This window comes from Hibiscus syriacus, unplaced genomic scaffold (genome assembly GCF_006381635.1).
Source record: "Hibiscus syriacus cultivar Baekdansim isolate YM2019G1 unplaced genomic scaffold, ASM638163v2 tig00111402_pilon, whole genome shotgun sequence".
NCBI lineage: Eukaryota > Viridiplantae > Streptophyta > Magnoliopsida > Malvales > Malvaceae > Hibiscus > Hibiscus syriacus.
In genome coordinates this window covers 6,312,421-6,384,509 of record NW_024063082.1, presented here as the reverse complement: position 1 = coordinate 6,384,509, position 72,089 = coordinate 6,312,421, and the positions used below count along the sequence as shown (strand labels likewise).

The 72,089-nt window shown below is 34.8% G+C and overlaps 2 protein-coding genes, 1 long non-coding RNA gene and 5 pseudogenes across 3 annotated transcripts; 4 read left to right on the top strand and 4 right to left on the bottom strand.

Moving 5' to 3' along the window:
• The window catches only part of LOC120161474, a 12,111-nt pseudogene extending 3,594 nt beyond the window's left edge, over positions 1-8,517 (bottom strand).
• A 3,628-nt stretch (positions 8,518-12,145) lies between these two features.
• On the top strand, positions 12,146-21,468 carry LOC120161992 (annotated as a pseudogene).
• LOC120161994 lies at positions 19,161-22,022 on the bottom strand. Its single transcript, XR_005519520.1, has 2 exons — positions 21,658-22,022; positions 19,161-19,553 (listed from the first exon to the last, which is right to left on the bottom strand). It is a non-coding gene; the product is annotated as an uncharacterized LOC120161994 (long non-coding RNA).
• A 427-nt stretch (positions 22,023-22,449) lies between these two features.
• Positions 22,450-24,468, bottom strand: LOC120161993 (annotated as a pseudogene).
• A 1,837-nt stretch (positions 24,469-26,305) lies between these two features.
• Positions 26,306-28,156, top strand: LOC120161473 (annotated as a pseudogene).
• A 3,514-nt stretch (positions 28,157-31,670) lies between these two features.
• Positions 31,671-38,329, bottom strand: LOC120161702. The gene is made up of 2 exons (XM_039171914.1): positions 37,755-38,329; positions 31,671-31,919 (listed from the first exon to the last, which is right to left on the bottom strand). The coding sequence occupies exons 1-2, from the start codon at positions 38,229-38,231 to the stop codon at positions 31,857-31,859; spliced, it is 540 nt and encodes a 179-aa protein (XP_039027845.1). The 5' UTR covers positions 38,232-38,329; the 3' UTR covers positions 31,671-31,856.
• Positions 38,330-42,273: 3,944 nt separating this feature from the next.
• Positions 42,274-43,687, top strand: LOC120161647 (mitochondrial import receptor subunit TOM7-1-like). Its single transcript, XM_039171861.1, has 2 exons — positions 42,274-42,409; positions 43,241-43,687. Exon 2 carries the CDS (start codon positions 43,294-43,296, stop codon positions 43,510-43,512), a length of 219 nt encoding a protein of 72 aa, XP_039027792.1. The 5' UTR covers positions 42,274-42,409; positions 43,241-43,293; the 3' UTR covers positions 43,513-43,687.
• A 1,023-nt stretch (positions 43,688-44,710) lies between these two features.
• Positions 44,711-70,109, top strand: LOC120161472 (annotated as a pseudogene).
• The last annotated feature ends 1,980 nt before the right edge of the window (positions 70,110-72,089 follow it).

Here is a 72,089-nt window from a genome sequence, read left to right as displayed (position 1 = left end):
AGGCATCAAAAGACAGTTCACAGTGGCGAACACTCCTCAACAAAATGGAGTGGCAGAGCGGATGAACAGAACCTTGTTAGAAAGAACAAGAGCAATGTTAAGGGATGTAGGCCTAGAAAAATCATTCTGGGCAGAAGTAGTCAATACCGCCTGTTATTTGGTGAATCGAGCTCCATCAACTGCAATAGAGCTGAGGCACCAATGGAGATGTGGACTGGTAAACCAGCTGATTATTCAAACCTCCATGTATTTGGAAGTATTGTGTACGTGATGTACAATGCCCAAGAAATTTCAAAGCTGGATCCAAAATCCAGGAAATGCAAATTCTTGGGGTATGATGATGGTGTAAAGGGGTGTCGCTTGTGGGATCCCACTGCCCATAAAGTGATCATCAATAGGGATGTTATCTTTGTAGAGGATAAACTACAAAGAAAAGAAGACGATGATAGTGCTAAAAAGTCAGAGACTACACAGATACATGTGGAAAAGGAGGTTGAAGAAGGAGATTCTTCTGAAGCAGAACCAGCACATGATGAACAAGAACCAGAGAGTTCTGAAGCTCCAACAACTCTTCAATCAGATCGTGTGAGAAGACGTCCCAATTGGCACTCAGATTATGTTATAGAAGGTAATATTGCATACTGCCTTTTAACAGAGGACGGTGAGCCATCAACATACCAGGAGGCAATAAACAACTCAGATGCTTCACTGTGGATGATGGCGATGCAAGAAAAAATTGAAGCCCTTCATAAAAATAATACATGGGATCTTGTGCCACTACCACAAGGAATGAAGCCAATTGGTAACAAATGGGTCTTCAAAATCAAGCGAAATGGTGACGATCAAGTTGAGAGGTATCGTGCAAGACTGGTGGTCAAAGGATATGCTCAAAAAGAAGGTATTGATTTCAATGAAATATTTTCTCCTGTGGTTCGACTAACAACAATTCGAGTAGTTTTGGCAATGTGTGCTACATTGGACTTACATCTAGAGCAGCTAGATGTTAAAACAGCTTTTCTTCATGGAAATCTTGAAGAATAAATTTATATGCTCCAGCCTGAAGGTTTTGAAGAAAAAGAAAAGAAGAACTTGATTTGTAGGTTGAACAAATCTCTTTACGGTCTAAAGCAGGCGCCGAGGTGTTGGTACAAGAGATTTGATTCTTTCATTATGTGCCTTGGATACAACAGACTTAATGCAAACCCTTGTGCTTATTTCAAGAGGTCTGGTGATAACGATTTTGTTATATTGTTGTTGTATGTGGATGACATGTTGGTTGCAGGACCCAACAAAGATCATATTGAAGAATTGAAGGCACAAAATGGCTAGGGAATTTGAAATGAAGGACTTGGGATCAGCAAACAAGATTCTAGGGATGCAAATTCACCGAGACAGAAGTAAGGAAGATTTGGCTTTCACAAAAGAATTACTTGAAGAAAATCTTGTCACGATTTAGCATGCAAGATTGTAAGCCAATTTCTACCCCTCTTCCTATTAACTTCAAATTATCCTCCAGTATGAGTCCTAACAGTGAAGAAGAGAGGATGGAGATGTCTCGAGTACCGTATGCATCAGCAGTGGGAAGTTTAATGTTTGCTATGATATGCACAAGACCAGACATTGCACAAGCAGTGGGAGTGGTTAGTCGGTACATGGAGAACCCAGGCAAAGAGCATTGGAATATTGTAAAGAGGATCCTAAGATACATCAAAGGGACCTCAAATGTTGCATTATGTTACGGAGGATCAAACTTACTAATCAATGGGTATGTAGATTCTGACTATGCAGGGGATTTGGATAAAAGCAAATCTACTACAGGATATGTGTTCAAAGTTGCTGGTGGAGCTGTAAGCTGGGTTTCAAAATTACAGTCAATTATGGCTACATCCACAACAGAGGCAGAATATGTAGCAGCTACACAAGCCAGTAAAGAAGCAATTTGGTTGAAGATGCTATTGGAGGAGCTTGGGCACAATCAAGAGTATGTCTCTCTGTTTTGTGACAGTCAAAGCGCCTTGCATCTAGCAAAGAATCCAGCATTTCATTCAAGGACTAAGCACATACGAGTTCAGTACCATTTCATTCGTGAAAAGGTGGAAGAAGAAACGGGTAGATATGCAGAAGATCCATACCAAAGACAACATAGCAGATTTCATGACGAATGCAATCAATGCTGATAAATTTACCTAGTGTCGATCCTCCTGTGGCCTGTCATAAACGTAAGCAACATGAAAAGTACAAGGTAGAAAGAATGGTATGAAGATATGATTGTTCCAATCAAATCTTCAAGTGGGAGATTGTTGAAAATTGTTGCATTCCACCGAAAGGTGGAAAGTTATAATTAAAAAAATATTAAAATTGTCAAACAATTGGGAGGGCACCGAAAAGTGGTTAGGTTTTAGTTGAAATTGGACAATGGTAAAAACACATTTTTAGTCATTGTAATTTAGAGTATTTACAAATTAGTCCTTAAGTTTCAACTATAAATACCCTAGCTCATTTAGCTTCAAAACCATCCCAAAAGCATTCTAGCTTTCTTCTAATACTAGAGAGAATTTAGAGAATTTCTTGAGAGTTGTTTTCTCCTTTTTATCAAGAGAGAATTATCATTGTATTCTCCTTGGTAGATCGAGAGAGGTTGTAATTCCTATTTTTCTCATAATGAAATTCTTCTACCGTTGTCCGTGGTTTTTACCCTATATTATTTAGGGGTTTTCCACGTAAATTTTGTGTCTCTTTTATCTTCATTTTTATTTTCTCAAATTATCAGTTGCGATTTTGCTCTATCCGATAGCCGTCTTCCGCAACATAATGATACTTACGCGTCAAGGAATAGACCGGCATCACTAAGACACTTAACTTGACTAGTTCTTGGAAACATGTTCCTGAACTCATCACAGTGTAAAATCGAGGCCAGACCCCCAACAGAACACCCCGAAAGAAGAGCCTGCTTCGCGTTGCGCATTCCTTTTGACATTAATTCTTCCATTGCAGCTAACCATATACGTTGGCCTCGAAAATGCAGACGTGCAGCCTAAACACAGAATGGCCTGGTTTTTAACACATGGTCTTTACATAAAAACAAGAACAAATTCAAAGATCACCTCACTAAGATAATTGTCAAATATCTTCGATAGAATATAGAGTCAATTATGTGAATCACTTGGAACCAATATCCAAAATCCAAGAAACTGACATTCTATGGTTTGTACCTTATTTTCACTGTTCCCAGTAAAAGAGGCACCATCACAATAACGAAGCTTTACTCTGTTCCAATTGTAAAAGTCTGCAATTTAAATATGAAATTAAATAAAATGTCTGATCAATGTAAATTTTTTTGGTTTATTTATTTTCAGAGTATAGCTTGAGAGGAGACCAGGATTTTCTGCAGCATTATCACTCAATATTCCAGTAAAAGGTATCTGCTTCTCCATGTACATAGATGATCCGCGTCATGTTTTCTTGCGGTAGACACAAGTTCTTATGTTATTGCACCATCTTCCTCCCTGCCACAAGATCATTGGCAAAGTGAAGTTAGAATGCATCCATGGGGGCAGACTTTTATCTAAAAGCGGCTCGAACATTTTCAGGATTATGAGCGAAAACTAAAAAATGGACTCTTATAGAAAGAAAACATGTTTCATTACTTCAAACAATTAATTTAATATTTCATTAATAAACAATAGAAACATTATTAAACTTTTTCAGCTTACTAACATAGAGGCACTAAAAAAACACATATATAACGATGAAAAAGAGGAAGATTTTAGAGGGACGGACCTCCAACTGAATCAACCAGCTATTAGCTCCTGATCCGTATCCACGATGCCAATGATAACCAGGTAAAAGTTCCATCCAGGCAGACTGCACAAATGAAGAACAGAAGCAGGTAACTTATGAAATTGTCCTTTCTAATTAATTAAATAAATATTTCTTCATTAATTCTTTGTTTAAGTGTGTATTTTTATACATATTTATATAATAATTTGTTTTAACATTTTGGTAAAGTGGAATCGAAGTTATAGCCAATATGCAGGAAAAGGAAATTGATGTGAACTTGTGAACAAAATGAAGAAGAAGCAAACTTCAATTAACAGAATGACTGAAAGCTGATACATAATAGTTTCATTTTCACGAAACCCAGATTTTTCCAACAACAGAAGCAAGGGTAGAGCTCAAATTCAGTGCATGATTGATGATAGAAAAAAAAATGAACAAAAGATCATATGATTAATTTCAATGAAGGAGCTGGATGAGTGAGAGAAGAAAATGAAGGTGGTGAGCACTGAGCAGATTTGCAAATTCAAGAAAAAGAACAGGGTTTTGGTGGGGTTATAATACCGAGGCAGGGAGAGGAGCATGTACGTCGCATGGAAATGAAACGTGCCTAATAAGACCGTCTAAGAGGAGAGCCGTTGGAGTATTTTCACAAAGGATGAAAATACGTTTAGTTGTTAATGTATTTTAATAAAAGTGAATAAAACGTAGCCGTTCCTCTTTTTATATGGTTTCGCTCTTTTTCTAATTTTCTTATATGATAAAGGCATATAGAAATATGCATGCTCCTCCTCCGTAACTGTGTTTGTTTTATTTAATAGTATAAAGTGATTACAATATATATACTCATAATTTTAAAAAATTTAATAATGTACATATTATGTAAATGTAACTCTCTAATATGAGACTTTTAAAAAAAATAACGTTCTCTTTTACCATTCAGTTCACTCAACGAATTCGCTATGTATGTATTTTTTTTTAATTTGTCTCATTATCAACAAGACTACAACCAATAGTTACGAGTGTTATATTTCTTATAGATTTAGTTTGGAACTCTATATCCTCCTGTCTATTACAATATTTTGATATGATTAACTATGCTCTCATGTGATCTACAATTATAATCTGACAACATATCTATTTAGATTGTTTATTTAATTTGTTAGTCTATGAATAACTATTATGATCTTAAATTTGACATTAACATTAAAAGATATAAAAATCTATAATAAGTAGAAAGAGAGGTTTCTTCTCCTTATTCTTCCTTTTCCTTTTTCAGTACTATTGAAAAATTAAAAAAAAATCATTTTTTAACTTTAACCGATCACCGACCGTAAATCTATTAACTCGATTTTTAATCCAAATTAAGAGGAATAAACCAATTTTAATTGTCATAACTCAAATATTACCCTCACTGCTATGGTTGTTAATTACTATACCTGCAACAGCAGTTACTAAAAGAATCCGAATAAATAAAGGGTAGGATAATGAAGACAGTGTGTAGCTAGGGGTGTACGTGCATGTAGGTTGTTGATGGAGGGTGTGACTTCACATCTCGATTCGTTATGCCAACCCAAATCCACTTCACTCTTACTCCAACTTTTAATGATTGAGGCCAACACCCATCACATCAATTACACTATCTGAATCCCATAATAGCCTTACACTTTATTAGTTACAGCTATCATAAATATATGTGAGCATTGCGATCAACCTTACACTCTATCACACTTTTATGTGTATGTCCTCAAGGGTTTTGATTTCTGATAAATGGACTGTATATCTAACTTCAGTTAGAATTTGAGGAAAATCATGAAGATGAGAAATGAAGTTCAGCCTTTATTTTCTGTTATTAGCTGGTCAATGGTTCAGCCAAGATTGGTCTAGGATGAGATAAGGAAAAGAAAGGAGAAAGTCGAGTGGCATATGCTGTTGTGATTTTTGATGAACGTTCCTAAGCATTCAATCATTGGTTGGATGGTAGTCCTTGATAGATTACCTACTGCTGACAAACTGATTAGAATGGAAATTTCTGTAGTTGGTCTTTACAAGAACTCTTAGTTTGTGTAGGAGTTCCGAATTCACATTTTCTTTGAATGTTCGTTTGCAAGGGAGATCTGAGGTGTCATTCTCAGGCTATGCAATATTCATCGAGAGGTGAGATACTGGGATGGAGAGTTTGGTTGGGATTTATCGGTTTCGAAGGGCAAGTCCCTTCTTGTTGTCATTCTTAAAGTAGTTTGGTGTGCTTACATTTACTATATATGGGAGGAGAGGAACTATAGGCATTTCGAGGAATTAATAGGTGTACAGGTGATATAGTTGATTGTATCAAAGTTGTTAGGATTAAAACATATAGAAAGAGTGCTAGAAGTGATCCTGTTAACTTGATTCTTTGTATAGTTTGGGGAATTCAAAATCCTTAAAAGTTTGTTTTGTTCTCTGTATCAACGATTTTCTGTTTCTTGGGTAATATGCAAAGAAATTTATCCAAAAAAAATCATAAATATAGGTTTCAGCAGCATGACACCATTACGGTTGCATTTCAACCAGTCGGTGACAGTTTCTAGAGGTATAAGCCCTGACACAAGCTTAAAGTCACGGAACCTGAGAGCAAATCTGTGTTCACCTCAAATTATTTGTTGATAGAATGAAGAGGTTATGATAATAATATACGATTTATCTCTTCTGATTTGGACAAAGAACAATAACCGATAATGTTATTACGTTAGTAATGATTGAATGAAAGAGAGTGAAGAATATGAAGATGAAGAAGAAGAATCATCCCCTCGTCTAACACATAAGTTTATATATTGACTTTTTGTGTTGATAAGTAATTTGATCATGGTAAAATTTTTGAGTTTGACAAAATTCTTTTAGAATTTTTATAATAGTTAAAAGATGTTAATTATATATATATATATATAAACCCTCCTATAAAAGAGATTTTTAAAAGGAGAAGAATAGTATTTCCAAAGGTATAACCTTATTGAACATAAGGGAAGTGCATGCAATGCTGTGATTGTGGTCCTCATTGTCATTAATATGTTAGTAGTGTTATTAATAGGAAAGTGAATCTTGTACAAGAAACCTCCTGCCGGCTCCACTTTTACCCGTTCATTTATCTTAGCTAAATAAATTTGCTTAGATAATGTTCTGGAAAAATTAAATTTTTTATCAGAGATTATGAAGATTTTATTTATTCAAATGGAATGAATGTTATAGTATTTCGAGAAGATGTTTGGATCACCTGACGTCTTTGACTTAATACGCACGAAAAACACGATGAATTTTCGTGTGTTTGTTTGGGAAAGACGTTGCATCTTTCATGCATTTTCATAAGTACGTTGGGTGATCCAAGTGTCTTTCCCGTTTCACTGTAAATGATTTTACAGCTAAAATTAATAAAACAAGGCAAGAAAAGAACCCATCAACTATAGGAGCAAATGACTTCTTCTTTGCCTGTATGGCCAAGTCCCCATAATATCAAATTGCAACTGTAATACAGTATAACGGTCGCATCGTAATATTTTTTAAGTTATTGTAACATCGTAAATCGTATATGCAACATAAAAATATAATTATTTTTAAGAAGCAAATCACGTCGTAACGTCCGTAACTACGAAAGGAAACACAATCGCAGTTTAATAGTACGGGCATCTCTAACAACACCGAGGGGTCGTTGATCACATTGGCAAATGTGGAAAAATCTCAAGTCTCAACACCGTTGGCGTGCCATGTCTCTCATTCTCTACGCCCCGGGTGGGGTTAACCCTCCCCATACCCACCCACGAGCAAGGGATTAAGTATAAATAAATTTTAATTTTCACGGGCAATCCGGTTCTGGTAGTTGCTATGCCATGAGAAAAGAAAATAAATTTCCAGTTAAATTAAGCATAAAGAAAACTTGGCGGATAAAGTGCTGATTTGCTTGATCCCATAGCAAAAGCAACTGGGTAATGGGCGTGAATAGCGATGAGATGAGAATGCCACATGCGTCGCCCATCCAATGGCGTAAAAAAGTAAGGAGAAAATAGTGGTTGCATTGTTTATCTGCTTTCACATGTGCTGGCGCTGCTTCTTCAAAAGTTTTTAAGTTAAAAGTCAAGCACGACACGGATCCCCAGTGAGCTGCAACCTTCTGATTCGCCTTTCGTTCATACTTGGATCTGGTGGCTTTGACCTTTTTGAAAGCTTTGATGTAAGGTGAAAGAACCAACGCCGTCTTCAATGGCGTTGTATGTAACAGAGAGAAGAGGAGCAGTGCAGAGCAAATATGAAAACTTTATTCCAAATTACATATACAAATCAATAATAAAATTTGAAGAAGAAAAGAAAAAGAAAAAAAAGAGCTACAGACTTTGAACAGAGGAAGACATGTTCTGTCCTTGGTGGCCTACTAGGCTACTACCATAAGTAACATGGGTTAAGATGGTGGCGGTAATGGTTGTTGTTCTTGACACGAACATATCTCCTCCGGCGACACAAGAAGGAGAAACGGATTCTGGACAAGACCATCCTTCTGAGTTTACGAGCAGACCGTAACCTAAACAAGACAACCCTCTTGAACCCCACCAAGGTTGTCTTGATCCTCTCAGTCAGTGTCCTTTTCCTGCAGAACTGGTAGCTCCTCAAGAACAGCTGCCGCTTCTCCATCATCACCATCATGTTCTTGTGCTCCATATACCCATACGAGTACGACGATATAATATGATCGTTATCACTACTCAGCAGAGCCATCAGCGGGTATTTAAAACGTGCAGAATTTGCTGGAGCGCCCACCGCCGGAGCCAACCGAGTGTGGAATGATTGGAGCCGCCTTGGCCTTGGATAGATCGACTGTTGTCTTAAACAAAAAGACTTGGATTGAAAGTCAAAAGTCTTGAGCTTTTATAACATCTGTCGCAGTAGCTAAGTTGGTTGGTTTAAATTCAACGCAATCTGCATCTAAATTTGACGACGATCCGTGCAGTAGAAGGATCCGCAGTAATACATTCACGCAAAGTTCGTGGAAAAGGCCCGCCAAGAACCTACATTTACAAGTTATTACGAATTAGGATGTAATGTAAGAAAAAGGACAAAGGCTTAACTTGTGCAGCAAGTTCATCGCTACTAAACAATTTATTCTTAACCAAAAACTTAAGAAAAACGAATCCCAAACTAATCACAACTTTATGTTGAAAAATGTTTTTGAAAAATATTTCTTAAAGGTATTATGAAAACTTAAAACATAATGAAATTCATTATTTGGTCGAGTGGTCAAAGATGTTAATGTTGTCTCACTTTGTGTAGGTTCGAATTTTGATATTTGCCTTAAAATACAATATCTCTCTACTTGATAAAAAAACTTAGAAAAATTAATTAATTTAAATTGTATTAAACTAATAATCTTGTGACGTGTGAAGTATTTGTTTTAAATAATTTTAAGTAAGTAATATAAATTATTTAATTAGATATTAAAATAACAGTTGAAATAAGTATTACAAATTCAAATATAAAACCTTATATATTTTATATAAATTTGAAAAGATAAATTATTATATATAAAAATACATAAATTGAATCTCTGCAATTTAAAGTTATTTGAGTATTAAATTATGATTTTACACTTTTATAGTTTTATATATAATTTTATGTTTAAATCTTAATTCTCTCTTTTCATTTTCCACTAATATATGATAATTACACGACATTATTTATTTTAAAGATTCAATTATTTGATAATGACCATTTAAACACTCCTACTAACAACATACTCGAATTCAGGATCTTTACGAATAACATCCCTTTAATCATTGAGATAATTTTGTTCATACAATTTTATACCAAAATATTAATGCATTTGTTAAGTCATCAAATATTTAAATGATTCATACAAGTGGCGGATCTATAAATATTTTTAAAAATGAACATACATTCGTTGATAATATAAAATTTTTGTGTGAATGACCACAAATAAAATTTCAGGCTGAAAACAATCAATAAAATAAATAACTAATCGAATCATAATCAAATAAAATATTTTAATTATATATTTAGTTTACGATTGTATTTGTAATTATTTATTGTAATTTTAAATATTTCATCTTTTTTTAATAAAACTAATGATTTTTATCAAAAAACAATCCTACAAATAAAAATTAAAATGAATAAAGTTTGAATGATACATTCTAAAATTTGAGATGAAAAAATATATTATGATAAGAATATATATATTCTATCAAAGAAAAAATATTTAAATAATTTTTAAAGAATTTAATTAATTTTCTTTTTATAAAATTTGAAAATATATTTAATTTTGAAAAGTATTTATATATAGAAAAATTATACAATGCTCGTCGAGCATGGATGAGCACCATTAAAGTAATTTATAAAACGTTAAATTAAAAAGTAATTAAATGTATAATTATAAATTAGTTAAAATTATAAATGTAATTTAATTAAAATATAATATCAACAAAACATTAGTTTTTTTAGGATAAACTACACCATTGATCACCTAACTATTTACCCCTTATACTTTAACCATCGATTTTTCAATTTTGTCAATCGAGTCACCTAACTATTTAAATCTCATCAATCAAGCCGCCTGCTGTTAAATATTAATGGAGGATATGACGTGACAGTTAATAAAATTTGTATAATTACACATTTAGTCTTCATTACTTACACATTCTATTAATTTGGTCCTAACTTTTATTTAATTCAATAATTTTAATCCTCGACCAGATGGTGACATGTGTCACTATGTGATTAGATATTTTTTAATATATTTATTTAATTTAATAAATTTTTCATCCAATCAAATTATGTCATGTGTCACCAATTGACCACTACTAGTGGGGCTTGAACCCAAGACATGCGGAGGGGAAACAAACGCCCCAACCACTAGGCTACACCATTCAAATGACAAACCTATCACGACATAATATATATAGCTAATGACAATAAAAAAGGGGAAATGACCTAATAAGAACTCCAACATGGAATAATTGAATAATATGATAATATATATATATATACACACATATATTATAACTGATTAATATGTGAATGTATTTTATTTATATTTTAAATCATTTTAATGAAAAAATAAAAAATAGAAGTAATTTTAATATATTATAATTGAAATATAAAGAAGAGCTTCGTTGACTTGAATTTTCCTTATAGTTGAAGAGTTATCGTAGTAAGCATTTTAACTTATGCATTGACTTGTTTATATCCTAGTTAGAGTAAGAATTTTATATTTTATTATTTATTCATTATACATTTGAAGAAAATTTTAGGGGAAACTTTATTTTATTGAATTAGTATATTTTAATATAGAGATGTTAAATAAGATTAGAATTCGATCGACGTTATAATATTTTAAAATATAAGATATGATACATTTCAGTTCAATAAATTAGAATAATGAAGACAATTTATTAATTTAAAATATATAAGATGATACATTTCAATTATAACATATTAAATTCACTTTTATTTTAATTTTTGCATTAAATGTGATTTAAAATATAAATAAAACATATTTATTAATCAATTATAATATTTTTTATATATTTTATATGTTCATACTATTCAATTATTTCATGCTTGAGTCCTTATAAGGTCATTTATTACTATTAACTATATTATAAATTATATAAATTATGTTCTCTATACTAGACAAATTTAATGGTCTAGCTCAGTGATTAGCGCATTTAGTTTTTTAGCTTGCGTCTAAGGTTCAAACCCACCATCAGCGATTATTAATTTAATTGGTGACATGTAGCACCATTTGATTAGATGAAAATTTTATTAAATAAAAATATTAAAAAAATCCAATCACACAGTGACACATGTCACCATCAGATTGAGTATTAAATTTATTAAATTAAATAAAAGTTATGATCAAATTAATTGAATGTGTAAGTAATGAGGGCTAAATGTATAATTATACAGATTTTATTAACTACCACATCATCTCTTCCATTAATATTTAATGGCAGGTGGCTTGATTGATAAAATTTAAATAATTAGGTGACTTGATTGAGATAATTAAAAATTGGTGGTTAAAGTAAAAAAGATAAATAAATAGGTGGTCAATAATATAATTTAGCCTAAAAACTAATGTTTTATAAATATTATATTTTTTTAATTATATTTAAATTTTTAATTAATTTTTAATTATATGTTTACTACTTTATAGTTTAATATTATATAAATTAATTTAATGATTATATATATACATAAGATGGAAATGACGAAAATATCCATTTGCCCAAAGAAAAAATCCGATACAGAAAATCGTACCCGAAACGAACCCAAGGGGAATAAATATCTAAAACGAAATCCCCTTATCCTACAACCTTCTTCCAACCAAAGAGTAAAACGGGAAGATGGCCTCCTTCCTCAGCTCCATTCACCACACTCCCTCACTGGAGCACCCCTCCTCCGCCTCTAATAGAAGGATAAAGCCCACTGCACCAACTTCTTCCTTCTCCTTCCCTTCTAAGTCTCAGTTTAACTCCCTCGTGCGGGTTGGAAAGTCGTTGCTTTTTGTTCCTCGCGCTTTTGCTCCCCCCCCCCCCAGTTCGGTGCTCAGCGAGCAGGCCTTCAATGACATCTCTCTTATCCAAAACCAAGAAGACCAATATGTCCATGACACTCCACCTGACCAACTTGACATTTCCAAGTTGGGTTTGCCTCAGCGCCTTCTCGACTCCCTACACAACCGAGACATCACTCACCTTTTCCCAATTCAGGTCTAATTTTCTTTCTTTTTGTTGACTTCATATGTAATTTTGCACTCAATGCAACTTGCTTGGCTTATGCTGTTTTACTTGTGTGTTTTCGTTTGAGCCATGCTTCTTACTTTCTTTCAAGTTTCTACCTTTATACCATCTCCTAATCTTTATGTTGCGTTTAGCATTGTTCTGTGTAGAACCAAGATTGTGCCTTTCTTTCTGTTCGTGTATACTATTTTGACATTCTAATCTATATACATTATATCTCTCCTGTCACTGATTTAGAGAGTTGTCCTCGTACCGGCGCTGCAAGGTCGAGACATTATTGCTCGTGCAAAGACTGGAACTGGCAAGACATTAGCCTTCGGTATCCCCATAATAAAACGGCTCACGGAAGATTCTACTCGCCGGTAAAAGACCTTATAATGCAAACCCACAGTTCTTCCATTTTCAATATTCTTGTTATTCAAATCTTTTCTCCAAGATTTTTCTCTTTTTTAGTACTTATGGTTGGCTTCCAAGAGTTTTGGTCCTCGCACCTACTCGGGAGTTGGCCAAGCAGGTTGAGAAAGAAATTAAAGAGTCTGCATCTTATTTGAACACTGTTTGTGTTTATGGGGGGGGGGGGTTTCTTATAGTATACAGCGAAATGCTCTTTGCCGTGGGGTTGATGTAGTTGTTGGGACTCCTGGTCGAATCATTGACCTCATAGAAAGTAATTACCTCAAATTGGGAGAGGTTGAATATCTGGTCCTTGACGAAGCTGATCAGATGCTTGCAGTTGGATTTGAGGAGGCTGTCGAACAAATTTTAGAAAATCTTCCATCAAAGAGGCAGAGCATGCTTTTCTCTGCAACCATGCCTTCTTGGGTTAAAAAGTTGGCAAAAAAATACTTGGACAGTCCTCTGAATGTTGACTTGGTAAATTCTTTTCCATGTACTATTTGAAATTGTAACCCTAGACCGATGCGGGTAACCCGATCCGATCCGGGAAGTCACATTAGGGCCACCGAAGCGACCCATTGTAAAAATAGAGGAAAATTTAATTTTTTTTATCAAAACATGTAAACTAATAAAATCAGTTATCACTATTTAAAAATAAAACAGATTTTCAGACTCGTATATAAATCAAAATACAATTACATGCCCCCTAATCACATGTATTGTACTCTACAAACAGCACCGGAAGAACTCCCTTACTGATGACGATAGTTGCACTGGTACAATTCTTTTAACCTGAAAAGATGAGTAACAGAGTGATCTTTGGAAAGCTCAGTAATACAGAACTATCAGATGATGCTGAAAAACGTGCAGATACAGATAAACATACATATCCTTATTATTTCCGAACATTTACAGATTTTTATGCTGAGCAGAGATCCTACTGATATTTTAGATGGTAACGGACAATGAGCTTTCAGTTCAGACAAATATTTCGGATGATTGAGTTCAGGAGATCAGAATAGGTTTTTTAGTGTGTTCCCAAAAACCATGTAACTTTTCATATTTTTTTTAAAACATATATATATATATATACCCCCATCTGTCACGAACGAAATGTGTAGGTTCCCCAGAACCATACAACCCCGTCACGAACAGTAAGACCCTGAGCACAAAGCCGATGAGCCTGAAAATAAGGCCCTGAGCACAAAGCCGAGGAGCCTCCAAGTAATCTTACTCCAACGATACCCCCCAATAAAACATGTTCCGTCTGTAAACGGATATATCAAAAATCAAAACATAATTCAAGTCAAGTATCATATCAGAATCCATGTCATGTATCAGATCAGAATCCATGTCAATATCAGATCAGAATCCATGTCAACATCATAACAGAATTCAAATCAGAAATCAGATAAAATATTCATGTAATTATGGAACACACCAGAGTTTACAGGTATTATTTAGAGGTACTGTATCAGGCAGAGAAACACAGTTCTTCAGTATGTCGATAGAATGTTGGAATTTAGAATCACCATTGGAAGAGTTCATTAACTGACAGAATCATCAGTTATTCAGAATGTGAACTATCAGGATCATATCTTATTCAAACAATTTTCAGAAGCTGTACGTAATCAGAAGGGTATTCATAATCCTTTACATCCATGTCAATTGATCGGATAATCGAATAACTTGAGAACGAAGATTTAGAACCTTAACAATCGATGTCGACTGGTCAATTCATTTTCCTTCTAGGGTATTTACTCTTTAATACCATAAATTCTTGTCCATAAATCATCTTCAGAATCATTGCTGAATAGATATTCCAATGGTCTTTATTTCATTTCCAAGGTTCCACTATATCATGAAATACTGACGTGCTTGATTTGTAATTCATAATCCATAGGGATGATACATCACGTAAGTTCATCCGAGTTTTCAGGCTTATTTCAATCTCTTACTTAATCCTCAGTCCTTGAGGATACCTAGTTCATTTAGCAGTCAAGTCTATTCCAGTTACTTCGGAACATTCCATAGTAATTCTGGACGTTCCTAATTTCGGATACATACGGTACTTCCGTTCAATTCAATTTGGTCTGCGTGGTCGATTTATCTAACAAATATCAATTTCTTATTACCGAATGCGATCTAGAGTTGAGCTGAACTGAGTACTTCCAAAATTATCATTGAACCACACTTGAGAAGAAGAACACACCTTCAACTGATACCTATGTTGTTCAGGTACTGGCATATAATTACGGTTGATCGGCTCACTTAAGTTATTCCATAACTTCTAAAGATAGTATAACACCTATGCTTATTTGGATTCCTTAATTAATCAAAGACATTTACTTAATATAGGCCATAATGGTATTTTGGTAATTTTAGTGTTCAGTTTTATTCCATTCATTTCAGAGCTCGAGGATATCCAATCATTCCTGAGCTTGATGGTATTCTTGGGTCATTTCTATTACAGGGGTATTTTGGTCATTTTACAGATTCAGTGTATTTCAATCCTTTCCTTCCGTCCGATCTTACTATTAAATTCAATCTTATCATTTATTTTAGTCCTTTCGAACAATTCTGACAACAGAGCACCCCGACAAATTATTCTTCAGGTATTTACTCATAACTCGGATATTTCTGGGTCAAGTTTCTTCTCAGATTTTACAAACGGAATATCAGGAATTTTCCTGAACTAAGTCAGGATCTTAACAATCAAATCCGTACTTAATCGAGTTAAGTACGAATCCTCAAAGTATTTTCTCATTCAGGGTTAACTCGGACTAATTTATCTCTCAAGGGCATTTCCGTAATTTCTTAACAAGATAATTTCAATATTAGCTCTTAACGAAAATAATTATAATTTAGAGATCCTATGATCAATTGTTTTCCCGAACATTCTCTTATCTTGAAATGATTCCTTAAAAGAATTCTAAATATCTTGCACAAACCCTCTAGGGGTTAAAAAAATCGGTTATCCGTATTTCGTAAGCAAAATCTAGCATTTCTTAAGCACATCTGTAGTTTTATTATATCAATATATCCTTTCAGAGTTACTAATCAACTTCCAGGGATAATTCTTGACATCTTACAACTTAAGGGTATTTTCATAATTTTACCCTACCAGAGTATTATCATAATTTCTCATCCAAGTACCTTTAACATTTAACCTTTGATGAAATAAACTATAAGTTACAAATCCATATTGATTTCTTTATCACTAAGCACATAACTTGTAATTTAATTATAACAATCCTTTAATTTCTTATAAAAATCATCTGAACCATAATCAATTACTGAACCCTTTTACCATATTCAGATCGAGTGTAGAAATTAATTAACTACATAATTGAGACCAACATTATCTTAATCATGCATTTATCAATATTCACATGTTCCATAAAGCATAAAGAGGTAGTAAAGTATTATCTCGATTTTCGTGCAATACTGATCGACCATAAAAATTCCATTCGAACGCCTTTGATCTTCAATTCAACTTCCAATAATTCATCAGATACATATCAACATAAATTATATCAGAAACATAGCTTAATTGTAATAAACGGATCGAATCGGGTGATAAATCAGTGAAAAACAGCTTATCGGGTTCGAATTTGGCGAAACGGACTTCGGATTCAGGACGTCGAAAGCATAAAATGTGACTTTTCAAAAATTTGGAAATTTCGGTCAAAATCAAAGTCAACTGGTTTGACCGACAATTTCAAGGCCTTCGGGTTCGAATTTCGAAAAACAGATTGCGGAATCGAATTTGGAACGTCAAAAAATGTCAGGATAGGTATACTCAATCAAAATCAAAGGTCGTTTAATACCCGGTCAAAGCTAGTCAAAGATTTTGGTCAACAATGGTCAACATCGGTCAACGGGTCGGGTAAACGGGTCGGGTAAACGGGTCGGGTCGGGTTATGACTGGTCAAATCGGTCATTTTTTTCTTCCCCACGCGCAGTGGCGGCGCGTGGGGGTGCGTGAACAGTACTAAATTCCCGGAAAAATTTTTAAAAATTATTTTGAGCGATTTCGAGATACTTACAAAGCTCGGTTCACAATTTTGAACGGCGGAGAGCTCGATTTCAAAAAATCGGAAACTTTGACCGCTTCACCTCCTCACGCGCCGCCGTCGACGGAGACCAAGGATGACACCGGAAGACTCGGAATGATTCAAGGAACACGATAGTGCGGGAGGTGTCGTAAAAGGATGATCGGATCGTCGTGAATCGATGAAAAACCAATTAAAATCGAGTTATTACCAACGATACTTCCGACTGAAATTAACGACGAACGGCGACGATTCACGACGAAAGGTTTGAGGAGTTTTGTTCCTTGGTTGACAACGAAAACGATGGTGGTTTCGGCTCGTCGATCGGAGGTCAGACGGCGAGTAGATCGAAGTTGAAAGGAGGGTTGTTGGAGAAGGAAAATATGAAAATATGAAACCTGCGCACGGGGGAAAACTTATAATTCATCATATATAAGAAATGTTTAAATCATGAGTTTAGCCACTGAATTTCCTTTACTTTATAAAACGGTCTGTCAACTTTAAAACTTTACAATTTAATCCCCAATTTCTTCCAAAAATACCAATTAAATTCACCACTTTATAATTTCTTAAATTTTAACCCCTAAATTGGGGTGTTACAGAAATGCTTATGCATGCTTGGTTTTGACATGTTACTGTTTCCTTATTCGTTGATGATGTAGAAGTTTATATCTAGATTTAAAAGGTTAGTAGAAGTCTCGGGTCTGAAGTATTGGAGGTAATTATGCGTGCTTGTTTGATGGATGAATCATTATTCAAATATCAGTGGAACTTCAAAATTCTGTTTCTGATTGTTATTGTTGAAACTAGTCTGTGTCCCCATTTCAGTCCATTTTCTTTAGTTCGGAGGACTAATACATTGTTGAGCAAGTGATTTAATTTTTAATGATAAATCCTGCTCAGAGTGTGCTTATCAACCTTATAAATTTGATATCTCAACTACTTTATCAGATAAACAAAACAGTGCAATCCTGGAAAATATTGTGAGATATGTGCATAGATCTACGCAGCATACTACTGTCTTCCTACATTCGTGAGATGCAAATATTACTTAGCTGGGACATTTCAAAATTTTGTTCTTTTTCCTTGGGAATAAAAAGGGTATGATATGTTGAGAGTTTAAAAGTGAATAATATAATTTGGTGAAGTTCTAAGGTAATGAAATAAGTGAAATTATCTTTTGTTTATATTATTAAATTAACGGGGAGAAAGACATTATACACATCTATTCACATACATGAGTAACTTGAGATATGCTGATCTTAGAGTAGCACATTTCTATTATCAGTATCTTGTCTTAAAGTCTTTTAATTGAAGAAAGAAATGTTTTTTTTAGTTGTTGTCCTTTCTCCTTTAACAGGTTGGAGATCAGAATGAAAAGCTTTCTGAAGGTATCAAACTTTATGCAGTATCAACCACTGCAACTTCAAAGCAGACCGTTCTTAGTGATCTCATAACAGTAAATAGTTTTTTCTCTTACTTTTTCTCAGTTTCTCTCTATTTTGCTATAAACTGAAGTCATTGATGAAGTCTGTCTATTACTTGTAATGAGTTTTTTCTTTGTATATGTTTCTTTTCAGTGGTGAGTAATAAGATTAATTCCAGATGCAATAGGTTTATATTTATGTGGTAAAACTCTATTTAGCAAAGGATTCTCATGTTGATATTATTCTGTGTAAGCAACATCTTCTGAGTTATCTCGCTTTTTTGCCATTAGCTATTAATGTGTTCTGTGTTCCTTAAAATTTTCAGTAATGGATTTGGTTCAAATGTTGGATTGTTATTCTTAGTTCAAGCTTTTGGTCTCAAAAGCCTCTTAATTTAAGTCCTTGGTAGTTTTATTTTTCCATTTTTGTTGCCATCATCTTGGCCCTACTGAATTTATTTGATGTAAGGCTTTTTAAAAGCACCAACTTCATAAAAGTAAAAGTGCATTCCTAGCTTTAATATTTTTATCAATGTGTCAAGTGTCAACACCCAAATTCCCATCATTTGCAGATCATACTAATTCATGTATTAATCAAATGTAGGAGTTTCCTTCCTTATCCATACTTTTATTTGTTCTTAAGAGTATTTGATCATTTGGCTCTCAGACATGAATGCAATGTTGTTATGCTACTTATATTTGCACTAATCAAAGTTAATATATGTTCACCACCATGAAAAAAACTGAATCTTGTCTGAATCTTCAGGATTATGCGAAGGGTGGGAAAATCATTGTTTTTACACAAACAAAACGAGATGCAGATTATGTGTCTATTGCTTTAACAAATAGCATAGCTTCTAAGGCATTGCATGGTGATATTTCTCAACATCAGAGGGAGAGAACATTGAATGGATTTCGACAAGGAAAATTTACTGTGCTTGTTGCCACTGATGTTGCATCTCGCGGTCTTGATATTCCAAATGTTGGTCTGGTACAGTACCAAAATATTTTTGTTCTTTAAACTGTATAAGTCATCTTGGGCCTGTCATTATGTTATTTCATGCTAATTTGGACTCCTTCCTGGCTATTAATTTTACCACTTTTTGTTTTTTGCTGTTCTTTCTGCAGGCAAAAACATTGAATAAATGAAGACGGTTAAAATGTTACACCAATTAACAATTTGCATTTTTATCCATAGAGGCATTACTTTAGTTCCAAACAAATATTGTTGACCCTTTAATCATAGGAAGCAAAAAGCAATAGTGAAGGTACCTGTTAATTATTACATATTTAAATAGTACTTAAAAAACCCATGACTTATTTTGAAACTCAAAGCAGTTAACTTATTCCTAATTAGAATTGTTAAGCATCCAACCTAAAACCAATTGATAATAGGTGCGGTGGCTCAATTTTATATAAGACCACAGGAAACCTTATCCTTAACTGATGTTGGATAACACCACTTAACATGAATGGTATGGCATTTGAAGTTCTTTTCATCAGTCACTCATGCTTAGAACCCGAGTTACTGTTTGATACTTATGCATTTAGTGGCAAAAATATGTGTCATCTATAAAATATACATTCATACTATGTTGATGCTCACAAGTTACAAATTTTCTGTTCCCAATATTCATGCTCCTTTTTTCTTGATTGTAGCATATATGGAAAGGTAAAATAACTATTACCTGTATTCACTTTCAAAATGTGGAATTGCTTTCTAAAGGCCATACTGAGAAGACTGGCATTTATCACCGTTTTCTCCAGGTTATCCACTATGAGCTTCCCAATAATGCAGAGACTTTTGTGCATCGCTCTGGCCGTACTGGACGGGCAGGGAAGAAAGGTTCTGCGATTTTGATGTATACAAATAGCCAAAGGAGAACTGTCAAAACTCTTGAACAGGACGTTGGGTGTAAGTTTGAGTTCATTAGTTCTCCAGCTATTGAGGATTCATCCCGGTCTCTTGTTAGCCATAAAGAGGTAAACTATAGTATACTTTCAGTTCTAATCGGAGCACCTGATTGTGAAATTACATTCAACTTTGCTCGTCTCCCCTGGGGACAATCTAGCTCTTGGTATTGGGACTCCTATTTTGTGGTGGTGTTGAGTTCAAACCCATTGGAAGGAGTTTAAAGGACAGGGAGGCTATGTTAGTCCATGTGTTCCGAATTTTTTTTAAGTGGCATGTATCTCTTCCCTCTTGTGTTGTTTGGCTTGGTCTGTTGAAAGTGAATGCATTATAGAATGTGGTTGTTACCATGCAAATGGCTGGTACTCGCAATGCAATGGTTTTTGTTGTGCATTGTTCTGTCCCTTTTTTTTTTTGGTCGTCTTCTTTTAGGTAAATCCTAGTTGCTTTTTATTTATAAACATTTCCATGTCTACTGGCATCATGATATCAACTAATCTCTTAAATGCAAACAACCTCTAATATGTATTGGCAGCAACCCTTCTATATATATGCATATACATCAAAATGCTGTCAACTGGAGGGTCAGTGTTGCTCATTGGACTTGCTTCCGGATGATGGCCATGTCACTTATGTTACTATCATCTAATTCATTATTAATCTAGCTACGGTTCCTTGGTAGCCATCTTGGAACACGTGTGTGTCCATGTGTATTATCACACTAAGTTGATTTTGTGTATTTATTTCTTCTGGCAGTTGCCAGCTTTGCACGATGATGGCCCTTCAAGTGATTATTATGGCAAATTTTCTTCAAGGGGTGGCTATCCACGAGAAATTAACAAAAGTCCGAAAAGTTTGAGGGCATCTAGGGGATGGACCAATGGCCGAGACTCCAATAATGAGGTTCGAGATGGAAGAAATAGTTGGACGCAGAGTTAAAAAGGCAGTCGGGATAACTGGCTAATTGGCAGTAGCAGATCAAACAGGTCATTTCCAAAAGGTGGTAGGGATGACTGGCTAATCGGTAGTAGCAGATCAAACAGGTCATTTTCGAAAAGCGGTAGGGATGACTGGCTAATTGGTGGTAGTAGCAGATCTGACAGGTCATTCTCCCGTGACAGGCATGTCTTTTCCCTATATTCTCTTGTAATGAATATCTTGAACCCTTTATAATTTGTGCCAAGTTCTATGACATCCATGCACCATTCACTTTCATCAAGATCATCATTTAGGGTAGAAGTTCAATTGTTTCAGGGCCAGGAAATAAATGAGAACATAGAAAACTTGCAACTAGTATAAAGATTTGAAGTTGACCTCTCAATTTGTGTACAGAGGCTTTGGAGGTTCATGTTTCAACTGTGGATGCCGTGGGCATATGTCGTCCGACTGCCCCGACAAGTAACACATCTGATATTGGTTCGATATCAGTCTTCCAGACTGACTTGGGCTATCTCAGAATGAAACTTCGATCGGGCATTTGGTTTTGACAGACATTGGCCGTGGAGGGAAGAGAGTTCCCCAAATATTGTTGCTATTGTGGTCTGCCATCACCCCTTTCGATTTGCGAGGGAACTCATGTTGTGGTGGTTGTGGCTATTCAATCATTTGCTACAGGGGGCTTTTTCACGTTATTGCCATAAGATGTGCAATCTGCCGAGACCAAAATTTTTCAATTTTTACATGTAATTACTTAATCAAATTTGGTTATTGAAAAAGTTAATATTACATTTGCTTTCTTTTGAGTCATTTCGGGTTTAATTTTTAACCGCCATATTTAATTTATTATAATTGTATTATAAGGGATGATTCTCTCAATATTTAAAGATCCAAACTTATTTAAATGATCTAATGCCTCGTACTATTAGATTGATTGATTATTGACAATTAATTAATTAGATCTTTAAACTATGGAACATATGGCCATTTTTTTCTTCACGTTCTTAGTCTAAAAGAAATAACAAGGTTCGTGGCACTGTGTCATGCTTTTAGAAGTCCAACGACACATCTATAAATCAATCGGGAACTACCAATAATCATCAGTTTCAAAGGGATGTTTCTGAAGTTATTAATAACCTTCCAACATCATCGGAATCGGATCTAAAAATAGACAAAAATAAGAGTTTTTCTTGGAATGTCAAGATACAGAATCTGAAAGTTATAAGGCTGATTCATCGTGTCAATGTCTCTTTGAGCCTACGAGGAAACAGACGCCATTAAGCTGATATTCTCTTGGTTCACAATCACAGCTTCTTTTGAAGAACTGGAAATGTATCCATACATATATATACATAAATACAAGTAGAACAATTAATTCAAAGCGTGCAGGATGGTATTGTTGTCTTTGATTTGATGGGATTAATGTTTTACAGGTACTGAAATGAACTTAGGATCGAACCGTCTCAATGGCTGCAACTAAGTCGTCAATTCGCTCCTGTCACCTCCTTTACTACCTTGTTGTGCTCAGTATCTTGAACGTTGGAACCACCCTTATGCCAAGCTCCTTCACCAATGGCTGCGAAAATCATTGCCAAATCCTCTCGTCGTCACATAGTTTCAAAATCTTTTAGACTGTGTTTAAAGCACTATATAGAATATACATGCTCAATATAGATGAACTAATTCAACAAAACCTACATATATGTTAACAAATGCTCACATATTTGATCTCAGGGATAGGCGCCGAATTTTATGTCGGGAGGAACTTATAAAATTTTAGAAGCGAAACCAGATTATGAACAGAAATTACAAAGAAATAACTAGAATATATGAGAATTTAAAATTATCAATGAGCGACTGCCTCCGCCAGCCACCTCCGTCTATCCCTGGTTGATCTAACTAGCCGATATGGAAATAATCATAGGATTACCCTGTTTTCTTGATTGCAATCAAGCTTTAGAAAGACAACGTCAAGGTACTTCTCAGACATTCTTGATACTTGGGAGCTATAACTTTGCAAGGACCACACCTAAAACATTAAAGCAAGACGTGTAATAAATCTGATGCAAAACTAGCGAAGAACAAATTAAAAACTACTTTTATCCCAAACTTGAGAAATTATGTCCATTTTTAATGGAATTATTCATCCAATTAAATAATTGACATGCAAGAAGCCATAATCTAATTAAATAAAGTAATGAGTGAAGTAAAAGATCAAACTGAGCTTTTCAAATTTTTAAACATTCTAACTCAGCTAAATAAATTTCCCAACATTTAGATTAATTTGAAAAGTAAGAGAACAACAGCAAACAGTACTACCTTAGCTAAAATCCTGACATCACACTAACTGTATCTAATTAACAGAATACGTCGGCATACCGTACATACGCCTTTTTAAGTAGATACAACAGATATATGTGATTTATATACGTAGTTACGTACCATTGAGTGTACATATCGAGGACGACGGTTTTATCTTCGGCAGCGTTAACGATGGGCCAGAATGTGTCCTTCGTAACCTCCGTCACCTGCCCCACCGTTGCTCCCGCCGTTTTCAAGGCTGGACCTCACCTTTCCGACAGCGCCTTTTCTTTATTATTCATGGAGCTCGAACTAGAGGTAACGGTCTTTAACGACGACGATCTTACAAGAAGAAGGAATTCGAAGTGGAAGAAACGCTACAGGAGGCGACGATGGGGTTTGCCGCCGCGCCTGAAAGTGACGGCGAATAACGGATGGTTGAAGAGTAGAGACGGTTGATTGGAGGAGCGACATTTTTTATAAATTAATGAAAAATGGAAGAAAAAAAATAAAGAAAAGATAATCAATTAGGTGCACTTGCCGAGTTAGGGAAGAAGCGAGTAACTAAATTTTATATAGAAAATGGAGATAGTTTTTAATTGTTTTCGTGTAAATACTATTTCACCCTTGCTAAATATGAATTCTTGTGGAACTTGTTTAGATATTTTGGTCAGAAGATGAAATTTCAGTGGGAAAATGAGAGGTGTAGGACTAGGAGAGGAGGTGACGTCGAAATACGGAGAAGATTCATTTTTGGGATGTGAAAAGACGATATTAGACTTGAGATATTTGATGAGAACTTCTTGAACAGTCTAAGAATAGGGGTGTTTTTGTCTGTTAAATGATTTTATGGGTCCAAGTCTGGCTTCTGCCACACATTTGATAAATGAGCAGTTTCTGACAAACTGGAAGACTTCAAAAAAATGTTCCAGAGGATATTCCTGTCTAGGGCTTACGTGTCAAATATAGTAATCCCAATAGAATTATCCAAATCGCTCATTATTCACGGGTGTGTCTGCCGTGAGGCAATTAGTTTAAATTAATTTAAGATGTAATCGGTTCAAATATTTTATGAGTTCAATTAGATTGAATTGTGTAAACTTTCGTTTATACTATTTTATATTAAAAAAAATTATGATTATATATATAATTAAAATTATATATTATACAAATTGTTTAAATTTTAATTTACACAAATTTATTTATTTTAATGATCTGTTTTATTTAGGTTGTAGCATTTAAGGGATTTGTTATAAAATTTAGAATTTTAGGTTTGATTTTTAAATTTTAGATTTTGAATTAAATAGATATTATATAAATAAATTTAATACAATTTATATCAAATAATAACGTATATTAAGTGACCTTAAATTTACTAAACCTAAACTAACAAAAATCACAAGCTCATCCGTGCTCCATCTTCATGGAGGACCAATTAACTAATAATTGTCACAACATATTTAGGGTAAGTTTATTTCACTGAAAATATTTTTCGTAAAATGAATTATATCTTTTGAAAATGTTTTATGATGTTTGGAAGATGTTATGTAAATTATTTTTCACTAGTTGATAATTTTTTAGAATTATTTATTATAAATATAAAATATAATATATAATATATTTATTATAAAAACTTATATTATTATTTTAAAAATATTAGAATAATTTATTTAATACTATTTATGCCAATATTATTATTAAAATATTATCATAAGAATATAATATTATCAGAATAATTATTTATTATATTTTATTAAATAAGAATATAATAGTATCATATATTATAATAATTGAGTATATTATTGTAGTATTATTATTATATTATATTATATATTAACAATATTAATAAATATTTTTTAAATATGTTAATAATTAATATTTTGATTAAATGATATTAAAATATCATATTAATATTAAATATATAAAATAATATTATTTTGAGTATGCTTTGAAGTGAAAAGTTTAGAAAATGACTTACGGAAAATTAAACCGTAAGTCATTTTCCAGAAAATGCAAAGGAAATTCTGTTGACTAGGAAAATGTTTTATATTAATCAATTTGTTTTCCTCCAACCAAACACTGAAAAATGAGAAAAAAGTTTTCCGAAAAATGTTTTACGTGAAACAAACTAATCCTTATTTTACTCTCATGGTACATATTTTCTTTGTTCTTGTGAGCCACTTTATATAATTTTTTTTATTTTTTTCGTATATTTTTTTGGTTGTTTTGGTATTTTCACAAATACTCTCTTAACATTTATTTTTAAATTGATTTATCGATGATAACGTGTAATTAGATCATTTTTTATAAAATATTATTTGTCAATATAATCAAAAATGTATAGTGAAACAGCCTACAAGATAGTTTAGTTCGTTCACTATTCCTTTACCACTTTGTAAAACGTTTTTTTCAATAGAGAAAAATAGTTTTTATGAAGATTACTTGATTTTTTATATTAGTTGTCCTAAGGAAATGTTTATTCTTTTTTGTATCTTTGGTTTAATTTTTTTTTATGTGATTTTTTAGTTATTATTGTCTCCAATTTTCTCTTTATGTTGTGCTGTAATTTTGATTCATTTTATTATTTTTATTAATGAAATCTAGTTGTCATTGTTCAAAAAATATTAATTAACTAATATTATTGAGATTTATTTCATAATAAAATTTTAATATTTTTTATTCATAAATTTTAAAATAAAATATTTAAAAAAATTATCAAACATAAATGCTGTGATACATGGATATTTAAATTTTAAATAGTATTTATTTAAAAAATTATTTTTTAAGATAAACAAAGGTACTTAATTGATCACAACGTCAGTGCTCTATATGTGAACGGAGATATTGTAAATTAGAGGATGGGCTTGCTCCTAACAAGGTTACCTATACAGTTTTGGTTGAATGGCGTTGTAGGAATAGGACTGTTAAAAAGGCATATGAGCTTTATAAAGAAATGAAATCCATGGGTATACAACCTACTGTTTTTAATGTGAATTCCTTGATTCATGGATTCTTAGAAGCCTGCTCGCTAAATGAGGCGTCTAGTTTGTTTGATGAGGCAGTTGAGTCTGGCATTGCCACTGTTTATACATATAATATTTTCTTATACCATTTCTCTAAGGATGGTAAAGTGAAAGAAGCTTGCAGTTTATGGCAGAGAATAATGACTAATGGCCTTGTACCAAGTAATGTTACTTATAATAACATGATACTTGCCTACTGTAAAGTGGGGAATATGGATATGGCACATACTATATTTTCAGAGATGGTTGAACGGGGCTTTAAACCTAATACCATCACATATTCTATGTTAGTTGATGGGCATTTCAGTAAAGGTGATGCTGAACGGGCCTTAGATGTGTTTTATGAAATGGTGGGTGTGCATATTGCCCCCTCAGACTACACATTCAACATAATCATCAATGGTTTGAGCAAATTTGGTCGTACATGTGAGGCTAGTGATATGTTGAAGGGTTTTGTCCAGAAGGGTTTTGTCCCTTCATGTATGACATACAATAACATTATTAATGGATTCGTTAAAGAGGGTGCCATGGACTCTGCCTTGAGAGTTTATAGAGAAATGTGTGAAAATGGAATTTCTCCCAATGTTATCACATATACCGCCATGGTGAATGGATTATGCAAAAGTGAAAATGCATTACGAAATGAAAATCAAGGGTCTTCAATCGGATGTTCCCGCATTCAGTGCCCTCATTGATGGGTTTTGCAAGAAGCGAGACATGGTCCGAGCATGTGAGCTTTTTTCCGAACTCCAGCAAGTTGGGTTATCTCCTAATGAAATTCTTTACAGCAGCATGATTAGTGGGTTTAGGAATGTAAAGAATATGGAAGCAGCTAACGACTTGCACAAGAAAATGATAAACGAGGGAATTCCTTGTGATCTACATATTTACACTACACTAATTGATGGATTTTTGAGACAGTAAATTAATTCTTGCTTCTGATCTATACTCAGAGATGCTTGCCAAGGGTATTGTGCCTGATATGATCACTTATACTGTTCTGTTAAATGTTCTTTATAATTAAGGGCAGCTTGAGAATGCTAACAAGATTTTGAAAGAGATGGATCGCCAGGGCATTACTCCTAACGTTCTTATATAATGCTTTGATTGCGGGACACTTCAGAGAAGGGAATCTAGAAGAGGCTTCGAGATTGCATAATGAAATGCTTGATAGAGGTCTTGTACCTGACGACACGACTTATGATATACTTGTAAATGGAAAAGCCAAGGGCGAAAATCTGCCTTCTGGAGTTTCATAAGCATAAGTAGCCAACAAATTTGTTCTTTTAAAATGTTCCATATGTTAAATTGATCTGGAAGAATATTGAAGAAAAGCTTACAGGGAACTCCAGGTTTGTGTATGGTTGGCCACGTCAACCTCCTGGTTGTCGGGTCACGTCGGATCTATATAATAAGCTGCAATCTTCAAATGATATGGTAATAATTCCTTCCCTTGAAAGTGACTTTTGACTAGTAGTTCTGAATTGCTTTTAGAATTGTGATGTTGTATCAATAAATTTTTTGAAACCCAAGTCCATCTTTTTGCTTGGTCAGTTTGTTTAGTTATGTTGCGAACTAGTGATGTTAATTTTCTTCTCTATGCCTGCCTCTTGCTTATATAGATAAAATGTTCGGTATCTGCATGCGAGTTCCGCCGCAAATCCTCATGTTCTTTTCCTGTTTACTTTTGATAATTAGTTGATGTCACCATGGATAGAAGACGCTGTAGTTCCGCTAGAAACACCATGGTTAAGCAGAGATATGGTCTGAATTCTCTAGGGAAGGAAAAAAGATTGAGTTGCAGTGCTTGTGAGCTTATATTCTTTCTACATTAGTCCCTATTTTAAACTCCTTCAAATTCGGAGTTCAATGTTAAAAGTTAAACTTCCATGCTTTATGTAAATGTAAGACATTTGACTTAAGAAATCTGTATGGCTTGATTGAAAGCATTTGATGATAATTTTGGATAGGGATGAGTATTTGATCGAGTTGAGCTGAGTGAAAAAAAAATTTAGTTAACTAAGTTTACAAGTAACATTTTATCATTTAGATTCTATTTGAATTTTTTAGTCGAATTTATGAAATTTAGATTTTCTTTTTCATGTGTAATTAAGATTTGTAATATTTAATAAATTAAATATCATCTAAAATTAGATAATATATTTATAATTTTTTTAAAAGGATGGATTTTGAGGACAAAGTGATGGGAGTATAAAAGAGTCAAATAATTGATTTGGAAGAAAGAATTTGTAAAGTTACAATTTGAGGATCTATTTGAATAAATATAAAATTGAAGAGTTGAATTATAAGAAGAGAAATTTTGTTGTAAAAAAATTAGTTAAGTTATATATGTATTTTATAGTGGTAAAGGACATGTGGTTCAAAATTAACGAAAAATAAAGGTAAAAGAAAAGAAAAATTGAAGAAAAATATCGTGTAAAAAAATAACTAAAAAAATTTAAAATGAAAGATAAATCTTAGAATAAAATCGTGTAAAGTTGAGGGTAGAGTGGTGTTTCTTCTATAGCTGTTGACTGTATATAATTATTATATTATTATATTGTATTGTATATAATATTATTTAATTCTGAATTAATTAACTTATTTATTAAATATATGAATCCGTTAAATATCAAATCTAGATAATTTTAACTGATCACTTGTGACAGAGAGACTAGTAGTCTGGTAGTCCACATGCTTCGTTGCCGGTGACGGATCTAATAAATTTCTAGGGTGGGTCGATGCACATTTTAGAATCCGAATTTTCTTCGAAATACCGCATACCCAGCGAATATAGACACCCAACCCGAGGCACGGTGTAGGCACATGGTATCGATCTTATTGTATTAAAATGAAAGGCCTCATCCAAGAATCTCGATGATTGTACATCGGATATGGAGTGGTGGTGGTTGTGGATGAGCTCTCGATCTGACATTAGTTTCTTCGGAACAGAAATGGATGATGATGATTGGTGAGGTGGTAGAAACACATCCAACGACTCTCGAGGTGGATCTTCATGATCAACAACAACGGAACTACTATTATTCCTATTCACTGCCATTTTAACGAGGGATGAATTTGGTTGTTGGCTAAGTATTGGAAACGAGAAACCAGAATTCCCTGAACCATTACTTATCATATTATAGGGTGCTCTTGCTGTTGTTGTTTGTATCTCTCGCCGTTTCTGATCATCTACCTTGAGCTTTGGTTCAAACTCAAGGGTTGTTTCATCTTTGGGCTCAACTTGAACAGACTTCTTGCCGGAGAAGAGCCAGATGGTCGCCAAAGCCATAGCCATCGTTTTTACCATGCCCTTTTCTCTTGTCATCGGTTGTGGTCATAGAAACTGCAATGGCACCAGTCTTGCTATTCCAGCTAGCCTCAGATGAAGGTGTTGGTGTTGAGTGCAAGGAACGAACTCGGAACGTCCTCCCATAACCATCGGCGGCAGCCAAGGCAGAATTATCTCCTCCGGCTCCGTGCTCTTATGAAACATGAACCAGATTTGGTATATTAAGTTGGGACACTCTTTTGCACACTCTAGGATCGCCGTTGCTTTCATTGAAGTAGCTTTTGGCATAAAAAATACTAAGCTCTATCTTCATCATAAGATAATTCGACTCCATTAATCGTTTTCATAAAAAAAGCATAGAATTAATGAATGTCTGAGAGTGGAATTGCCTCTGAAATTCCATGTTTTGCAGGTATATATAGAGGTTTGGTACAGGGTTTGTCCAAAAACACCAATCATGCATAATAATGCACATATACTACCTCCAGCAGTGAATGTTATAGCAAATGAGGAAGTCAACATTCCGTGATTTTTTTTATTTCGATTCAACTTTTATCCACAGCCACATGATCTAAGAATACTGGACCTACAGTAGACGTCAGTGAGCAGATAATTCACGACCATCAGAATTTCCAACATGTCAGGGAAAATAATTTTTATGTATTCCCCACAGGAACCGTCCGATATATAGTCTTTTGTTTTCACGGTATTCCTTGATAAAAATAGTGGTCCATTTTATTTTAGATATGTATTAATTTGATAGGGTTAAATATTGAAAGGGATAAAAATTTATTAAATATTTAAATTTAAAAATCTATGTTTGATTAATATTTAGATTAACAATGATCTAAAATATTATTCTATAAAAAAATTGAAGGGTCACTGTCCCTAATAAATGATTCCTTAATTATTTTGATTACCAGTTTTAAAAAATTTATTCTGATCACTTTTAGTTTTTATCTGTCTTATTTTGATCATTAAACTATTAACTCTAATAAATTTAATGGCATGACACGTTAATAAAAATGTTTAAATTTTAATTAGACTTCTAAATTATAGAAAAAATGTTAATTTAATTGTAAATTTAAGATAAATTATTAATTTAACTATTAAACTTTAGATAAAACATCAATTTAACGTCTAAATTCGATTAAAATCCCTTACAGTCGGCTGCCTCTCATCACTATCGTCAATTGTCGCCATTGATTACCGTCAATTGCCATTGTTTACCGTCAATTGCCATTGTTGGACCCAAAAACTATAAATTCACTCTTTCTTGATTTACTAAACATGACTCCAATATCCATTTTATCAATAAATATCTTGAGTTTCACAAATCTAATTTAAAACTCTTCAAATTCTTTTAAATATATATTATAGTATTCATGTTATAATAATAATAATAATTTCATTTATATAAATTTTGAAAATTATATATTAACAAAAATGAAAAATCATATAAACATCAGTCTCAGTCAAATGGGAATATTTCTGAAATCTCATTTTTTTAATAATATAAAATAATGATCGAGGAAATATATTTTTCTTCTATATATTTCGTATTAAGCATTCCATATAAATAATATATTTGGTAAGTGACATAAGACACAAATCAGTACTTAACCAAAGTTATAAGAACAAAATGAGTACAAAGGGTTACTTCCATTTACAGAGCACAAGATAGTACATTTGTATGTCCAGAAATTTAATGACAACAGCAATTTGCAGAATACAAGACTCAAGTTGCTCAACTTTACCATTTGGATTTACCAAAAATGCTATTCTTACTATGACATATATTTGCTTGAATAGTGAGAACAACATAGAGAGTGGGTGCACACAACTGGAAGCCAATGACCCATCAAAATATACTCTTGAAAGAGAATCTTTAAATGAGAACAGAAACTCACACGTGCATCAACAACCTTGAGACTTCAGTATAATATCTCTGCCTCCAGAGTCTATGATATGGCCCTCAGGTTCTGCTCTTCAGCAGTTTCAGCACCAACTAACTTGGATGGTAACTGGATTATAGAGATAGTATAAGAGAGCAACATACATAATCAAAGACTATAATCCATCTTATTATCTTGAGAGAGCAAATGAAACTTGCATGCTAAATTAGAAACTATCAAATTCATAGTACTAAATTGTGGTGACAGTGTTTATTGCGAATATAGATGTGGTTGCAGTGTATCGATAATATTGAAAATTATTATGGTATGAACCGTACGTCGTGGTAACCTTAAAAATAAATTTTTTATGATGCGATCAATATTTTGCGTACCAATCATAATTGAATAATATGACTAAATCATGATATATCTCTGGAGATATTCTCCGAAAACAATTAGTTCTCCGCTACTTAAATCCTTTGGATAAACTCTTTCAAAGCTTCCAAAAAAATCCATATCCTACCGACATGTAAGTATCATAGCCTTCTGCAAAGTCAAAAGGTGGGGAAGGGGGGGCACCGCACAGCTGAAGTTTTCAACAAAGGCGGTGCCCCAATTTTTTTTATTGAAATAGAAATAGGGTTAATTACAATATTAGTCTCTAAGCTCCAACTATAAATACTTAACCCATTTAGCTTCAAAATCATCCCAAAATCATTTATTCCTCACAATACTAAAGAGTTTAGAGAGTTCTCTTGTGAGTTGTGAGTGTTTTTGTAAACACCTGTAAATTTTCTCTTTAGTAAAAGATCTGCAGCAGTCCTGAGACGTAGGCGTAATTGGTTGAACTCCGTTATCAATTTCGTGTATTATTTTTTCGCTTTTATTTCGCATTCTCACTAATCTGGTTAAAGGGAAATTACTCGTATTCAGTTTATTTCCCAGTAACTGGTAATCAGAGCTTTTGGTTGTGAATTTTGTCAAATTTTTGCGAGGTTACTAATCATTACTATTCATGTGAATAATAAATTTTGTGAATAGTAAAAACTTTGTCGGCGATACAAATTTATCGACGAAGGTGTTCTAATACACGGTGGTTCGCAAGAATTGTCAGAAACGATCCAAACGAAGCCAGATTCGAGTGGGGAAGATGGTTGCAAACGAAGGGAATGTGAAAATTTAGAAGTTCAATGGTGCAAACTTTGGCTTTTGGAAGATGCAAATTAAAGATTTTTTGTACCAGAAAAATCTATATCAACCTCTCTCAGGAAAGCAACCAGAGGGCATGAAGAATGAAGACTGAGCTCTTCTCGATAGACAAGCCCTCAGAGTTATCCGACTGACGTTATCCCGCAATGTTGCTTTCAATATAGCAAAGGAAAAGACCACGGCTGGTCTTATGACGGCTCTCTCCAGTATGTATGAGAAGTCATCAGCCTCAAACAAAGTTCATTTGATGAGACGATTATTCAATTTGCGGATGGCGAAAGGGGCATCATTGGCTCAACACCTAAATGAACTCAACACAATCACAACTCAGTTGAGTTCCTGTGGAAATTGAATTCGATGATGAAGTTTGAGCTTTAATTCTCTTATCATATCTACCAAACAGTTGGAATGCTACTGTTACAGTAGTCATCAGCTCGTCGAGAAACAACAAATTGAAATTCGACGATGTTCGGGATCTGGTATTGAGTGAAGAAATTCGACGGAGAGAATCGAGTGAAACATCAACCTCCTCAGCCTTGCACACGGAGTTTAGAGGGAGAACTTCAGAAAGAAATTCAAATCGTGGCAGATCGAAATCCAGAAGGGGAAAATCAAAAACGAGAAAGAAAGATTTTACTTGTTATAATTGTGGCAAGAAGGGTCACTTTAAAAGAGATTGTCGAGCACTGAATAAAGATATTGGCGCACAGGAATCTGCCAACATGACAGAGGAGACATGTGATGCCATGATTCTAAGCGTCAACAGTCCGATTGAATTATGTATCTTGGATTTAGGGGCATCTTTCCACTCCACCCCATGCCAAGAAATCACGGAGAACTATGTCAATGTTGATTTTGGGAAGATTTATCTAGCTGATGATAAAACCTTGAAGATCGTCGGAAAAGGAGACATCCGACTAAAGTTGTCAAAACAGACCACTTGGAAGCTGAAAGGAGAAACATATTCCAGGCCTCAAAAGAAATTTAATTTCTGTAGGACAGCTTGATGGAGAATGATATATAATACAACCTTTTCAGGCTGTGAATAGAAGATTACCAAATGAGCACTCGTCATTGCTCGTGGTAAGAAGACTGGTACTCTCTATGTAACCTCAAATTTAGAGAATATTATTGCAGTAGCATATGCTAATGGAAAATCAAACCTATGGCACCAAAGGCTTAGCCATATAAGCGAGAAAGTGATGAAGACACTTTTGTCAAAAGGGAAGTTGCTGGATCTAAAGAATGTAGATGTCCGGCTATGTGAAGATTGCATATTTGGCAAACAAAAGAAAGTCAGTTTTGCAAAGATTGGCAAGACACCCAAGGCTGAAAAGTTAGAGTTGGTTCATACTGATGTATGAGGACCATCTTCAGTTCCATCTCTTGCAGGCTCATATATTATGTCACATTCATTGATGATTCTACAATGAAGGTGTGAGTTTATTTTCTGAAGAATAAATCAGAAGTCTTTGATATATTCAGAAAATGGAAGGCCATGGGAGACTGGTCTGAAAGTCAAACAGTTAAGGTATGATAGTGGAGAAAAGTAAAAAAATAGCAGATTCAGAGATTTCTGAGCAAACAATGGGATCAAGATGGAGACAACAGTTCCTATGACACCGCAGCAGAATGACGTAACAGAGCGTATGAACAAAACTTTAAATGAACGTGCCAGAAGCATGGAGATACATGCTGGCTTGCCTAAATTGCTATGGGCTGAAGCTATCAACACTGCAGCTTACCTGATCAACCGTGGGCCCTTAGTTCCTTTGGATGGCAGAATACCAGAGGAAGTTTGGAGCAGAAAAGAAATAAAACTTTCACACTTTTGTTGTATTTCTTATGTATATATAAATTCTGCTGAAAGAAGTAAACTTGATGCCAAGTCCAACAAATGTGTCTTTGTTGGTTATGGTGGTGATGAGTTCGGTTACCAGTTTTGGGACTACGAAAATCGGAAGATCATCAGAAGCAAAGATGTAATTTTCAATGAGAATGTGATGTACAAAGACATGTTAACCATAGAATCAAGTAGCTCCAATACCGAAGCTGAAACAAAGGAATTTGCTAAGTTCGAGGAGATTTCTGGAAATGATGTTCAGATCAGTCTTGAAGCAGTTCAAGAAGAACCAGACACACCAGAACTAAGACGCTCCTCTAGAATTCCTAAACCAACCCAGCGTTATTCGCCTTCTATGCACTACTTGTTGCTGACTGACAATGGTGAACCAGAGTGCTATGATGAAGCAATGCAGGTGGAGGATTCAGTCAAGTGGGAGTCTTTCATGAAAGATGAGATGAACTCACTTATGTCAAATCAGACGTGAGAATTAGCTGAATTACCACCAGGCAAGAAAGCACTCCATAACAAGTGGATTTACAGGATCAAAGAAGAGCACGATGGGAGCAAACGCTACAAAGCAGTCAAATGGATCCTCAGATATCTGTGGGGTACTACAAACAAAGCACTTTGTTTCAAAGGTGGAGATACGATACTGACAGGCTATGTAGATGCTGACTTAGCCGGAAATATTGACATCAGAAGGAGCACTACATGGTATGTCTATACTCTAGGAGGAACCGCAGTGAGTTGGGTTTCACAACTACAGAAGATGGTTGCTCTCTCCACAACTGAAGCAAAATATGTCGCTGTTACGGAAGCCGGCAAGGAGATGGTTTGACTCTAAAGTTTCTTGGAAGAGTTAAGCAAGAAACAAGAAAATAATGTCTTGTATTGCGACAGTCAAAGTGCTATCCACCTAGCAAAGAATCCGTCTTTTTATTCCAGGACAAAGCACATACAATTGCGATATCATTTTATCTGGTCTCTTCTGGAAGATGGGATTTTGAAACTTGAAAAGATTAGTGGAGCTCAAAATCTTACAGACATGTTGACAAAGATGGTGACTACGGATAAATTGAAGTTGTGTTCAGCTTCAGTTGGCATGCTAGAGTAACAAGACCAGAAATACTGCTGCATCGATCGAGGTGTGAAGATAGATTAAAATCAGTCTTCAAGTGAGATATTGTAAAGTCAAAAGGTGAGGAAGGGGGGACACCGTACGACTGAAGTTTTTAACAAAGGGGGGAACCGAATTCGGTGCCCCAATTTTTTTATTGAAATAGAAATAGGGTTAATTACAAGATTAGTCCCTAAGTTCTAACTATAAATACCATAACCCATTTAACTTCAAAATCATCCCAAAATCATTTCTTCCTCTCAATACTAAAGAGTTTAGAGAGTTCTATTGTGAGTTGTGAGTGTTTTTGTAAACACCTGTAAATTTTCTCTTTAGTAAAAGATCTACAGCAGTCCGGAGACATAGGCGTAATTGGTTGAACTCCGTTATCAATTTCGGGTATTATTTTTCCGCGTTTATTTCGCATTTTCACTAATCTGGTTATAGGAAAATTACTCGTACTCAGTTTATTTCCCAACACCTTCAAATCAGCTAAAGTGCATAGAAAAACCTCGAACAAACTCATTTAACCTACCAGAGCGAAATCCAAGATCTGACTACCATATCTATTTAGCCTATTGACTTATAAATAGTAACCATAATTTCATATGTTTTATATATAAGACCAACTAGAGCCACTAAAAATAACCCTTAGCCACAATCAAAAAGAGACCCCTTTTCTTGATTTCTTCTATCTCGAACTTAGAACAATCTCCTCTCTCACACTGCATTTTTCCTCCTGTCTCTCAAAGAAAATCACTAAAACACATTTGTTACATCAACAAATCACATTCCATAATTTGATGGCATTAACTAAAAAAATAATGTGGAACGTTTAATTTTAAACTTTTTTCTTTTTAAATGCACATTATGAATCATGCTTACACAAACGGCAAAATCAACGATATAATGTTGTTGGAAAAAAAATTTCACGAGATAATATGTTCCAACAATTAATTGTTGAGATAGGGTGAAATATACAGTTCGAACGTATGTCGCCAGACGCTCCGGGCGACCAAGGAGGTCGCCATGCCGTCCCTGCGAGCTGTTGTTACCTGCTGCATTACCTATATCGGTAATTAGGCTTTTACCCAAAACCCTAAACTAACTAACAATCTCGCCAATTTGGTCGCCGGTATCACATGGCGACCTATAAGGTCGCCCGGCATACATGGCGACCTTTACGCATGACAATTACCTAAATTTCCCTAAGTAACAATGATTTCCTATTTCGGTAATTAGGCTTTTATCTGAAACATAACAACCTCCATTTCAGCAGGGCGTGCATGACGATCTTCAAGCATGCAAAGTGCAACAGCTCACCACAGCTCGCAGGGAAAGCATGGCGACCTCCTTGGTCGCCAGGAGCGCCTGGCGACATATGTTCGAACTGTAGATTTCACCCTATCTCAGCAATTAATTATTAGAACGCATTATCTCGTGAATTTTTTTTCTCCAAATTCCAACAACATTATCTCGTTGATTTTGCCTACACAAATTATGTTACTCGGGATTTTTTAACATGTGTGCATGTGGATGCACGTTTCAGAAAATTGAATTCCAGAAATATTTAGTATAAAGTTCTACGAATAAAATTCTGTTATATGCAGCATGTAAAGAATTGCATATGTGTGTTCATTATTGTTTCTCTAACATTATGGGTAAACACGATTTTGATGAAACGACATTAACATGAAACTGAAGTTTAGCCTAATTGTACATTGAATAAAAGAAACGAGAAGCAAGAAACTTCCATGTAAGATAAGCAAGATAATCTTTAAGTAGAATCAACCTGAAAACTCGAGAAGGAATCATTAGGATCAACAGCGGTGCAATCAAGGGGAGTCTCGAACAAAGAGAAGGAGAACTGTTTGTTAACGACGCCGACATCAAAGTTGATCAAACCGGAGGCTGGATCATCGACGCGTATGCCAGTGACGGGAAACCATAGGAAAAGCTCCTGCTGGAACACACCGGACAAGTTCGCGATCTTCCCGAAAGATAAGGGTCCGGTGATGTTTAAATCGTAATGGAATTGGATCTCGGAGTCGGAGTTACAGGGTTGAGTTAGGTTCACTTGGAAACGGTTCGTCTCGGGATCAGTTGAAAAATCTGTTACTCCCTTTGGTAAGATACCCTCAGGGAGACCGTTGTGTTTCAAGTGGTCGTAGATTGAAGGAGGTGATGATGATTGGGCGGCGAGAAAATTAAGAAATAGAAAGAAAATCAGGAGAAGAACGGGAAAGAGAGAATAATTTGTAATTCCCATGATTGGGGTTTATTTCCTCCCTCTTTTCCCCCAAAAATAAAGCTATCTTTTGTGTTTCTTAGATCGCTGATGATGCTTCGATTGATTTAAGGATGAAGAAAGAGACAGACAGAGAGAAACGGAAACTACAAAGAACGGTTATTTTCGAAGGGTTTGGATTTTATTGGGCTGTTTCGTGAAGATGTTAAGCACGCGCCCTTTTCTCGTGTGGAAATATTTTTTCCAAATTACTACATCGATGGAATTCCGACCATTTTATCTCTTCTCTCTATTACTGGGCGTCATCCTCCATCTCTCAATTCAACAATGTCTGCTTCTCATTGGCATGGGAAAAAGCTGTCAGTTCGAAATCAATAATCTTAGTTCTCCATATGCACCTGGCATCAACAAATGTTATAAGCTCAACAAATGATTAAAATCTCAATATATTTGCTCATGAAAGTGAAACTGGAAAAGATAGCTATCGAAAACAATAAATTTATTCAACAAATGTTGTTCATCCACAACAACAGAGGGAAGAAGCACCAATACAGACTTTTTTTAGGCAGGAACAAAAACGATAATCAAAAGGGCATTTTTTATATTCGACACACGAATAAAGTCCCATTAATCAAACAGCATCCCTTCAACGAGTTTGAGAAGAAAGTATAATGAAGATGAACCCAAGGTAAATGAAGCTTTTGGGGCCTTCCCCAGTATTTTCTTTAGATCAACAAGCATTACAAACTATATATTTCGTACCAAAAATGCAAGATCCAGGACATCTAAAATCTTGAGAGCTAGAAGTAGAGGGTTTTGTTTGATGGGCTTGAAGAAATACAGACTTATAATCATGTTATAGGGTCATCTTCTATGCATTAACATCAAGTGTACCATGAGATTGGATCAATAAGATCTTTCTCGCAATATTGACTTAACTTGTCAACTTTTGGTTGACAATACCTCAATATTCTGGTTTTTATCCCTACCTGGAGCATCACCAGTTGGTGGACATTCATATAGTCCTCGAAAACCTCAGCTATTGCCCTTGTCCACCCCTTACCATTGCATCCAGTGATATCCCCCTTTGATGCTATGATGGCGTGCATGTTTTTAAATTTCTCAACGACCGCCAACGTCAACTTGTTTTCCTCATCATCGGAACTAGACTTTTGACTTGGCTGCTGGCTCGATATCAACCATGCAGCGGCGTTCGTCTCCGCCACAACATTGTCACTCTCTGGAGAAACACATCACTCCGTGGATCCTTTCGATGAGTCCTCTTTCTCTCCATGGTTATTATCCTCAACATATACATTTGGGTAAGCAGATGCAACCCATGGTTTAAAATTACAAGAACTAGGAATTCGTCTCGTTCAGTGATAAACTTACGCTGCAGATCGACAAGAACACAGATTCGTGGAAAATAAGAAAACAATGTTCTTTAAACCAAATGATGGAACCCTAAAACAAATCAAAACAAAGCTACAGGTGAAATTTACCAGAAATAGAAAAATAAAACAAAATAGATAACTTTTAGTTGCTTAAGACGGGAAATGAAAAACAAGTGTTCATGCAACTAAAAAACTAGGCATGAACGAAGAAGAACTTCGCTTTGCCAGGTGCATATGGAGAACTAAGATTGCTGGTTTCGGACTGACAACTTTTTTATGTGCCGATGAGAAGCAACTGTTGTTGAAATAGGAGATGGAGGAGAAAGACATCAGAGTTGAGAAGGAGCTCGAAGATGAACAGGTTGGAGATTGGACACAACAAAAGAAAGGAGGTTCGGTAGTGTCTGCTAGGAAACTTGCTGATGAATTTTAGAGGTTGCAGTCGCCGAAGACGGTGACGCCCAGTGATAGAGAGATGAGGAACAAAAATGAGATTTTAGCATGTTTTTGGGCTGCTCGGTTTCAAATAAAGAAGTTAATGTATTAATCCATGTCATAACATTTACATAATTAACGGTGGAATGATAAAAAAAACTTAATATATAAATTTTAGTGATTAAATTGAAAAAATTAAAAGTACAAAAAATAAAATAGGAGAGAGTAAAATTTAATGAGTAAATTTATAATTTACCCTAAAAAATATAAGGTAAAGTACACCTTTAGTACCTAAATTATTACTTTTGTTCTATTTTGATACCCAATTTTGTTTTTCAAAACTATACATAACGTTTAGTTTATGTTTTATTTTGGTACCTAAATGTTCAAAAAGTAACATAAATGTCGATATTATATATATTTTTAATTTTTTCAATAATAATGTGACATTATCTTGTTTTTGGCTTTTATATATAAAAGGGTCTCATATATCATTTTACCTATTTTTAAATATTATTTGGGTAATGATTTTATCATGAAAGTAAGATTATTTTACTGTATGGTTGTCCTTATAATAACATACATGGTGAGGATGACATTGTTAACAACCTTTAAATATATTAGTTATAGTTTATTTAGTTAGGTGCACAAATGGTTCATTGACTATAGGGAAATCATGAAAGTAAGATTATTTTACTGTATGGTTGTCCTTATAATAACATACATGGTGAGGATGACATTGTTAACAACCTTTAAATATATTAGTTATAGTTTATTTAGTTAGGTGCACAAATGGTTCATTGACTATAGGGAGATGCTTTATTAAGTCTATCGACTATTAAAAATTATAAAATGATAATTTGATTATTCAAATGTTTCAAACTAATCATTTTTCGTTGAAAAATGACAATCATCTGAGTTGGATGTTGACATCCTGATTGAGATATCATAATCTTTTGAGAATTTGAGATTATATTTTATCATATCCTAGTTAGTAAGTTAACGTATGCCGCCATCAATTTTTTAACATAAAAGGGTGGATTTCAAACATATGAATAGTTCGGTGACCATTTTGTAACTTTTAATAATTGGGGCACTCAACAAAGCAATATCCTATAATTAATAGATTGTAACTTTTAATATTCATATGAATTAATAAAATAATATCCTACGGTTGAGGGATTATTTATATACTTTATCCTAATAACATAAACATTGTATTGGAAGAATGATAAGTCAATTATGATAAAGTTTATTGATCACATGTTACTTATGATATATGATAAGCTTTATTTAGTTTATCTTATATGCTATTGATTACTTAATATCTACATACGAAATTTGATTATTAATCTAAACTAGAAGTTCTCGAGGTCTTAACTTTGTTTAACTAATAATTTCGTTTTATTCCATTAAACGAATGCAACAATATGCATATTAAAGATGCACAATTGTAGAGGTGATAAATATAATGATAATCATCATCATCATCATCATTATAATAGTGATCATAAAATTATTCTCATCATTAGACATGAAAATATACAAATAAAAAATGAAATTACAAGAGTTTTAAAAAATAACTAATAATTTTTTACTTGTATGAAGAGGGAAGGAGATTTAGTAATAGCTATTAAACTCATAACTTTATAGATTGTTAACAGTTATAGAATTTTTTTTAATATAATTATCATATTTACTCTTGTTATTTTATATATTTGTTTTCTCTATTTATGATAATTTTTACAATAATCTTTTATATTTATTGTAACATATTTTTAAAAATTTAGTTGCTTCAAATTTATAATTAAATATGTTTCTCAATCCAAATCAATACTTATAACTTCTTAATTAATTTAAATTATAAAATCAAATATACTTATTTGATTATATTAAAATTAGATATTAATCTGAATATATAAGTGCAGGATCCAATTAAATTAGATGTAAAATTTTTAATTTTACAATTTTTAAAATCATTAGATGAGAAAAATTAAAAATTAAAAAAAAAAGAAAAGAAAAAAATATTTATTGAAGAAAAAATAAAAATTAATCTCGATATTTAATTTCATTATTCTTACTATCGTAAGAAAACGTAAAATTAAAAACTTTATACTTTTTGCTTTACGGGGATAAAAAGAGTTCAGCTCTCAAATTCAACCTTAAACAAGAGGTAAAGTTGTACATTTACTCATTCTAGATTTACGAGGATAATAAAGTAATAATGCAACCAAACCCTAACAAAATTTATTTCCACTTTTAAAGCCCTCATTCCTCTCAGCCCCGTTCCATTCCATAAGACGGTTCCTTCTTCTCACGAATCCTCAAGATACGCAATCTTCCTTGGGCTCTTGGAGGTACGTAGTAGAGGTAAGCATTAAACGCGCCTCATGTCATTGATTTATTGTGATCATGATTTTCCACTTTTTAATCATGAAATTAGCTCATCGTGTCCACTTTCTGCTAATTTGCAAGGCTTCCATGGCGCTTCCAAGTTTTTGCATCTTTCTAAGTTACTATTGTTATTATTATTTTGAGATGAAATTAGCTATTAATTAAAGTTACAAATAACAAAATGTAGGAATCTGGTGAAGTTCTCTTGGACATGATTTGAATTGTTTAATTACCTTTCTTTCTTTCATTCCTTTTCTCTTATTTTATAGCGTTTTTCTGTGAGCCAGATCTAAAACATATCCTTTAATCCCCTCCAATTTGGGTTTTCTGAATGTTTTGAACTTAGATTTTTGAGGTTGGTCTGTGATTTTATTTTTGTATGGTGGAACTTGTTTATTGTTAATCGCAAGTAAAGTACAATTATAATTTTGTTTGAAATAAGTCGGCTTTGATTGAGGATCAATGAGATAATGTATTTAACTGTTATTTTTCTATCTATTTCGGGTAGGGTTTGAACAGCAGAATAAAATTTATCCTCTTTTTTTATTGGTTTCATCCAGTTCCTTACAATTTACACGCTCTGCCAAGTTTAGTTGATTTGTTCCCGGATACTGATAAAATCTGTGCTGGATTTTGAATACTTGGTTTAAAACTAGTTTGACGGAGAACAATAATATGAGATGTGTAAAACAATTGGTTTTCTTGTTTTTCAACATTTCTAGATAATATGTACTTTTTTGAAGCTTTTGTGCAGTGAGCATTTTCTAAAATTACTGAACTAATTGCTTCCTTCTTATAATGTAGTAGGTTTACCCTAAAAATTCCGCAAGAGTTGAGGAAAAACAAACCAACTTTTTTCAATGGCATCTAGAGTTTCCCTAAAAACTAAAGGCAAGGGAGGGAAGGGGTCTAAGAGCTCGGATGAGAAATCAGCTGCACAGTGCCTGAAAGAGTGGAGCACATGGACTATGAAAAAAGCCAAAGTGGTAACACACTATGGCTTCATTCCTCTGGTGATCATTATCGGCATGAACTCTGAACCAAAGCCCCAACTTTATCAATTGCTAAGCCCTGTCTGATTAAATTTGTTCTTTTGTAATCTCCTGATCTTGGTGTAACTATGTAATTGGTTGTTGCCTATTTGTCGAAAGTACATGGTATCATGTTAGAGGCTTGTCGCTTACATGGTGTTGGTTGTTTTATGCCTATGAATAATCATGAGCGGTACATTTTATGAAATTTTGAATCTTATTTTCTTTTCCTCGTTTCCATCGTCACTTGTGGTTTTTATGCATGCAGCTGAGCTACAAATTGGACAACTAATCAAATGTTAAGTTGAAATGGCTTTTCTATTTTGGCCTCTGGTGTTCATAGTTTGAGTAAAGTTTCTTTTTATACTTGTATGTATGATAATATAATAGTTTTCTCAATATGCTCCTGTAGTTTTCGTAAGTGGCATTGTATAGATCGATAGAGGGCAAGTGAGGGATTTTGTTATAAAATCTTAGACATTGAACTTTGATTACACAAGCTTTTGTCTTAGGTTTTCAGTTCCTTTCGATTTGTGTAACAATCGAATGACTAGGTTAGTTTAGTGGAAGTGGAGGTGCCTTGGAAAAAGAGTATTTGGTATGATCAGAGTTGGTAGATATTGTCTTCTCAATACCCCATTTTCCCCAATTTGAGATGTTTTAATGTATTGAGGTAATTGAGCTGTGTTTCTGTCTGTTAGCTTGGTAATATGCTTATAGTTTTGGATTATTTTGTATGAACTTGTTATGAATTTAGTGATGAAATTGGTATATATGCTGCATCTCTTATTTCACACTTGAATATCATTGTCCATCATGTTTGCTTCATTTTGCCGTTCTGTTATTACGCTCTATTACAGTGTAGCTGCCAAGATTCTATATGATATACATATTGTATATAAGAATGTTTTTGTATTTTCATATTTTCATATAATATTTAAATGGTTATTATTTCAAGCAATGACAGTGAAAAAAAATTATTCTACAAGCATATCTATTTGAATGTCATTTGACATATTTAAGTGACTCTGAATCTTAACCTTTTGGTGTAGTTCTTATAAATTGAGTTGCTACAACTATTCTGGACTTTTTTTTTTAGATTCAATGTGATATTAAACATGTAGAAAAATATTTAAAAATTGTAAAAAAAAACATAAAAAAAACATAGATAAAAATGTAAGAGAGAATGAATTCGTGTGATGATAACATGAAAATGATGACGTAGAATAGAACATATAATGTTATAATGATATTGATTATTGTTGATCAATCAGTGAATCATCAGTTAAAAGTAATCAATGATTTACAATCATTAATCTATAGTTAATCAATTAAACTAAAAGTTAACAAATACCATATATAAAAATGTCATATCATGGATGTCAAAGTTATTAATAACATGGACAAAAAAATCACATGCTACATCCTAATAAATTACACACGTCAAATGAAGATTTTGGACCGTGTAAACAACATTGAATTATTATTATTATCCTATGTTGTATTTAAAATTTTAAATCTTAAATTTTAGTCTTTCAATTTTAGATTATAAACTCAACATATATAATATGAAAACTTCACTTGTATAGTATTTTTTTGCCAACAGCCGTATATGTGCTAAATGTAACACCCCAACCCGTATCCAACCCGGATCCGAGTCCGAGGTGTCACATTGACTTTTCAAAACTCTTTTCTTTACAAATCCACCAAAATCTTAAATTCATTATTTGAGAAAATGAGTATTTTTTAGAAATAAATATAATCAAATTGTTTTACAAAACAATCAGAGCATATTCAATCCAAATCTTGTAACTACATGCCAACTAAATTCTATAAAACAAAATACATATACTCCATATGTTTCTGATCTGATATTCGTAAGGAAGATGCTGACATGTCTTGCTCCTCTTAGCTTCACTTCTCGCTTCTGTAACCTACATATGAAACAATCACACGCTAAGTCGATGACTTAGTGAGGCATAAATAAACTGACTATAGCATATCTTAACTAATACCTATTATGCACATTTCATGTAATCATAATAAACTATAGAATGCATCCAAACATAAACACGTAGTTCATAACACAAAGCATATAAATCGTATGTAATAAATTTATTATTATCTATTTAATAATCTTATATTCGTTCTTTATCTTTAGTAATATGTTCTTGTACCTATTCTTCTTAACCAGGCTATACATATCATCATATCACATATATCATTTCATACCATAAAGATTATAACCAAAGCACATAATATCATACAAGGTTCTTTTATATCATCTTCTTTATTAGCCCATGTACACATGTGAGAACTATAGATATGTGAGTCTATAGAGGTTGTGCACTAATGCTGTCACCACAGCTCGTATAATTGCATCAAAGTGCCACGTAGAATTGCATCGTAGTACCGCGTAGAAATACACCAAAGTGCCATATAAGATGTCCCTAAGGACCACGTAGAAAATTCCTTAAGAACCATATACATATACTAAGAATCAAGTATGTGTCTCAAAAGACCTCACACATGTTCCAAAGAATACATATATGTCCCGAATGACCGCGTAGACCCTCGACTCTTGGCATGCCAACTATACCTCTAGCTCTCTTGACACATAACATGGGCATTAATATTTAGATTATCTCACATTCACATATACATTTAGTCTCATAGTTTTTCCACATATCTCAATATCACATTTCCATAAGATCACACGTGGTCACGTAGTTCATTTCCATATAGTTCAGATGCACATATACTCATATATCTATTATCATTTCTCCTGTAATCACATAGATCACATCTCATAACATACATCATATACATATAATAACTTATCGCATATTATAGAATTTATGGTTTGTACTTTTATACTCACATCATTTATATATTAATTTCATATATTACCTTAGTTCAGTTTCACATAGTTAATCACATATACATGTATTCTCATAAATTATCATCAAATAACTCCTATAACATCTTCCTATGGCTTCATTTAAGCCTATAATTTATTGATAGTCACAGTTGTATGTGGTTTCCTCTTTTCTACAGAACCAAACGCATGGTTTAAATTTTATATAAAATAATTGTGCCAGAATTGGTTTTGCATTATATGTTTTTCCTTTTAGGAAATTTGTTTGTGTAATCTGTGTGATTTCATTATTGTCTCTCTGTTTGCCCCTCTTCTTTTCCCCCTTATTTGGTTCTGAAGTATTTATTCCCTTTTCAACTCTCTTATTTCACATGAAATGTGTGATCCAGATTTTTCTTCCAGTGCTCCTATTTTTCCCATCCTTCCCCTCCACTTTGGGTTCTTAAATTTTACTTTGATTAATTGCATAGGTAGCAAGTTCTTCATCTGTGAAAGATGCGGAGGAGATTTACTTTGATTTCAGGAAGCAGTGCTTCATCTATTCTAAGGAGGAGGATACCTTTTGCAAGCTTCAATATCCTTCCAAGGAAACATTTGGCTATTACATAAAGTGTACCGGCCATGGCTCTGATGCCAAAGTTCTTGATGCAACTGAAAAATGGGGACGTAATGTGTATGTTGCTATCATAATAATTTTCACGCTAGCCTTTCAATTTTTTCTTTTTAATTTGACTTCTTCTGGATATATACGACTATTGAAAGTAACCTTGTTATAGTAGCTTACTGCACTTAGCAATGGTTAATGGTTTTGCTGTTGGATTCTTTGGAGTGTCAATATTCCTTTGCTCTAATGTTTTAATTTTGTTTTTATTCTTACCTAAATTAATTTACAGAGCACAATTCTTTCCCCACTTCAATTTTATATGATTCTTCAGACATATTAGTTGTGAACTTATGATTTCTAAACTACATTTGTTGACTATGACAATCTGGGTTATGTTCTATTTTTTTTATATATTAATATGATTGTTTTATGTTGACATGGATGTGTTTCTATAATACAGATTTGAATATCCACAACCTACTTTTCAGAAATTAATGAAAGAACATTGCATGGAGCCCTTTTTTGTCTCTCAGGTTTTCCCCTTGTTCAAAATGTCTTTAAAATGTAGAGTAATTTTTCCTTGATGACCAAGTTTTTTTTGTGGCATTTTTATCTTGCCTTTTGTAGGTCTTCTGTGTTGGTCTTTGGTGTCTCGATGAGTATTGGTATTACAGTTTATTCACCTTATTCATGCTGTTCATGTTTGAGTCAACAATGGCAAAAGGTCGGTTGAAGACTTTAAGTGAGTTAAGACGCGTCAGAGTGGAGAGCCATACTCTAATAATGCATCGATGTGGGAAGTATGTTTCTGTAAACATCAGCTTTATTGTTTTGTATAGTGTGTGTGTGATTTTTTTCCGCTAATACTGTTACTACTATTACTATTACTATTACTACTATTGTAAAGCTTTTTCAGAGTTTTAGATTTATCATTCAAACTTTGGGAGTTGCAGGTGGGTGAAACTATATGGAACTGATCTATTGCCTGGGGATGTGGTCTCTATTGGTCGCTCATCTGGTCAAAATAAAGAAGATAAGTCTGTTCCAGCAGACATGCTTATACTATCTGGAAGTGCTATTGTGAATGAAGCCATTCTCACAGGCGAGTCTACTCCCCAATGGAAGGTGGATCTCTTCTTCTTAACTCCTCTCATGTTTTCTATTTTAATATTCAACATTGATTTCAAAAAAATAAATAAATAATTCAACATTGATCTCGTAGTATAAACTATTTGATGTTTGGTTGTGTTAAATCTTTGTTGTGGAAGTTCAATTGTTGAATGTAAACTTTCTGTTGTAGAACTAACTATATTTCTCTTTAATGGTTAGTATTGCAATCTTACAAGTTTGACTTGAAAATTTTGTATTGTATAAGCCTACTTCTGCTTTTAACCTTAAATGCTTTCCCTATAGCTTTTGGTTTTATTTTAGATCAATTGGTTTGTATATATGTTGCACTTCATATGGGGTTGTTTTCACATTAATTCTCTCATAGAAGCTAACTAGAGAAATACATTGTTCAGTAGCATTTGAACAGTAACAATTTATACGAGGCAAAACTTTTTTCCTAGGTTTCTATAGCAGTTAGGGGTATTGAGGATAAGCTATCTTCCAAGCGTGACAAGAATCATATTTTGTTTGGTGGGACTAAAATATTGCAGCACACAGCTGATAAGGTAGGTTATACCAAAATTTAGTTATTAACATATCTCATGTTTATTCACTTCATTTATATTTCTATATTTCTAATTGGAGCCAGAGCTTCCCTCTGAGAACTCCAGATGGTGGTTGCTTGGCTGTAGTTCTGCGCACTGGGTTTGAAACAAGTCAAGGAAAACTTATGAGAACAATTTTGTTTTCTACAGAGAGGGTAATTGCTTATCTGTGCTTTCTCAATTATGGTTTAAGTTTTTGGTTTATTTATATCCATCTCATATTTATTTTCAATTTATGTGCTGTAGGTTACTGCTAACAGAGGGGAAAGTGGCCTCTTTATCTTATTTCTTGTTGTATTTGCAGTAATTGCTGCTGGTTATGTACTTAAAAAGGTAAATTAATTCTTCTTGAGGTAGTGGAAACACTATCAGGCTTACATGTTTTGTAGGTATCTGATAATAATCTTCATTTTACATGTAGGGGCTGGAAGATCCTACAAGAAGCAAATACAAGCTCTTCCTTAGTTGTTCTCTTATTATTACTTCCGTGATTCCCCCAGAGCTACCGATGGAATTATCAATAGCTGTTAATACATCTTTAATTGCCCTTGCACGGCGTGGAATATTTTGTACCGAGCCTTTCCGAATCCCATTTGCTGGAAAGGTTTGTGTAATATACTCTTTATCTGGGCTAATGGCCTGGCAATTTTACGTGAAATAGTAAAAGAAGATAGATTGTAGCTTTAGCATCCATGGTTTTGGCTAAATTTTGTCGTAATTGATGCATTATATTGATTTCAGTGCTTCTTGATGTTTGTTCCTCAGGTTGACATATGTTGTTTCGATAAAACTGGAACATTGACATCAGATGATATGGTATGCTACTAACAGTGCAAGAAGTGATTTTCTATAATGTTTTATTCCCATTTAGTGAATTCATTTTCATTGCTTTTTCCCAGGAGTTCTCTGGAGTCGTTGGGTTAAATGACGGTTCAGAACTAGAATCTGATATGACTAAAGTTCCTTCCCGCACGGTTGAGATTCTGGCTTTTTGTCACGCCTTGGTGTTTGTAGACAACAAGCTGGTACGTGTAACAAATATTATAATTCTGTATTTGGGTTCTTCCTTGTAATTACTTTTTGGAATGCTACTTTATCTCTATCAGATGATAAGAGTTTTGTAAAATATAATTGTAGGTTATGATAAACAGTATTTCTTGTTGAATGTCTAAGTTGCGGGGGCAGTTTTTTCCATAGTTACAAAGAGGTCATCTAGTTTGTGGAATGCTAACTGGAGTTCAGAGTATTACCTATCTAATACATATTAAAAGTTTTAGAAGATCACAATGTCAATGGATTTTTTTTTAACTTTTAATTAAGGCATTTATAAATATCCTGCATGTCTATATTTTAGCTTTATGTTACTTTATAGAACTGTGTAATTCATTCTCATCAAGATTCCAAGTATTGATATAACTGCTCCTGGTGTGAGCATATTAAATGTCTTTGAGTGCCCTGTGTTGGATTCTCCTTTATGTCATCATTTACTCTTTGGATTTTGGTTGAAGTTATGTGTTTCTTTCACTTGTAAGTTACTTTAGTTCTGCAAATGCCCGGGTAGGTCGGTGATCCTCTTGAGAAGGCTGCACTAAAAGGAATTGATTGGAGTTATAAATCTGATAAGAAGGCTATTCCAAAAAAGTAATTTGCTTCCATTATTGATTCATATGTTTGCAATTTCATTTCTACTCTTTCATTTTGAGCTGGCTTAATGGTTTTGGTGCCTTTTCATGCATTCCTGATTCTCTTCGTTCTTCACACTAGTTTAAGTAGTGTCTTGCCCCTTTTAGGGGAAGAAAGAGATTCCTAAAAAAATTCTGAAAACAGGAAGACAATTTTCATCCTTGAAAATGCTTGAACCTCCAATGCAAGCCTTAAAACATCTTTTTTTTTGTTAATGCTGTGAAGATTCTGTTTGCAGATACTTTGTGCTAATTGAATTGACCACCATCTCATTCAGTAACAAAAGAACATTTTGCAGTTGTAGGCTTGACATACTGGAACTCTAATGATATGAATTTGGGTTCTTGTTTCTAGACAAGAAAAAAAAGGTTGTTCTTGTCAAATAGATCATTTGGTTAATAAGTAGGCTTGTAATTTTTTTTGATAGTGTTGATAAATCGGGCAAAGTAAACGAAAGAACACAAGAATTTTAACGAGGTTCGGCAATGTGCTTACGTCCTCGGTGCCTAGGCGGCGCTAGAAAATTTTATTCAACTCTCATAGGTTTAGGTTACATCTCTATTTATAATAGAAAATCCTGGTACATAATTACAAAATTAACCCTGTACCGTACCGCGGGGCGCAGCCCCCGTACCCCCAACCCATATAATCGTAACCCCCTCTACGAGACTTTCTTTGTAAGGATAGTTGATGTTCACTGCGTTCGCTTCGCTCACTCCGCTCCATCCCCTGTCCTCTTTACCGGTATATTTATGAGCCATACCTTACAAATCTCCACCTTGGTGAATATCCTACCCCTTAGGAAACATTCAATGTGGGTTGGGTTACCTTAGTTCTTTAACAACTTGAAACATTCAACAAGTCCAAGCAAATGCTTGAACTTGTCTGTCGTAACTGGCTTGGTGAACATATCAGCGGCATTCTCATCAGTGTATACCTTCTGAAACAAAATCTCTTCAGATGCAACCAACTCTCTGATCTTGTGAAAACGTACATCAATGTGCTTAGTTCTAGCACGATATACCTGATTCTTAGCTAAGTGAATAGCACTTTGATTGTCGCAAAGCAGCTGAACTCCACCTTGCTGAACACCCAACTCCTTCACTAAACCAGTGAGCCATAAAGCTTCTTTTGCAGCTTCAGCCGCTGCCATGTACTCAGCTTCAGTTGTAGATAGTGCCACTACAGATTGAACAGTAGACTTCCAACAAATAGGTCCTCCACCAAGAGTAAAAACATACCCTGTCGTAGATCTTCTATTATCCAAGTCACCTGCATAGTCTGAATCCACATATCCTACAACCAAAGGATTATCTCATTGACTACCAAAAATAATTCCATGTCCCACAGTACCCTTTAAGTATCGAAAGATCCACTTGACTGCTTCCCAATGTTGCTTACCAGGTTTAGACATGTACTTACAAACTTGATTAACAACATGAGCTAAATCAGGACGAGTACATACCATTGCATACATCAAGCAGCCAACAACATTAGAATACGGAACCTTTGCCATATCTTCAGCTTCCTTATCTGTCATAGGGAACTGTTCTGATGAGAGCTTAAAGTGGTTCACCAAGGGAGTGCTAACTGGTTTTGCGCTGCTCATCGCAAACCTTTCTAGCATTTTTTCAACATAACCCCGTTGAGATAGCCACAGTCTCCTTGAGTCTCTGTCCCTGCAAATTTCCATTCCAAGAATTTTCTTTGCAGCACCTAAATCTTTCATATCAAATTCCTGACTCAATAAAGTTTTCAAACCGATAACATCATCCATGTTCTTCGCAGTAATCAACATATCATCAACATACAGTAATAGAAAAATAAAAGAACCATCATCAAGGCTCTTAACATAGACACAACAATCATACTCACATCGGTTGTAGCCAATCTTGATCATATAGGAGTCAAACCGTTTATACCACTGTCTCAGAGACTGTTTTAACCCGTACAAAGATTTCTTCAATCTGCAAACTAAATGCTCATTTCCAGGTTGAGTGAAACCTTCAGGTTGCCGCATGTAGATCTGTTCCTCTAAATCACCATGCAAAAAAGCAGTTTTAACATCCATCTGCTCTAAATGCAAATCCCAACTGGCCACCAATGCAAATACTGCTCGGATTGAAGTGTGCCTGACCACAGGAGAAAAAATTTCATCATAATCAACTCATTTCTGCTGTGAAAAAACCCTTTGCTACCAAACGAGCCTTGAACTTGAACTTCTCCCCCTCTTTTTCTGTTACTGCTGGTTTCTTCTTATACACCCATTTGCAACCAATCGGCTTTTTACCCTCAGGAAGGCGAACCAACTCCCATGTACGATTGTGATTCAAAGACTCCATCTCCTCAACCATGGCTGCCATCCACTTGTCGTTTTCCTGACTAGTAACAACATCATGAAAATTAACCGGATCATCACTGCTAACAATAAGTGCAAAAGAGACCAAGTCTTCAAAACCCAATCTACTCGGAGGCTTTATATTCGTCCGTCTCACCCTATCTCTGGCGAGACTATAATCCTGCAAATCATCCGTAGTGGAACCACCAGAAGTCGGTTGAGAAGTTTCTGGTTTCTCAACTGGAAACTGCTCGAAATCCACCACTGTCGTGTCTTTCTTCTGTTGCAACATGGATTGTTCATCAAAACAACATCTCTACTGATCACAATTTTCTTCGCAACTGGATCCCATAACTTGAATCCTTTGACACCTTTCTTGTAACCCAGAAAAATGCACTCCTTCGATTTTGCATCAAGTTTGGATCTCTCATCAGCAGGTACATGCACATAAGCAAGACAACCAAAAATCCGTAAGTTATCAAAACTAACATCATGACCAATCCATACCTCTTCTGCAACTTTCCCAACCAATGATGCCCTTGGCGATCTGTTGATAAGATAACACGCCATGTTAGCAGCCTCGGCCCAGAAGTGTTTGGGAAGCCCCGCATTCAACCGCAAGCATCTGGCTCTTTCATTCAACGACCTGTTCATCTGTTCTGCAACACCATTCTGTTGTGGTGTCTTGCGCACTGTAAAATGTCTCTTAATCCCGTGCTCCTTACAGAAGTGTAAGAACTGTGAATCTGTGTACTCCGTACCATTGTCAGACCACAAACACTTGATTTTTCGTCCTGTTTGGTTTTCTACCTCAGCTTTCCACAGCTTGAACTTTTCAAAAACTTCAGATTTCTGTTTCAAAAAATACACCCAAACTTTCCGTGAAAAATCATCAATAAAAGTAACATAATACCTAGATCCACCCAAAGACGATGTCGTGGAAGGCCCCCATACATCAGAATGCACATAATCAAGAATCCCTTGAGTTGTGTGTCTCGCAGTCTTGAAACGGACTTTAGTCTGTTTACCAAGAACACAATACTTGCAAAAATCGATCTTACAGCTTTTGACACCATGCAACAGATTTCTTTTGTGTAATTCTATCATACCACGTTCACTAAGATGAGCAAGATGCATATGCCACAGTTTTGTAGTATCATCACATGACTCAACAAAATGAATTCCACCTGCAACGGTACTCCCTAATAATCTATAAATATTTCCTGCAGTCATCTTATCTTTCATCACAGTCAAAGCACCTTTAACAATCCGAATGGTTTCCCTATCCTCATCAGCCTTAGGGATAAAACCATTCTTGTGCAAAGTGCCTAAAGAAATCAAATTCTTCTTCAAATCTGGGATATGTCGAACACCACTCAACGTCCGAACAGAGCCATCATACATCTTAATTCTGACATCACCAATACCAACAATATTGCAACATCGATCATCACCCAAATAAACTGAACACCAGAAATAATCGAAAACAACCCTAAATAACACGATACAACCAGAAAATAAGACCTCTTTACCGGTATATTTATGAGCCATACCTTACAGATAGGAATTGAAGGCCTCGTTAAAAAACCCTTTCTTGATTAAAGGAGTTTAAAGAAAAACTCCTTAATCATCGGAAGGAGGAAAAGAGTGCCTTAGGATTTCATTAAACATAGAAATTACACGATACAACCAGAAAAGCCACCCCCAACATAAACAGAACACCAGAAATAATCGAAAACAACCTTAAATAACAATATTAACTCTGCCTAATCCACCTTAGTTACAACAACAACCTCAAATAACACTGACCAGACTTAAAACCTGAGCTTGGCCCGAAAGACACCACAACAAAACAACTTTAATAGAAGCCAAATAAAACAAACGACTCAAACCATATACACCAAAATCAACCACAAAGGCCAAGAGTTTCCACATAAAACGGATACGGAGGAGCAAGCTTCGAACTCCTACTTACTGCCAAATAATGTTTCCAAAACTTCCAAAACTTCCAACTCCTACTTATCTTGTCGTCGGAGACCATCTGAACTTCCAACTCCAAAAACAAAGATCATATGCGAGTCATCTTCCAAAACTTCCATTACCGTAATCTTCCGAAAACAGAACCACTACTGAGCCGTTAGACTCAAAACCCAAATCTTTCCCTAACTGTAAGGAGTCTGACTCTTCCTTCTTTAGACTCTGCCCCAATGCTGGAAATTCCAAATCATAAAAGAATCTGCCTGCAGGATCCTCGCGTTGCACCTTCTTCTGTTTAAACTTGCTTCGGCATTGATAATTCTTCCTGTGAGGAGCCAAATTTTTGTCATAAAAAGAATGAAGAGAAGAATATTTATTATAATTCCCCTCCTTAACTCTGTGTTTCTGCCTGGAAATGAACAAGAATGAATCTCCCCTCAAAGTTCGTGCACCACCTTTGATGGGCAAATCAATTAGAGAATCCTTCATCCCTCCTTAGCACGTGCTGTCATACAACAATTATTGTTGTCATTTTCTGCCTCACTCTCCTCATAAACCAGCACTAACTCATGTTCCACCCCCTTTGTTCCCCGGTTTAGCATGGGGAAATCTTTTAAATAATCCCTCAAGCCCTCAAAAGCACATGCAGGCTCACAACTTTTCCTGTAGGCATCTTCTTTCTCCCTCTCCGCGTGAACCAACATATCCGCTTTATCCTGTAGTCTCACATCTTCCAATTCCCTTGGAACAAAGGGGAAATCTTCAAATACAAGCTAGTGCCTTGCAGTGTTAACATGTTCAAGACTTTTTGGGATATTATGTTAAGTATATTGTGGTTAACTGTTGCTTAAATTTGGACAAATTATTTGTGTCGAAGTAAATCTAGTTTGGTAGTTTAATAGAGAGATGATAAAAAGAATTATCAAGAAGAACAAACAGATCATAAGTTAGAAGGAAAGCTCAGGATAACCAATTAAGGCATCTTATAGACAAGAAAACCTTGGTTTTATCTTACCTGCTGGGTTATTTATTCAGTGGTCCAGATTTCCTTACAAAAACACTGTTCAATGTTTGGAACCTGCAGTTGGCACTTAATTGTTTTGGAGTGGACTGATGAATTATGATCAATATTGTTTACAATAAACATGTTTGTCTTTCATGTACTATATGAATGTATCTTGTTTCCCTGCATTTTGTGATTTTAATCATTAATTATTTTAGAAGTTTTTTTCTTTATGAAGTTTTGGTCTAACACACTCCTCTTATATCTTATGCATTTCAGAGGAAGCGGCAATCCTGTGCAGAGGCACCATTTTGCATCGCACTTGAAACGAATGGCAGTTGTTGTTCATGTCCAGGAGGAGTTTTTCGCTTTTGTCAAGGTCTATTAGCTATTGTCTTTTTTTCTTTTAATTGTTTTAATTATCTATTGTTTTGCTATCAGCTTCTTGCCAACCATACTCTGTTCATAGCTCTGAATTTTAGGTGTTATTCTTGAAATGCAATAAAACTATCACAAGCATTTCTATGCCAAATCAGAAGCATCGCACCTGTGTGACAAATATTTTTTGCTTAGGAATGTTTGAAGCACTGTACCCATTAAGGGTTGACAGTGTTATATATGTAGTTAAATCTATATTTCTCCTCCTTTTTTCATATGCCATCTGATCATGGGGGTCTTCCAGAATGCATTGGCTAGCTTGCATAAGTGTATATATGCCATGTATCATAGTTATTTAGAAAGAAGATAATGTTTAACATTTTTTCTCATTAGTGTGAACTTATGTTTGTAGGGTGCACCTGAGACTATCCAAGATAGACTCTTTGATTTGCCTCCTACACAGGGCCGTGGCTGGGTTTTTGGGGGGCCCTGTACAAATTCTTATAAAGAGGCCCCTATTTTTTAGATATATTTGATTTCGGGGCAACAATAGTGGCGTTTTTTGACAAACGCCGCGATAGATCCATCTATAATGGCGTTTTATCAATAAAGCGCAATAATAGTGGCATTTTTTTTTAAAAACATCGCAATAGGTCCATTTATAGTGGCGTTTATTAAAAAAACGCCACTATATATATACTTTTTTGAGGCCATTTTTTGGGGCCCTGTGCGGTCGCGCAGTTTGCCGCCCCAGCCATGGCCCTGCTCCTACATATGTTGAAACCTACAAGAAATATACACGACAAGGGTCTCGTGTCCTGGCCCTTGCTTACAAGTCTCTTCCAGATATGACAGTAAGCTTTATATGGATTCAATATTGAACATGCCCCAGGCCTTTTTTTTTGTTATTTTTATTTGTTTCCTTTTCTCAAGCAACATAATATGTTGTGCAGTAGCTGTGAATCTCATTACATTGCTAGCAATATTGTTAGATTATAACTGATTGCTGGGTGATACTTCTGTCCCCCCTGCTTTTGTGAGAGCTTCAATAAATCTAAATATGCTCGTAATGGAATTATTTGTTCCCAACAAATTTCATGATGGAAAGTGCCTTTGCAATAACATGGCCTCTTTTTAGGGTAGAAAAATAAAAAGAAAAAAAGTGATTCGACTAGTATCAGCTTGTGTAATTTAGTTTTAACTAATTAACCAACTGAATTAATTCATTGTCACTGAAATTATTCTTGTCGGTTATCGGACTTAGTTTTAGGCATATCAGTTTTTGGATAAATTGATCATTTGAAAGCTGAAAGGCCTGACATTTTATCTGAAACAAGTAAAACAAATACTTAATCTAAATTTGCTTAATCTATTCATATAATCTCAATTTGTTTAAGCATATGAGCTTTATTTACTAGATATCCAATTTGTTAGATTTTTTTTTTGAAAATTTGAACTTCATGAACTTTTTGTTAATGAGAACTTCATTATAATTCAGGTATACGAAAACCGTGATCGAATTAAATGAAACATTTTGTTTGGCTAGGGGTTGATTTCAAAGATATTTTTATGGGTTCTGCAAAATTATACTAACACCATGAATTTGGTTTTAACCTAAGCGACTAAATTCCTTGTGGAATATAGTTGTACTCCCAAGTCCCAAGTCCTAGCCACATTTGTTACTTGGCCATGGACTTACGCTGGTGCCAGAATCTTGCAACACTTCTTTAATAAGTTTTAGATTGGTTGAAACTAGTTTTTACTTGGGATTAGTTCCTCTCATTTTACGCCTGAGGACATTATTAGATAATCTCAAATCTAGATAAGAGATCTTGATCATGAAAAGTGTTAAGTGTTTAAACACCCTCTTCTTGAGGATAAAGCCAGAAGTAGGAAACAGTGAAGCTTATCAATAAATTATATAAGATAATAAATCTCTTAAAACGCATGACAAACCACAAAGACTTGCAGTTTTAACTTCTTTCTTTTACTTGTAGGTTTGTACAACCTTCTGATCTCATGTGTTGTCATGTCTTGTAGGTTAGTGAAGCTAGAAGCATGGAGAGAGATACTGTAGAATCTGGCCTCACATTTGCTGGTTTTGCAGTAAGCATTAAGCAATGAATTCTTTCATCTTTAAACAGTTTTTTTTGGTTTGTTTGCTGGACACTTTTGCCCTGTTTAGATCTTTAGTAGTTACCTTTTTTCACCGACTTCTCAAAACTTAAAAATTTCAGGTATTTAACTGTCCTATTAGAGCAGATTCTTCCACTATTCTATCTGAATTAAAGAATTCTTCACATGATTTGGTAAGTGGCGTTGTCTTCTGGACAAAGAAAGTGATTGATTTGACAAATTGTAAATCTTGAAATTTTTCTTATTGCGATCATTTAAATCACTTTGCTATAGGATTTTTTGAGAACCTTTGTGCCCACAAAAGTTCATTTTTACCTCCATATATGCAACATTTAAGTTGCTTATTAGATTTTTGGCTTGACTCTTGAGCTTTCAGAGTTTGTGAGAAGTATTTAACGGAATGCAATCATATCCATGGATTTTTGAAATCATTCAAGTCACTTTGTTATAGAATTTTTTTTTATTAACTTTGGTGTCAACTCAGATGGCATTTATGTAACATTCAAGTTCATCTTATAGCCAGAATGTTTATGGTGGTCGTTGTATTGGGTGTTAAAATAACCTCAGTGACCGAAAATGCCTTATAATATACGATTTTGACCAACTTTTTTTCGATTTACCAAAATGACCAACAAAATCGCAATGCGATCTCTAAATCGCAACGCGATTTCCAGTATCGCAAATCAGTTTCCAGATTCGCAACGCGATTTTGACTATTGCATTGCGATTTTCCAAATTCACGTTGTGATTCTTACTATCGCAACGCGATAATACAAAATCGCAACGCGGTTCTGACTATCGCAAGTTCAAATTCGTTGCGATAGTCCAAGTTCATATTGCGATTTTCTAAATTTACGTGATAGTCCAAGTTCACGTTGCGATTTTTCAAATTCGTTGCAATAGTCGAAGTTCGCGTTGCGATTTTCCAAAATCGCAACGATTGGTAGTATTGCATTTGTTTCTTAAGAATTTTCTTTAAAAAGATAGTATCCGCGCGGACGTGTCGAAGACACGTATTACCACGACCACGACCACGACGAGACGGCGGCGGCGCACGAGAGTCCCCCTTGTTCTATTCCACTCAACAAGGAAGTGGGAAATCCAAGCCTTAAATACTCATTCCCAATAGTATTTCCAATACTATGTGGGATTGAGCATTGCAAACACTTGGAAATCTTTTACACTATCGCAACACATTCTTTATTGTTTCAAACTAAGATCTTACAAATGGATTGAGAATCTTTTACACTATCGCAACACATTCTTTATTGTTTCAAACTCCACGTGAATTTGAAAATAATTAAAATATAAACTTATTTTGGATTTTTCACTATCGCAACACTTTTTCACTATCGCAACAACACGTTTTTCAAACTCTCGCAACACATTTTAACTATCGCAACACATTTTAACTATCGCAACACATTTTAACTATCGCAATACATTTTTCAAAATCGCGTTGCGAATTTGGAAACTGAGTTGAAAAATTAGAGTTCGCGTTGCGATTTTGTTGGTCATTTTGGCAAATCTAAAAAAAGTTGATTAAAATCGTATATTATAAGACATTTTCGGTCACTGAGATTATTTTCTCTTTATGTTTTGATCGGGTTATGTATTGTTGCAGATATTGGTTGTATTGTATTGGTATTATTATAAGTATTTCATTAATAAATTTAGGGCACTTTTTTCCTCATCCCAATGTCCGTCAAGCTACAGATGTAATTTGAAGGTTATAAAGAGGGTTTTTTAACGAGACATTTCTTATTTTTATAAAAAAAAGAATGTTTATATTACTTTATTTTTGCCACGCCCTTCCTGTTTTGCATGTTCCATTTGTTCCTATGATTCATGTATTTTTTTGATAATGGAAATACTTTGTTCCATTGGTGTAACATATCATCACTTTTAGGGTTTTAGGGCTAGTGGAAAATACTTGCAAGTATGCTCTGTATACCTTACTATCTCACCTTCCTTCTCTAAGTGGTGAATTCCTGTTTCTCTGAAAACAGATTTTCTTAATTTTAGGTGATGATAACTGGTGATCAAGCCTTGACAGCTTGCCATGTCGCTGGCCAAGTTCATATTGTGTCAAAACCAGCATTGATTCTTGGTGCAGTGAAGAATAGTAAAGTTTACGAATGGGTATCACCAGATGAGACGGAGAGGATTCCCTACAGGTTATCTTTCTTGGGTTACTATCAACGTTTTTTTCTGACATATAATTTCCCTCTGGTTTTTACTGGGTTTAAATTCTGATAAACTTGCTCATCATAAATCTCGGTTCTTCCATATACATCTAGGTTCTTTTCTGGGCCTGTATATCTTGTTTTGATAATACTTTTACTTTTCTGGAATAGTCATATTGATATGCTGGTTAGGTGTGTTGAACTCCACCTTTCATTCTTCTAATTGACTGATCAAAGAATTTTACCTGATATCAGTGAGAACGAGGTTGAAGCTTTGTCTGATACTCATGATCTTTGTATTGGAGGTGACTGCGTTGAAATGTTACAACAGACTTCTGCTATTTTACGAGTGGTTCCTTTTGTTAAGGTTGCAACTCTACCATCTATTTGTTATTTGTTTTCTGCGTCACTTTGTCCAAGTTATTGACATCACAATGTCATTGTAGGTTTTTGCAAGAGTTGCTCCAGAGCAGAAAGAACATATAATGACCACTTTCAAGACAGTGGGAAGGTTGACTTTAATGTGCGGTGATGGGACCAATGATGTTGGAGCTCTTAAGCAGGTAATATTTACTAGAGTTTCAGTTGGTTCTTAATTTTTCTCTTAAGCAGGTGATGTTTAACATGTTTATTGTGCAGCAATTATGTTGAAGGCCTTTTAAGTTTGTGAACTTATTTTTACATCCGTATTTAGAACCATGTATCATTTGTCATCAGTTGTCAATCTACCCATTAACCAAAAGAAAACCACTCATATAGGGATCAGCTCAGTTAAGACTCAACTAGTTGACACTTGACAGGATCTGAATCTGTTCTATGAGCTGTCTCAGACAGTTTTTTTTAATTACCATCTCTCTGGATATCTTGTTGTTGTAGGATTAACAGTCGGTTGTTTTGGCTATGAGGTGGATATGTATCTTTTATCTTGTTCTATGTGGTCCTGATGAAGTTAAATTGAAGTTCCAATTTTTTTCTAGTTTTGGAGCTCTTAAGCAGGTAATATTTTACTAGAGTTTCAGTTGGTTTCTTAATTTTTCTCTTAAGCAGGTGATGTTTTAACTTGTTTATTGTGCAGCCATTATGTTGAAGGCCTTTTAAGTTTGTGAACTTATTTTTACATTCGTATTTAGCACCATGTATCATTTGCCATCAGTTGTCAATCTACCCATTAACCAAAAGAAAACCACTCCTATAGCGATCAGTTCAGTTAAGCCTGAACTAGTTGACACTTGACAGGATCTGTTCTATGAGCTGTCTCAGACAGTTTTTTTTAATTACTATCTCTCTGGATATCTTGTAGTTGTAGGATTAACAGTCGGATGTTTTGGCTGTGAGGTGGATATGTATCTTTTATCTTGTTCTATGTGGTCTTGATGAAGAATTTCAGGCCTCGTTAAAAACCCCCTTATTGATTAATGGAGCTTATATGAACTCCTTAATCAGCGGAAGGAGAAAAAGAGTGCCTTAGGATTTTATTGAACCATAAAATTACATAAGATACAACCATCATACACCCCACCAACCAAATAAACTCGAAACAACCATAAAACATCCAAAATATAAATATAGAATCAACCAATTCCTTCTTTAGCTAAGGCATCAGCCTCTAAATTGGATGTCCTATTAACCCATATGACAACACCTTCTAAAACATTAAGCCTATGAACAATATCTTTAATAAAAAAAGCATAAACATCAGGAACTAGATCCACTTTCTTAATCCAGTCTACCGCAACTTTGCTGTCACTTTCAATAATTAGACGTCCCTTCCTCTCTTGTTAATTCGCATAGAACATTAGACCCTTCTGAATAGCTTTTAATTCCATAAAAGTTGGAGGGCCCGAACCAGCAGTTTCCTTGAAAGAACTTAAAGTCAAACCCGAGGAGTCCTTTAGAACACCTCCTATCCCACTCTTCTTCCAATCTCTTGTAGTAGCCGCATCAACATTTAACTTTACAAAACCTTGAGGAGGAGACCAAGGAAATTTAGTTACAAGCCGATTAGGATAAAGAGAGCACAAATCCCCTAATGAAGGGTCTGAAATAAGAGAATCCTTAGGAATAGACACCTCTTTGTACTTAGCAAGGAACCAAGAAGCTAGTCTAAACCTTGCTAGAAAAAATACTCAGCCAAATCCAACTTTCCCCCTTCAAACACAATAAGATTCCTAACTTTCCAAGTTGTCCAAATAACTGCCCCAGGAATAAAAGACCAAATTGTAGAGGTAGACTTCAAATCAGCCCAAGCAAGTAGGAAGTTTTTCGCATTAACATGCAAAACAGACTTAATCTTCCAGAAATTCAGAAATTTGTTCTAAATCGTCCACACCACCGAACACGTGAAAAACAAGTACGAGGGAGACTCCACCTCCCTCTTACAAAGAGGGCACATAATGTCTACAATTCCTTGTATTCCCCTTTTAACAAGTTCTGTCCTAACAACCAGCTTCCCTAACACCACCTGCCACATAAAGGACTCCACTCTAGGTGGAATCTTGCCCCTCCAAATAATCTTCTTCCAGAAATATACCTCTTCCGAATCCGAAATAATGATTGAACAAATCTTAGTACCAGATTTAACAGTGTATACCCCATCTCCAGTACCTTTCCAAATCACCCCATCACATAGCTCCGTAGATAGAGAAACAGAGGAAATAACATTCATCAAGTTAACCGCTGTTCTACTTCCCAGCCGTTTAAATTTCTTCTAAACTGCAAATCCCAACTCCAACCCGATGAGCTGTAATTCCCAAATTCAACCAGTTTACCCATTCTGTTTGTGGAAATGGAAAACAATCGAGGGAAAATAATTAGAAGATGATAGTCCAAAGCCCAATTATCCTGCCAGAACCTAATCAATATGTCATCCCCAACTCGGAAAGAATACAAACTTCTAAACTTAGAGCCAATACTGTCTTCTTTAAAGTGATTCATAACCACCGATCTCCAAATCCAATATACTCTTTGTGGGACTTTTCTGTCAAACAATAACCAAGATGGATCCATATTGTATTTAGAACAAATGAATTCCCTCCAAATAGACCCCCTTTCATTAGCATACCTCCAAGACCATTTTGCTAGAAGAGCTCTATTCATGAAAATAAGATTTCTAACACCTAAACCCCCTCGAATTTTGACTTGCACACATTCGGCCAGTTAACCCAATGTATTTTATTTTTACCTACTCCCCCTCCCTATAAGAATTTCGCCATAATGGAGTTGAGAGATTTAAGAACCGCAACTGGTATCTTAAATAAAGATAAATAATACGTAGGGAGCGAACATAGAACCGACTTTATTAAAACCAACCTTCCTGCTAATGATAGTGAAGAAGCCTTCCACCCCGCTAATTTATTCGTAAAATTATTCACCACTGGATTCCAAAGTACTGTAGAGTTTCTAGTAGCACCCAAAGGCAGTCCTAAATATTCATAGGGAAAACTACCCATAGAACATCCGATAGAATTAGCCCACTGCTGAACTTCTTCCTCGTTCAAATTCATACCAAACAGTTTACTTTTCTTCATGTTGAGCTGTAAACCAGAAATCACTTGAAACACTCTAAGCACCCTCTTCACATTTAAAATATGTGTCTTAGATGCACCACAAAACATAATGAGATCATCCGCGAACTGTAGATGAGATAATTTGAAAGCAGCCGCATCCCTTCTTATAACTAGTCCAGAAAACAGACGCTGTTCCACAGCCTTTAAAATTAGCAGATTGAGAAGTTCTCCAATAAAATTAAACAACAGAGGTGATAGAGAGCACCCCTGTCTAAGTCCTTTAGCTATTGCAAATTCCTCAGTAGGCACTCCATTCACTAAAACAGAAACTGAAACTGTGGTTACACACTTTCTGATCCAACCTCTCCACCTGGAACCAAATCCTATTTTCTCCATTACTAGAAACAAAATGTCCCAATCAACCGAACCATACGCTTTCTTGAAATCTGCCTTGAAAACACAACCTTTAAGACCATTTTTCCTCCAATAATCCACTCCTTCATTCACAATTAAAGAACAATCCAATATTTGTCTCCCTTGGGTGAAGGCAAATTGAGTATGACTAATTAAGTCTGAAATACAGCTCCTCAACCTCCTTTATAGGCACTTAGATAGGATCTTATATAATCCACCAACTAAGCTAATAGGCCTATAATCATCAAGGTTACCACTGTTAGAGACCTTAGGAATAAGAGTAATAAAGGTATGGTTGATGCCATGATCCCAATCTTTCCCCGAATAGAAGTTGAAGAAGAACTTCATAATTTCTCCTTTAAGTACATGCCAATATCTCTTGAAAAAACCCAAATTAAAACCATCCGGCCCCGGGGCTTTGTTGCTATTGCAAGACTTTAAAGTCTCCCATATTTCCTCCTCAGTAAATTCTTTCTCCAAAATTAAACTCTGTTGAATCGAAATTCTGGAAAAATCCAACTCGATTTCTTTCACTTCTAAGGTCAATTTGTCATTAAAAGCCTTAAAGAAGTGTTCTTTGACAGTGGCTTTTATAACATTTGGGTCTTGAATAACATTACCCCTGCTTATAAGAGCATTCAACGTATTTTTTTTCCTCCTAACTGAAGCACATGTATGGAATAATCTGGTATTTTTGTCCCCATCTTCTACCCATTTGGATCTAGAATTCTGGAACCAAAATCTTGTCCTCTATCTTATGCAACTTCCATAATTCTGACCTTAACTCCTTTAACTCAACTGCTTTCTCATCATAAGTACCATCTTGCTGCTGTTGGACCTCCACTTCTAATTTTTGAATCTTCAATTCTATTTCTGAAATTAAAGCTCCAGGAAACTTTTCTCTCTTCCCTGCCTAATTTTTAATGGCAGTTTTGGTTTTTTTTTTCTTCAGAATTTTGAAAATTCCAGCATTCATTTGTATCTCTTTACATTCTTGAATTGAAGAACTGATCACATCCTCAAACCCTGCTTCATCCATCAGATAGTTAAACATTTTAAACGGCTTTTTCCCCCAATTTACACCTCCATTCTCAATTATTACTGCATTATGATCTGACAATGATCTTGGCAGCAACGATTATGTTCAATCTGAAAAAGCTGCCAAGAATTGGCTTTCAACCAAAAATATGTCCAACCTTAGATAGGTTGGAGAATCTTGGTTATTACACCAAGTAAACCTACCTCCACTCAATGGCAAATCGATTAAACCTGTATTAAGAAGAAAACGATTGAAAATCTCTAAAGAATTCATGTTTTGGCCTCTACCAATCTTTTCATCTTCCTGTAGATACACATTAATGTCCCCTCCAACACAAATAGGCTCAGAATGTCCTCCAATGAACGTGCTTAATTCTTCAAAAAAACTCTCTTTCTCCTCAACCGAAGGACCATACACATTAATGAATCTGCAACTGAAATTATTTGCCTGAAATCTCCCCGATATAGCAATAAATCTTCTGGATGTACACTGATTTTGCAACTCAAATACATTATCATCCCAAAATAACAGTAATCCCCCTGACGAACCAACCGATGGTGACTCAATAACCCCTTGGAAATTATTTAACCCACTCATCCTCATAAAAGACCTTTGAATTTTCTCCAATTTCGTTTCCTGCAACCAAAGAAATTGAGGACAGTATTTGAAAACTAGCCTCTGAACAACCCTTTTTTTCTCTATTCTACCCAATCCTCTAACATTCCATATTATTATATATATCTTTAACATCATCATAAAGAAATCAACCAACTAGTCCCCCCGCAAAATCCCCCTACTTGTCTATCCTCAAGCCTTTTTCCAAACTAATAATCTTATCAAAAAAGGCTTGTTGTCCTTGTTTAAAGGAAATACCCAACAGCTTACTTATCTCCCAAGTAGCTAAAGCTTCATCCAATAAATCTGAAAAACCTGAAGAGGAAGCTGTTGAAATGCTCACTCTTTCTAAAGCTTCCCTTAACAAATGTCTTCTAGCTCTTCTGATAAAAAAACCCGATTCAAAACTGTGATTATCACCCATTAACTGCAATCCTTCAACCACCCTCTCCACACTCATATCCCCCGAATTTGATCAATCATTCACATCCTCACAACCCTGAAACTCTGCATCCACTTACAAGCTATCCAGTTGGTTTCCTCTGGAATTTATATTTTTCCAGTCCCTGACGATTAAGGCACTTTCTTTCTCAGGCTTAAAATTCAAGATACTTCCAATCCAGTATTTTCTGCCCCTACACCTTTTGTAAACCCTTTTGTAACTTCTTCTTTTCCTTTTCTCTAACGGTACACTTTTGGTACTTAACGAACTGTCAGACTTATAACACAATCTACCCTTAACTTTGCTTCCTGAATTATCAATGGTAGGCTCTATCACCCTTAACTCAGAATCTTTGGCTCGAAAACCATCCTGTTCAATTATCTCTGAATCTGACCTCATCCCCACATCTTCTCTGCTGTAAAAACTTGACTTAGCCAAATCCTGATCTTGAACCATTTTCCCAAATTTATCAATTTTAATTTTTGGCCCAGCAGGAATAATCCTCATTACGTTAGGCCCAGAAAACTCATCTTCTTCTGATTGGGCTTCAGACCCATCAGCCGTCATTTTTGAATCTCTCAATCCCAAACTTGCAAACTCACCCACTTTGATACTCCCCCCATACTGCACAACTGACTTTCCATTAATGTCTGATCTAATTTTTGAAATTCTTGGAAATCGATTATCCCCACCAACTCCACCAAGCCTGATAGCTGCGCCCTACTCCATCCAACTGTCCACTCTCTGACGGTTTTCTTCTTCTGATCTAGCAGAACCTTCCTCATTTTCTGACCATATCCTGTCTTCTTCATTCTCAGTCATGAACGCTCCAAACTGACCCTCATCGGAACTGACCACCGGAGGATTTGTGGAAAAGAAAATAGTCTCATCATTCGCCGATCCAATCTTCATGGTTACTTTGAAAGATCTTCCATATGATCCAATAGTAATCTGATCTGGAACATCAAAAGGACTTGCCACCCTAATTAGCAATCTTGCCTTTGTAAGATCTTCCCTGTGTTTAGTGTCATCAAGAATATCTATCACCCTTCCCCATCTCTCTGTTAAACTTTCAAGGAAAGATTCATTCCAGCATAAAAGAGGTAACCCAAAAAACTCCACCAAGCAAAAAGCCAAAGGAACACCATCTTCGTTCAGTAATGGCTCTAAACGATCAAACCAAAATTGAAGATCTTCTTTCTTCTTCATCCAAGCGTCTGACATTTCTTCAACTGATTTAAAGATTATTACATAAGAGTTCCAGACATAACCCCATCTAACAATCTGGACGTCATAGCCTTCATTTACTAAAGCATTATGAACTAACTCTAACTCAAATGAATGCTTGATAATCCTCGTCAATGATCTTTTAACCCAGCTCGAGCTCTCAGATGAAATGTGCATCTGCATGATGTTTTTCCTTACTTTTCCCCTGTTTTGAGCATCGGTGGCCATATCTTTGACCTCCAGAACACTCCTCGACCTCCTGTTCGACATCAATGCATCTTTGTACGATCTGTCATCCCTCAAACTTCTAAGAACATCATCTGGTTCTTTTGGATTTGATATATCAGCAATGATCGGACGAGCATCCTTCTTTAAATCTTTATTATTACGCTCTACCCATGCACGGGATTCATTGTATCTTGCGACTCCAACCGTGATCCTTCTCTCATCTATGGTCGCTCCATTAAGATTTTCTACAGCCCTTCTCAAACCATTCTTATTTCCAAACTGCACAAAAGCAAAAGTGGAAAATCTGTATTTTGGATTTCTAGTTTCCTTAGGGATATAGACTCTCTGAACTAGACCATGAACTAAAAACATTTCCCTTAATGCACGTCTTGACACTCTCCGACTAAGATTATCCACAAACACCTTCCAAATCTCCTCAGAAAAAAATTACTTTTCTCCCTTTCTCTCACAACTTCTCTCCCTCTCTCTCATCTTTTTTTTAAGCTTGATGAAAATGGTCCTGATGAAGTTAAATTGAAGTTCCAATTTTTTTCTAGTTTTGGAGCACTTAAGCAGGTAATATTTTACTAGAGTTTCAGTTGGTTTCTTAATTTTTCTCTTAAGCAGGTGATGTTTTAACTTGTTTATTGTGCAGCCATTATGTTGATGGCCTTTTAAGTTTGTGAACTTATTTTTACATTCGTAATTAGCACCATGTATCATTTGCCATCAGTTGTCAATCTTCCCATTAACCAAAAGAAAACCACTCCTATAGCGATCAGCTCAGTTAAGCCTGAACTAGTTGACACTTGACAGGATCTGTTCTATGAGCTGTCTCAGACAGTTTTTTTTAATTACCATCTGTCTGGATACCTTGTAGTTGTAGGATTAACAGTCGGATGTTTTGGCTGTGTGGTGGATATGTATCTTTTATCTTGTTCTATGTGGTCCTGATGAAGTTAAATTGAAGTTCGAATTTTTTTTCTAGTGTTTATTGTAAATGCATGTAAGGTTTATACAACTTCTTTAAATAAATTTAATATACATGAGTAAGTTTTTTGTTATTATTTTGGATTTTAGTTGCAGAACTACAATATTACAATTTTCTGGTTAATATTGAAATGTCTTCTACCCGTTTGTAACACCCTACCTTTTGTTCAGGCCCATGTAGGTGTTGCTCTATTGAACACATTGCCTCCAACTAAAAGTGAAAGCTCATCAGCGGGAACATCTAAAGATGGAAGCACAAAATCCTTGAAGTTGAAGAAATCTAAGCCCACTGTAGAAGCAACAGGCAGTTCAGAAGCCTCTTCGAAAGGAAAAGTTGCCACCAGATCTGAATCTAGCAACCTCACAGCCAGTAATCGGAATCTTACTGCTGCTGAGAAGCAACGGCAGAAGCTGAAGAAGATGATGATGAGCTGAATGAGGAGGGTGATGGTCGCTCAGCTCCTATTGTCAAACTGGGGGATGCCTCGATGGCATCACCATTTACAGCAAAGCATGCATCAGTTGCCCCAACTACTGACATAATCCGTCAAGGACGCAGCACCCTTGTCACTACCCTTCAGATGTTTAAGATACTCGGCCTTAACTGCCTTGCTACAGCTTATGTTTTAAGTGTAATGTACTTGGATGGCGTCAAGCTGGGTGATATCCAGGCAACGATTAGCGGTGTATTTACAGCTGCTTTTTTCCTGTTCATCTCACATGCTAGCCCGCTGCCCACCCTTTCGGCTGCACGGCCCCACCCGAATATTTTCTGCTTCTATGTCTTCCTTTCTCTCATGGGACAGTTTGCAATGCACCTGCTTTTCTTGATTTCTTCCGTGAAAGAGGCTGAGAAATACATGCCTGAGGAATGCGTCGAGCCAGACTCCGAGTTTCACCCTAATCTAGTGAACACGGTTTCATACATGGTGAGCATGATGCTTCAGGTGGCAACGTTTGCAGTGAACTATATGGGCCATCCTTTCAACCAGAGCATCCCTGAAAACAAACCATTCTTGTACGCACTTGGAGCTGCATCTGGTTTCTTTGTGGTCATAACTTCTGATCTATTTAGGGACTTGAATGATTGGTTGAGCCTGGTTCCTTTGCCTACGGGATTGAGGGACAAGCTCTTGCTGTGGGCTCTAGCAATGTTTCTAGGCTGCTATGTGTGGGAGAGGTTGTTAAGATGGGCTTTCCCTGGTAAAATCCCAGCTTGGAGGAAGCGACAACGCGTGGCTGCTGCTGGTTTGGAGAAGAAGCTTGTCTAAGTGGACACTGAACAGAGAATTGACCTGGATAATTCTCCCTCTGCTTATGGTGGTTGGCTGTGTTTGGGGGGGGGTGTTATTTTTGATGATGACGCTGGTCAAATTATTAAATTTAGCGAATTAGCTCTCCACGTTTGCGACTTCGATCTGGTTAAATCATTGCTTAATCCTTTAGAATGTGGAATTTCTGTGGAACGATGTTTTTGCAGAATGAGGCGGTGGTTCTTTAGGTAAAAGTATAGACCTCAATTTTTGTTTTTGCTCTGCCGACATGAAAGAAAGAAAGAATAGTTTCAACCCTCATCAAAAGCACAAAATGTAGTTGAGATTACAGACCGGATTCGATTACATTTATTCAATTCTAACAAGCTGGAAACATATATTAATAATATTTTATTGGCACATTGCATTCAATTTCTTCGTATAATATTTGCTTCTACTGATGTCATCATGAGTGTTCCTAAAATTTAAGACGTGCTGCGCACTACTGCTGGTATGGTGACCGGTGTCCTATACTTCCAAAATTTTAATTATTGTTTGGAATGTGATGCTAGTTTTATATTTTGAAGAACCCGGCATGGACATGATAAAAGTAACCTTATTCTTCTTAAAGGTTTTGGTTTGAATAACGGAAGAAAAGTCTTAAGTTCAAATAATTGTATAAGTAAAAAGTATGTATTGTCAATTAATTAATAAGGTTTTGAATAAATATTATATTATAATTATTTTAGACTATTTAAATATATATATATATATATTGAACAAATCAAATGTAATTTTTCAACTGGTGGAAAAATTGTGCAGCGGCTCACCGCAACTCTAGTGTTACCTTTTTCTTTCTTATGTCATATTTTAATTTAGTATACTTTTAATAATTATATAAAATAAAAAAAATTTAATTTTTATTGTGTAATTTCACATCTAATGTCATTGATAGTCATTTTACATTCTTATCTTACCACCATCGCTATAATTAAATCTAAACATCTACTCCGTCGTTGATTTAATCTCACCACTACAATATTTAATCTCGTGTCACTATAACTATTGTCACTGCTATCATTATTTTTACGGTAAACTACAAGAATCATCACTTACCTTTTTTATTTGTAAATTTTTGCTCATCAAATTTAAAAAACACAAATTTTGGTCACTTACGTTATCTTTTTATTAAGTTTTGGTCACTTAGACGTTAAATGTCATTAGTTTGATGATGTGACATATTAGTAAAAATGTTTAATTTTTATTTGAACCCCTACACTTTAGACAAATACTAATTATGAACCCTTTTTGTAACATCTCAAATAGTCTAGATACAAAATTTTAATTTATCTCTCTTTTTTTAATATACTTTTCTTTCGATTCCATTTGTGTCGCACTGTTATATTATCTGTCGTCGATTGAACGTACTAGACTGTTTCGATTGTTAATTTCCTTGCATCTAGCGACTAGTGCCTAGGTATTGTAGATTCTTATCTTCCATTGGAACATAAGTTATATTACATGTGTGTGAAATATTGTCCTTTTGATGAATGGTAGAGCCAAATGGAAACACATACACGCAGAGAATTTCTAAAACCAATCACCAAATAACACACACAAATGGGAGCAAAGAGTTCCCTTATCAAACAAACAAACCTAAACCATGTTAGCGAAAAAACACGACAATTCTCACAATAAAGGCATAGACCATAATTTGTAGCATTGGTACATAAATCATAAATCTGCAAAATCGTTAAACATTTCCATTAGAACAAGAAAAAGAGGAGAGAATGTGAAAAGAAAAAGAAGAAAGGAACCAGGCAAGTTCCCCAAGAACAAGAAGAGGAAATGTTGATGAAGGCATCTGGAGAAGATGAACAACATACGATGTAAGCGAGGTCGAAAGAAAAGCATATTAAAGAGATAAATTGAAATTTTGTCTCTAAACTATTTTAGATTTTATAGAAGGGCCCATAATATTTATCTAAAAGTATAGGGGTTAAAATAAAAATT

Bases quoted from the DNA above. Each gene is read 5' to 3' on its own strand.
- LOC120161647 (XM_039171861.1), top strand. From the start codon at position 43,294: ATGGCATCTAGAGTTTCCCTAAAAACTAAAGGCAAGGGAGGGAAGGGG.
- LOC120161702 (XM_039171914.1), bottom strand. From the start codon at position 38,231: ATGGGAATTACAAATTATTCTCTCTTTCCCGTTCTTCTCCTGATTTTC. The intron at 31,920-37,754 runs GTTGATTCTACT...TCTATAATCCAG, and splicing joins ATTCCTTCTCGAGTTTTCAG to TTACCATCCAAGTTAGTTGG.